At 37.6% G+C, this 72,089-nt stretch overlaps 1 long non-coding RNA gene across 1 annotated transcript; it reads left to right on the forward strand.

The window, feature by feature from the left end:
* Window positions 1-28,648: 28,648 nt before the first annotated feature.
* On the forward strand, window positions 28,649-34,958 carry LOC307003314. The gene is made up of 3 exons (XR_013798674.1): window positions 28,649-28,930; window positions 29,365-29,466; window positions 34,819-34,958. It is a non-coding gene; the product is annotated as an uncharacterized lncRNA (long non-coding RNA).
* Window positions 34,959-72,089: the final 37,131 nt, after the last annotated feature.

The following is a 72,089-nucleotide window of genomic DNA, read 5'->3' on the forward strand; positions in this document are numbered from 1 at the left end:
GTGTTCTATCTTTTTGTTTGTACTCCACCTGAATGAAGCTCATGTTAAGGTGGGTCCTAATAAAATTCAACCTTGAAGGAAGAAGAATGTTTTGTTCTTTGTAACGGTGCAATTGCAGGGCTTGTTTGGAACAATTATCTGGTACCCTAACCTATTAGAAGTTGCATTGACTGACTTTACATTTGCTTTTAAATCAATAATGTGTGTCTGTATTGCAAAGTATGCTCAGAGTTAAACCTTAAAATGTGTGGAGAAAACTTTATCTTTAATAAACTTTCTCAATTCATGACTCCTGGTGTTTCGTTTCCAATACCATCTCTCTCTTCAGACCAGCTGTTCTAAACAGTAGTTCTAAGAATATGTGTGATGGGTAGTGCAGGATTAAAAGCTTAAATGCAAAGTGAATGACTTGCAGTTTTCTCCATAAAGAGTGTAATGACCCTGCACTTAATATGAATAATGAAATATTGATGATGATTACATTCAATTGAATGTGTTTCTAATTGTGCAATTTACTAGCAATTTCTGTGTGAAAATTGTTTCTACACCCATTTTTATTAGATGTTTTTTTGTGTGTGTATGTTGGCTTGTGTTGTTTTATTTATTATTTTAAGGAAATGTAGGTCATATGAGTATTTTATTTCAGGAAACTCCATTTGCTCTACATTTAATCTCCCAAACCAATTACAGATCTGATTTTCAGTAATAGGCAGCGCCGGCGCTGCTGCCACCAAGCCAACTTGAAACACAACGGATCCAAGCCTGTGTTTGACTGATCCTGGTAAGCTCCACAACTGTGTGTCTAGCTCCGGAGAGAAGCTGTTGTCAGGTATACGCTTCTTATGCTACTTTTGGACATATTAATGTCTCTTCTTATGCTGAGCGTTCATTGCAGTAAGATGGTGGGAATGTAGCTACAGATTCCCCCAAAGCATCAGCTAAAGCTTTACGCAACATCGAGAGACCATATCGAAAGGGGACGTCTCCAGTTACTGATGTAACCTCGGTTCCCGTGTTACAGGCTCATGTCTTTGGTGAGCTTTGCTTTTTCTGTCGAAAGATTCTGAGGAATGTTGCTCAGCACCGTCCTATAGGGTGCGTTTCCACCTATATTTCCCCGCGCTTGAGCGCCATCAGCCAGTGCTTGGTAATTGCGTTAAGCGAATCAGGCTTCACTATTTCTAGGAAAAGGTGTTTCTCCAAAGCGTCAGCTAAAGCTGTAGGCATGGTCTCTTTCCCCTCTCAGGGAACCGAGGTTACACCAGTAACCAGATATGTCATTAATAATGGGCTGCATCCGAAATCACATTCTTCCCTAGCGAAAAAAAGTATGTGACAAAAGTAGAATTTCATGAATGCTGTGAAATCAGACAGAGTAGGCAAAAAGTACCTGGATATTCTTAAGTGTGCATTCGATGGACACTGTATACTATCCCATGAGGCCACAGGAGAGAATATGTGAATGGCAGTGAAGCGACACAACTGACACTGGTAGGTCACGTGATAATGGCAAATAAAATACGTCCGGATTACATTCATACTACACACATTCATACTCAATAGAACATACTTTTTTAGCGGCCATGAAGTAATCACTTATTCAGAATAAGTACCTACTCTAGAGAGTATGCGATTACAGACATAGCTAGCGAAAAAAGGTTGTCAAAGAACATTTGTCGTCATAGATTTCTTTAACCCTCTGGGGACCAAAAACGCACCGGCGCGTTTTCCTCGTTTTTTTTTTACATAGCAGCAAAATAGACTTAAAATACTCCCGTCAATTTTTGTCATACAGGCTTAAGAAATATGAAAAAATAAACTGTTAAATGTCTTCTTATGTCTTCTCACACACACACACACACATATAAACATACATATATATATATATATATATATATATATATATATATATATGTGTGTGTGTATGTATATATATGTATGTTTATATGTGTGTGTGTGTGTGTGTGTGTTGTCTTTGCATTCTTTCTTGTGGCTCAGTGACACCTATGAAAGGCTCATTAGTATGCAGCATTAGCAGGTCTTTGTCTTCTCTCAGGTGTGAATTAGGACATTATTCATGACCTTGTTGGATCATTCACGCCCACCTGCATATTGCCTTTCAAAACAAAAAGTGTCTTACAAAATTTAAATCAATCTATTGTTTAAAGTGAACGACTAGCCCGGATGATTTTCAGATAATTTTGAAGTAAAAAATCTAGCCGACAACATCCATTAGTCAAAAGTATTGTGGGAATATGTGAAGTTGGTCGTTTGTGGTCTTATATCAGAAAATTTTAGCTTGAGTTTTTTGAATAACCACGCATAAATAATATTCTCTCAAAAATGCAAACATGTTGCTCACATATTATGATAGCCATGTTCGTGCTAAATAGTGTAATTACACCTTTGCCATTAATATGTTTATAAGCAACTGAAAAAAATACAAATATCAGGTCATGTCAAAACATCTCAAGGACCCCAAAAACACCTTGGACACAAGGAACAAAACCACGAGGATCACAGAAATAAAAGCAACAAATACATGTACAATAACTGACAAAATAACAAATGAAACACAAGGGCTATAAATACACAGGAGCAAACAAGCTTATCTAGGAAATAAGGAAACAAGGTACACCTGGGGAGACGAATCAACATTAAAAACTACAAAACTTGGCACAAGACAGGAAATTATAAAAGTACGCTCAAGACAAGGGGAACACAAGACAGGAATCATGAAAGATCCCCCCCTTTGAGGAGTGGATTACAGACACTCCACACACACAAAAAAAAAAATTAATGAGGTTGGTGGAGCAGAGGTGGAACGGGGGTGGGATGGAGGGCCATGTCCGTGGAATGGAAGAGGGCCTGAGGCTGAGGCAGAGCAGGCATCCAGGGCGGAGCAGACAGTGCAGGCGGCCAGGGCGGCACGACGTGAAGACGCCCAGGCTCGGCAGGCACGACGTGAAGACGCCCAGGCTCGGCAGGCACGACGTGAAGAAGGTCAGGCTCGGCAGGCATGACGTGAAGACGCCCAGGCTCGGCAGGCACGACGTGAAGACGCCCAGGCTCGGCAGGCACGACGTGAAGACGCCCAGGCTCGGCAGGCACGACGTGAAGACGACCAGGCTCGGCAGGCATGACGTGAAGACGCCCAGGCTCGGCAGGCACGACGTGAAGACGCCCAGGCTCGGCAGGCACGACGTGAAGACGACCAGGCTCGGCAGGCACGACGTGAAGACGACCAGGCTCGGCAGGCACGACGTGAAGACGCCCAGGCTCGGCAGGCACGACGTGAAGACGCCACGGCTCGGCAGGCACGACGTGAAGACGCCCAGGCTCGGCAGGCATGACGTGAAGACGCCCAGGCTCGGCAGGCATGACGTGAAGACGCCCAGGCTCGGCAGGCACGATGTGAAGACGCCCAGGCTCGGCTCAGGCTTGACAGACACGATGTGGAGAGCCTCTGGTGTGGCAACCATGACGGGGCGAGACTCTGGAAGGGTGGCCATGACGGGACAAGATGGCCATGATGACTGGGGTCCACAATGGTCCAAGCTCCGCTTCACCCACAGTGAAGGATGATCCACACAGCAGCAGGGCAAAGTCCAAATACTGTGCCAGGGTCCAGCTGGGACCTCCCCCTGGCATCAGTTGGCTAATGTCATCATCCAGCCCACTCCAAAAATATTCTATCAGCATTACCTCATCCAAGGGAGCCAGGTGGCAGCAAGCTAAAAACTCCCTCACATAGTCGTCAATGGTCATCCTGGATAATGGAGCAGAGAATGCTCACCAGGTCCGGATCACCTCCTGCCAGATCCATTAAATGGGTCAGGAAAGCAGGTAAAGGCGAGTATTTAAGTGCAGTATTTTGTGTAAAGTAACACATAAACAGATAAAACAGAACTCAAGGAACAAAACCACAAGGATCACAGAAACAAAAGTAACCAATACATGTACAACAACTGACAAAGTAACACCAGGGCTATAAATACACAGGGGCAAACAAGCTTAACTAGGAAATGAGGAAACAAGATACACCTGGGGAGACGAATCACCATGAAAAACTACATAGGACTACAAAACTTGACACAAGACAGGAAATTACAAAAGTACACACAAGACAAGGTAAACACAAGACATGTATCATGACAATAATGGTATATGAAGAGGACATAATCTGCAAATATAGTTCATGTAGTCATGTATACTGTAAACTTTTTTTTCGAAGTTGTAAATAAAAAAAAGAATATTGGGGTATGTTTTACAAGAAAATAGTCTCTCAACATAAAAATTTAACATTTAATAGAAATGTTTTCTAATTGTGAAATTTACTAGCAATGTCTGGATGTTTTTTTACTTTTATTTTATGTTTATTTCTCAGTGTATGTTGGCTTGTGTTGTTCTATTTATTATTTTAAAGGAAACTATAGGTTTGTATGAACATTTTATTTCAGGAAACTCCATTAGCTCTACGTTTCATCTCCCAAACCAATTATCTGATTTGTGACGGGGTGTCATGATACTTAATTCTTAACATAGCAAATGGAATAGGAAAATAGAGTCCAAATAAAATAAATGTTCTAGGATAACTACAAGTTCTGTTCTTTATTCTCTTACTTTTTGTCTGTAAACCTCTGGAATCTTGACCTGTTATGACAGGCGTGGGGTGACACTAGTCACGATCCCTCTGGAAACAAAAAGAATATGAAATGATCTGCCATATGAACACCAGAGATGGGAAAGGAGTGACGTGGAACTTATTTTATATTCTTCTAGTGTTTCTCTGAACCCTTTGCACATGTAGGACTATTACCTAATGTTCTGTTCTTGTTCTGTTCTCCTGTTCTAGAGATCTTTTCCAAATGATGCAATATAAAACGTACTGTATAGTGTGTAATGTGTATGATTAATGTACAGTACCTGTCAAAAGTTCAGAAACATAACAATTTGTAATGTGTTTGAAAGAAATGTATTATGCTCACCAAGCCAGGCCCAGTACTTATTCATTTATTTAATCAACAATACAGTAAAACATCTGTAATATTGTGAAATCTATGGGATGAAAATAGTATCAAAATAATAAATAGGCTACATGAAGGGAGGTGTTGGCACAATTTCACCTGTAGTAAGCAGTCTAGTCACTAGGAACATACTACAACCATTTTGAACATGAAAAAACCCTTTTGGTGAATTACAGTATTTTTCTGCAGAATACAGGCTACATGCATGAATGGAAGTTACTTACTTGTAAGTCAGTCTTAAAGGAACCTTCTACGAGCTTTGGAATTTGAAAATGTCTGTTTTTAAATATTAAAAGTAATTTGAATTAAAACAAATTATACGTTTTAACGCAGTTAGTGGAATTGGCAGACATTCCCTTATGCATCATGAGCTGTGGTAGCGTGTCAATACATTCTCATTTCAGGTCTACACACGTAGGGCCTAGGTGATTTTCAATGAATATTTCATGTCGATATACAATGGTTGCATATTGTTAAAACTCATTGTGCTACAGTAAGACTATATAACAGTGGCAAGGGTCAAGGGAAAACAAATATTTAAAAAAACAGACATTTTCAAATTACAAAGATTGTATACTATGTATACAATGTGTAGTCAGATAAAAAATAATATGATATAATATGAACGCAGCTACGAAATTTCAAGGTTTTTTTTAACAGGAAGGAAAGTGCCATTAACGTGAAATGTTGCGCGTCGCGTTCATATAGGCTCTTGTCTGTAGGCTATATTTTCCTCCCATAGAGCCTATTATTACGAAAAAGCTTAACGTCAATCTCAATCTAAAAAAAATCAGTAGCCAATACACCTTATTGAACATCCAACGCGCTATTGCACATTAATTGTATTATAATGGTTTTCTATGGGTGTTGTTCATAATCTGATTTAATCTGTTTGCCTCTATACAGTATGCTTTATTAATAAGGTAGGCCTATATTGTGTACTAAATTTGGTGCTTTAATATCACTCACATTAAGCGTCTTAAATGGGAAATAACACTTTATTACGCTGCTGTTGTCTGTTTTAGCAGAATACTGCCATCTAGTGGTAGCAGGTTTTCTCAGACAGCTGTGTGTGGATCGTGCAAGATGAAACCGGCGAAATAACAGTCTCAAGATCCAAATGAATCAAATAGGATCGACTCAGAAACGAGTCAATGAATGCACACGTCACCTGATCCACAACTTACTTGTTGCATGCACAAATTCTGGCCTACATTAATACAACATTGAGGTTTTGTATTAACAACTATAACTCTATTTGTACAAAATGCTGCACATTCATGTGATTCTGGATTTTGCACACACAAGTTGTATTGTATCAGTTTAAATGTAGCGACGCACATTTGTGAGTTTGTCATTTGTGAATTTGTAGTTGTGCACACATTAATAATCAGCACCAGCCCTATTCATTTGTAGTTGTTTGTGTGTGGGTTGTGAAATGCTTAAAAACAGAGAAAAGAAAGTCTCAAAATCCAAATGAATCAAGTGAGATCGACTCAGAAAAGACGTCAATGAATGCACCCGTGTTACCTGATCCAAACATGCGCATCTTCTTTGTTGCATGTGCAAATTATGATACACTAATACAAAAGACAACATTTGTATTCACAAAAATGTCTCTGTGAAGACATTTCATTTTCAAAAATGAAAAATGTGAATTTTCCTTCAGCACCCTGCAGCAGTTGAACTCGGCAGAGAAATCTGATGCCAGGCCCAGTACTTGAGATGCAGCCTGTATACTTGGGCTAGATGGTCCATATAATGATTCCCTGATGATCCGATATGATGTATTGTCCAACGATACGGTTGCCTTAACGGTAAACCTGTGTCTTCCCCTAGGCAGAGCTTCCTCTCTGCCACCAGTTGCGGTGTTTGTAGTAGTTCCTCCCTCTTCAGGAGGGCCTGCAGCAGGGACCTTTTTTCTACATGTGGTACTTTCCAATGGTAAGTCCATGTGATGTATTCTCCACATATTAACCTCCCTTTAGCCAGGATGTAGTCTCCGTAGTGTTCTTTCTCCTATCCAGGAGAAAGAGTGATCCCCAGTGTTAATTCTGGTCTGCACAACTGTGAGTCTTATTTCAAAAGACCTTGCTGAAGCATCATATTCCCATGGTAAGCACTGTCCTACGCGGTTTACATAGGGAGTTGGGTGGGTCACGATGTTGTGAGTGTGCTTGTTACCCGCCTTGCGGGGGCATGCTGATATCTGCACTGCCAAAACCATGTAACATGGTTCAGGTATTGTGGTGTTTTCCCCGGGGGGCCCTAGTGTAAGTCAATCGATACCATGTTGAAGTGAATGATATGGAACGTCTTGGTTACTGTTGTAACCAAGACCTGATGGTTACTGTTGTAACCATTACCTGAAGGAACGAGATGTGGTGACCTCCGGCCACAGCATTGAACTGCCCGCGGAAATGGCCGGGATACTGTCTCAGCTCCTTAGCACAAACATGAATGAGTGATGCACGCTGGCTCCCTTTTATAAAGTATGTCTGGGGGAGTGGCATGCACATTCCACTTGCCAATTCTTATTGGCCTTTTCTCAAAGTTTTAGAGGTGTTCGGGGCTTCCAAGTGTGACCCCTTGTCACGGTGTCTGGTTCATGTTCCCTGGTGTCCACTAGAGGTCCTCGTCCCCCACGGTGTCTGTCACATTATGAACTGCATTCCCCACAATCCTTGTCTGCACTTATCACTGTTCATTGCACTCAGCTGTTCCCCATCATTGTTCCCAGCTGTTCCCTGTTAATCACTGTTAGTTCTGTGTGTATATATACCCTGGTTGTTTCTATGTTTGTCACAAAGTCCTTGTTTATCATCATGCCACTTCCGAGTCCTGTTTTCTTGTCTGTTCTTGTTTAGTTTCTTGTTTGGATTGCTATTTGGATTTTGACCCTTGCCTGGACTGGATTATGATTATGGATTTCCCCAATAAATAACTTACTGCATTATGGGATCTTCCATTGTCTCCTTGAGTGTGGATCGTGACAGAAGGACTCCGTCAAACACTGAAACTGACAGGGTATATATATAAAAGTGCTAAACGAGTTGACGAGAAACAGCTGAACACAATGAACACTCAGTGACAGACAGGATCATGGGAAATGTAGTAACAGAGTGTAGGACACCGTGCAGGAAGAGGACCTCTAGTGGTTACCCAGGAAGCACAAACCAGACACTGTGACACCCCTAGTCAGTCAATCGATACCTCGTCTCGATTACAACAGTAACCGAGACATTCACCCATTTCTTTCCAAAAAAAAATTTTTTTAATTACATTCATTGATACTATAAATTATGTATAACAGTTTTATAATGGCTTAAAGACACCACGTTATGTAGCCTCAGTTTAGTCCGAGGTTGCGGCATATTTAAAATATTTTTTTTTATCAAGTTCAGTTCTAACAGGAGGTACATAAAGATTATAATAAGTTTGAGAATGTAATAAACAGTTGCCAGCCGATTTCTGTTGAGAAAAAAACAACAGAGATATGAAGGTAAATGACCCAATATAGCTTTGTATAACATTAATGCATAATCAGTTATTAATGCCATGGTATTTGTTCTCCGACACTGGCTATGTTTCCATCCACCTGTTTTTATGTGCATTTTGAGATATTGCATAACAAATGCTGCATGAAAACGCCAAGATGTGCATAAATTCTAAAAATAGCCATAAAAAAATAATAATAATTAAGCTCAAATAATTCGGATACATTGTGTATACGATAAGAAAACATGCGCATAACTATGATGGAAACACATTCCCTGAATAAATAGCGTCTCATTGATGCATATCAAAAAATCCATGGGACTTTTTGATGGGACGGCAAAACTGGACCAACCAGCGTCACACAACATCTGAAATGCTGTTTTGGTCATTCTGAAATGCCTTAGGAAAGTCTGTCATCAGTTTAATTACCTCCCAGAATTTTCTTACACGACTGCATTCCCAAACAGCAGGCATCCGCCTCCGAAAGCAAGATAACATGACCGCGTTTATTGCGTTCCGTCTGTGCGCTCTCAGGCGCAAGTAATATATTATATACGAAGATTATGATATACAGTGGCTTCTCCTACAGCAGCAACTTCCATTTTTCTTATATCTTTTTGATATTTAGCACCAGTCTATCAGGAAGTGGCAATTTAGTTTTTTTTCCAGTTCACTGGATGGAAATGCTGCTTTATTCTTAAAAGTTTTATTCGATATTCCAATTTTGAGCATTAGTTAAATTCACAACTTTTTATGGAAACATCAAATACCCTTGAGAAGTCTGAAGAGCAAAGGAGCTATCTACGGAAGTTTTAGAAAAATGTATTTTATTTTATTTTAAAACTTCATTAGATAGCTCCTCTGCTCTTCAGACTTCTCAAGGGTCTTTGATGTTTCCATTATTTTTTTATTTCTTTTCAACATTTAAAACCAGTTTAAAAACACAACTCCTTGCTTGAATAATGTCAAAGGCAGATTGTAAATAGCCCAAAGATTTCTGCATGGAAGGGGCCATACAATAAATAACAGTGTCATTTGCGTAAAAATAAAACCTTGCATTACCAATATTAAAATCAAGACAATTTATATATAATGTAAATAATAACGGCCCCAGCATAGATCCTTGGGGGACTCCCTTAAAAACCTCCCACATATACATTTTCTCTGGCCCCACTCTGGTCCAGATAACCAGCTTTCGCTCGGGTAGAACATTGATTACAGACAAGGGCCACACAGGCCATAACTTGCCCAAGTCTCCATTAAATCTGATTGAATACCCTCCACAAGTACACATTGAATTATTTCCTTTAAATAAGTAGTTAACTACAGATCTACATCATCTGATAATCCAACACTTCTAAATCTAACTAACAATTTATCATGGTCCACTGAGTCAAAAGCCTTTGTTAAATCTATAAAAAGACGTGTAAATGATGTTTTTCATCTAGGACTCCACAATATTGTTTAAAACGTTTAAGATAGCCTGTTACCTGAATTCTGATTGATTGATGGACACAATTTTATGAGTATTTAAATACCATATAAATTTTTCACTGAGCAATTTCTCCAAGAGTTTTTAGAGAATATAAAGCTTAGAAATGGGTCTATAATTATCCAATAAAGTAAAGTCGCCCTCTTTTAACAAAGGATCTACAAATGCTGACTTCCAGATCCTTAGGATTTTGGTCAGCGGAGGTAAAAATATAAAGCGCTGCTAATTTATTATCATTGATAATAAAATGTATAATTTAATATTGTTTTAATTATATTATATACAATTACTTAAATTATTTTAGCAATTCAAAATGCTCCACCTTTAGTTCAAAGCATTAGCAAAAACATTGAAAAGAAGAGCTAGTTAATCTTTTATTCACCCTTTATTTTTCTTTGAGCACCAGGATGTTTTTTTGTTTGTTTGTTTGTTTGTTTTTGCTGCAGGTGGTGGTCATTCTACCACATTAGTAAATAAAAAGGTACATTCTAAGAATATAATGATAAATTGGAAGGAGAAAATAATTCTGCTCAATACTCGCTGAGTTGTTTGTTGTGTGATTCCTTCACCTTGACATTCCCATGGTGAATAGCATAGACTCTTGCCACAGCATGCTAGGAGCCATAATTATAATGTCTAAATTCAATGATCCCGCTTGCCAGAATTCCATTTCCTGTATAATTTCAAGTGTGCTTTGTCTGTTTGCCAACAAGTGACTTGTTGGGGCTGTTACACCAAGAGCTCTTTTGAAAACCTGTCATCTGTGTTTTTCTTTGCTAGTTGTGTTCATTTCATTTACACTTCTGAAGCTGTCAGCCTTGGCGCATGGTTGGGATGGCAGTATCGGGTAGCTATTGTTTCTGGTGTTGTAAGTGTGAATTTATTCACTTTGGTGTGTCCCCTCACCGAGATGTGACATTTCACCGCTGTGTTTTTAGACAGTTCATCCCTCATCGGAAAGTCTGGAAGCTAGAGAGGCAAAAATGTGTTGTGATCAGAATTTGGGCTTTCAGCTTAATTTAGATGCATTTCCTGTAGGAAAGGACAGACAAAGAATGGTGTTAGAGGTTTAGTTGAGGGTTGTTTTTGTGTAAATGCATCTCCAGGGCCACCTTTATCTCTGGCGTTGCTGTGAATTACACAGGGACATTTTATATTTTGTATGTTAAACTAGCTCTTTTTTTTCCCTGATTTTCTGAAGGATCATGTGACACTAAAGACTGAAATAATGATGATGAAAATCCATACAAAAAAAAATAAAAAAATGGAAAAGAGAATTCTGCAAAATATCCAGAATTCTCTTTTCCATTTTGAGCACATGTGTTGAGCTTCTGCAATGACACAAAAAAGCACCATAAAAGTAATCCATTCAAGTCATTTGATATATTCAGTCTTCTAAATTCAAATTATACCTTTATGTAAGTAATACCGATCAAAGGTTATTTGCTGAAAATCTTTCCGTCAGCTGTTAATCTCTTTTCTATTTAAATTTAAACTGATTGTGATTTGAGAGCTGTGGTGGAAGGGGTATATTTTTGGCAAATAATAACTTAAATATCAGCCTTTTCTTACACAAAAGGTTTAGTAGACTTGGAATAAAATAAGAAAAATAAGAAGAGGAAATAAAAAAGTCAAATGACCTGCTGGCATGGTGCTTTTTTGTCATTTTTGGAGCCTAACAGCCCCAGGGCCCATTATGTTGACATTCTGCAGTATTTTTCTTTTATGTTTGACCGATAAAGGAGCTCTCTGGATTGTGTTCCAGTCTGTTGTGCTCCATCCAGCTATTTCTGAACACTGGTACATTTGCTCCCTAACGGCACACACACACACTGCAAGATAATCGGGCCAATTTTGGGCCCAATTCTCTTCTTCAGACAATCCTTGGTAAAAGTCCCGTTTATCTTGGTGGTTCTACAGATTATTTTATCAGATTATCCTGAGGAGTGTTAAGAGTAATTAAATATGTACAGAAGAACGTCGGGGCCACACTGATCTCAATTCATAACATGTTGAATATGTACAATCAGAAATCCTGGGTGGTAGTTCAGAAATCTTTTACTCGAAGTAAATTGATAACCTCAACTTTCAGTTAAAACAACAGAGGTAATGTTCCAGGGAAAGTTTACTTCAGGGGTATTCAGCACATGATTAGGCTCCAGTGAGCATATTAGATTTCACACAATAATTTTTTATATGTTATACTCTCAAAAACGTGAAACTAATATATTGTTTAGACTCATTACATGCAAAGTAAGATATTGCACGCAAGATATTGCATTTTTTATAATTTTGATCATTATGGCTTACAGCTTATGAAAACCCCAAATTCAAATTTAGAATATTGTGAAAAGGTTTTCATAGCTGTAAGCCATAATCATCAAAATTATAACAAATAAAGGCTTGAAATATATCATTTTGCATGTAATGAGTCTATATAATATATTGGTTCCACCTTTTAAATTGAATTACTAAAATAAAGGAACTTTTGCACGATATTCAGATTTTTCGAGTTTCACCTGTATATTATATATTTATATTTATAAATTTATATATGTATTGTATTATCTTACACATCACAGGTGTGCCTTCAAACCTTTTTGGGATGAAAGTGAGACATTTTCTATATAATATATTTCTATAATAAAATGCATATGTGATACATTTCAGAACAAATGTGGAAGTAAAATGGCTAAACATAAAAAAAAAACATATACAGCCATATTATCTTTGAAAGCACAAGGTCAATTCATCTCTTTTTTAATTTTATAAATTTAGCATCAAACTGACAATACAATGCTTGTTCACAGTATTACACAAATTATTAATGAAAGATTTAAAAATTAAATAAAAAAAGATAGCAAAACTGGCCAGTAGGTGGCCATATGTACTAAAAATATATATATCGTCGTTAAACAAAAGACGAAGAAAATCGTAGTATGACGAGCTTCTTCTTAGCGTTCGTTTCCATGGTTGTTGAGAATGTCAGCGGTAACTTTCAAACTCCGGGTTGACTGAACTTACTCATGACCGGGGTTTTGGAAATAATAGCTTTTAGTGTAAGTTCTACCAGGAAGACACCAATGCCACCTCATTCATTCATACTAATTGGTCTGGCCAATCACTGCTTGACACCTGGAGTATATAAGCACTGAACTCTCTGTTTAACTTTTGCAGTTGATGACGGACGCTGATATTTCCCTCTATCCTCCCCTCCACCACCAGGTTGGTCCCTATCCATCCATCGGGAGTATGCTCCGCCCCTGCCTTCTTTATCAGGCAGGATCAGTCGAATCTGCAACCCCCAGGATTTGGACTAGGGACGGAGCCTACACCAAATAACTTTGTTATATAATTAGACATGAATCATTGTAGCTCACTACCATCTGTTAATACTTTATTAAATATATAGCCCTCAGAGTCTTTCTAGTAGAACCTGCATAGCTCAAGTATGCAAGGTTTAGGTTAATCAACCAAGAGTTCTGGGTATATGTGACAGTAAGTTAACCTTGCTTTCTGGAATACCCCCCTGTTGTGTGGGGGAACCCCCAGGACAAACGTGCACACAGTCTGTAGATTGTTACGTGGAATGAAATGATACAGTAGTCAATCAGAAAGTGAGCTGACAGAAGCACAACTTCTTCCAAACCTTTTTTGTTTTTGTTTTCTCCACACACTATTACCGCCATTTCTGCTTGTCTGTATCCCACCATGTTTGTTTACATTAAAGTCATGTTTTACCCCAAGAGATTTTGCAACATTTCCCATGTTCACAGTCGGGACTCTGGTTGTTTGTGAATGGAATCTGTTAGTGAGTGGTGTGATGTCTTGGTCACATCTAGGCACTCCACACACTAAATGAACAAAACTGTTAAATCTATTAGTTTTTTTAATGGTCATGTTTGTGGTCTCGCACATTTTGAAAATCAGATCAAATTTTAAAAATCCTTTGTGGACTAGCCTACAAATTAGCCTATTTACTTAATTTCAGACATCCCACCAATTAGTCAAAATGAAAACAGTAGCAAATCAACCAGCGTTTATGGGCTTTACATTTAGATTAATTGGTTGCGGAAAGATTAAGAAATGAAAGATTCATTGTCAATTCACTGTAAGGATTCTCTCTCTCTCTCTCTCTCTCTCTCTCTCTCTCTCTCTCTCTCTCTCTCTCTCTCTCTCTCTCAAAAAACAACTAAAAAACAGTACTGAATAATGACTGCTGCAGTCAAGCATTGGTCATATCTGCATTCTGATATGCTCATGTGACCCAAGTTGTACACACACAATTATATCAGACTGTAGTCGGTCACTGAATGTGGGAATAACTGGATTCCTAGCAAGTTCTGGATCAAGATATGACAAGTGTTCAGCAGTTAATTAGACTGGAGAGCAGAGCTGGAGCTCGCTGCTCATTTTTTGACCTCCTCCTTGACCCGTGTAATGTAATATCAACACTGTTCTTCAGGGCTTTCTCTCCCTGACCTTAAGCTCTCCTGACAGTTTGACTGACTTGTGATTCATCAGCTCTGTTCCAACACCTAGTGAGCTCCTTGCCGAGGCATCATAGGTGTGCTCCCAATGTGAAGGCCGTTGGGAACAGCAGCTAAATGAAGCTATTTTTTTATTAGATGTCTCATTTCGGCTTAAATCTAAGGCAGCACCGCAACTGTCCTTTGCGAATAAGACAATCCCAGAAATGCTTTGCAAAAAGGTCAGTATAATTTCTTAAGAGTAGTTTGCTAGAATGCCAATTCAAATACAGCCTGCAAGGACAACATGGATTATATATGTATTTAATTCAGTCATGAAGATTATAAATAGGAAATAATTATATTTAACTGTATGGAATATGTGTGTGTTCAAATATGTGTTGTGCTTCTTAACCCAGAGGAAGTGATAGTCAGAAAAAACATACAAACTGTGCTATATACAGGTGAAACTCGAAAAATCAGAATAGCGTGCAAAAGTTCATTTCAGTAATTCAACTGAAAAGGTGAAACTAATATTGACTCATTACATGCAAAGTGAGATATTTCAAGCCTTTATTTGTTATAATGCTGATGGTTATGGCTTACAGCTATGAAAACCTTTTAACAATATTCTAATTTTGAATCTGGGGTTTTCATAAGCTGTAAGCCATAATCATCAACATTATAACAAATAAAGACTTGAAATATCTCACTTTGCATGTAATGAGTCTATATAATATATTAGTTTCACCTTTTAAGTTGAATTACTGAAATAAATGAACTTTTGCACGATATTCAAATTTTTTCGAGTTTCACCTGTAAACTTGCCGGCCAAAAAAAAAAAAAAGTAGGGAAATACTGAAGAGTCTAAGGTTTGGCAACAGTTCTTCCAACCCTAATTGGTGGAATGTGTAGCTTTTCATTTCTTGAACAACCATATCGGAAGACACATCATGGCCATTTTCCAGGATGACAATGTCTAGATTCACCAGGCTCAAATTGTGAAAGAATGATTATGAGGGAGCATGAAGAATTATTTTCACACATGAAATGGCAACTCTGAGTCCAGACATTAAATTCATGGTGTGTGCTGAAGTAGACTTTACAGAATGCTTGACTCTTGCATTGTCAATACAAGATCTTGACCAAAAATCGATGCACCTCCCAACCAGCCTGATGAATCTTGACATTGTCAAAGATTGTCCAGCAAAAAGACATGTGCATTGTAATTTATATGGAATTTTGGAAATTATAGCAAAATTCCTTTTATTTCCTGCATGGATAATCCACCTGGAGGTGGTTATTATGACATTTTTGAACGGCCATACTTTTTAAGTTGTCAGATTTTCAAAAGCAAGCTGTCAATAGCTAGTTTTGTACCAGGTTAGCAACATGCTTCTGAAGAGCATTTGAATTCAGTAACTTATAATGCTACATTCCATCTTTACCTTAAGCTTCCTATGCAGTAGACAGCAAGGCAGCTCACTGTGTTTTGGAACAGAGCTGCACACTTCATGTGCTTTACACTGATGCAGTTTTTTCTTACTTTTGTAATCTCCTTTATCTATCCAGTTGGCAGTGCTTCAGCTGTAACTTTCTTCATTAACCTCATTACCAGCAGCGTCCATCAATCATTTGTTTTGTTTGGTTAAAAGCTTGTGAGCTGTTGCTGCTAAGATTTATCCCATGTGAAGCAGTCGATACTTTTGCTCTCTGTCAAGTGTATACTGGATGAAAGTGCATCGAAAGGAACTGTGTTCTCGCATCGCCTCACGCAGACTGATGAATGCTCTTATCGATTGGGATGTTGCAAAGATATCCAGGTTTTGCTTGTGTTTTCCAGAAGCTTCTTGAAGGATTATTTCTACTTTTATTTTTAAGTTATTTTTTGCCGAAATTTAAATTTTGTATATTGGTTTAAGCACTTTGTCAGTAAAAAAAATTGTCAGTAAATTGTTGTCAGTAAAAAAAAAGTACAGGTCCAGCAAAAATAAAACTTCTGACAGACCTCAACCTCATGTTTTTCCATAATTTATAATCTTGAATATTCCTATTTTCAAATGGTCTGCACCGTTCTCAGCATTTAAAATATGTCTTTCTCATTTCACTTTCAAGTAGACCTTTCCTTGAACTACCATCTCTTCATTTTTATCCGTCTATGAATAGACATTGTTTTTGTCCATTTTTTTTCTATTAATAAACTGGCTACCAGATAATTTTCTGCAGCGATTAACAGGTTTGGGTCAAACGTCGTTTGAAGGGGAGCACAGTTTATGTAGGGTTCAAGAGTTGTGTGTGTGTGAGTCACGATGAAAGCTTCTAAATGGTATTGTCACGGTGCATGTCTCTTATTTGGAACTGTGAAAGTAAGACAATAGAGTCACCAGACTCTCAGGGATCCTTCACAAACACGAGCACTGTATTAAACAATAACAAGTCCTGAGTCCTGAAATGGCTGCTAGGGCAAGTCAATCTGCACGTGTGTCCTTGATCTGGTTTAGAGATGGATCTTGTATTTCTATAAGCACCCTACAGTAGAAGACATAATAAAGTATATGCAAAATAATCTTTCCATTTTAAATTATAGAGAGTCAATGATGTTAAATCTTTATAATTTAGTCTGTATTTTTCATCCAGAGATTTTATTAGTGGTGCTTGCCAAGGTATCATTAAATCAGCAAGATCTCATTAGTATTTGTAGGTATTCGTAACATAATATTTACTTGCTTATATGTGCTAAAATGTACAATGACATCTAAACTGTAAAGGTATTTACTGTATGTATGTCCATTACTTTGCAAAAGTTTAAAGTTAGGAATATTTTTTTTTTTCTTGAAAGTCTCTTTTGCTCACCACAGCTGAATTTATTTGATTAGAAATATAGTAAAAAACGGAATTTGAATTTAAGATTGACCTGAATAATATCAGCTAGATGCAGGTAATGCACTCACTTAGCCGATTTATCTCTCATAATACTCTACATGATACAATAAGCTGATTTGAAAATTAAGCTTTTCCCCGAAATGGTTGAATCACGGAAGCTACACCATGCAGTTACTTTGCCAAGAGATATCTTGTTTATAATTTTTACATGTGTCAGACATACGAGAGAAACCGGCATAAAGGAAGGAAGGTGACATGAGAGGTGGTCCCCATTTCTCTGTCCCCTCACAAGGAAGTTGTTCCACACAAAAGAGGGATTTTAAAGTTGTTGTTTCTTATGTAAATACCTGTGCCGTCGAACTGTTGTATAATATCACATGAATAGCCATGCGATATGGCTCTGTATCAGCAATATTGCACGGCTAAGAGTGTGATATTGCTCACATATAGTGCTGTCAAATTGATTAATCACGATTAATCGCATCTAAGTTTGTGTTTATATAATATATGTGTGAAATTATGTTTGAGTTATAAGGCTATAATGTTTGAGCTATGAGGCCCGGTTCTACGAGGGTGCTTGAGGGTGCTAAGCACCCTCAAACAAAAGTGAAAGCACCCTCAGATTACATTTTTAATAGCACACATGTAAACGAGATTTTGCCGACAATAGAACAGTGTCCCAAAATCATTGGTCCTGACTCCTATTGACAACCATGCGTTCTTCCACATAACTCATTCTTCTCGACTTTCCGATGAACTCTACACATTTTATGTCTCCTCGGTTTAAGTTTCCTTTCTTGACTTTCGTTAAAATTTTGTTCATTTAGGAACATAGCATTTGTCTTAATGAGGGAGTCATTGCATTTTTAAATCAGCTGTTTCATTCAAAAGGACTGATTAATTGTCATTAGAAACTAAATGTCTAAAATGTAAGTTACGTTTCTGAACTTCTTTATTCAACTGCAGAATAAAATCAGTTTCAATACTTCACACATTTGCAATACTGCTGATAAAAAGCACTCTGTGTGTAACATTTCTTAAAGGGGTCATGACATGAGAAACCAAATTTGCCTTGATCTTTTAGTATATAAGAGGTCTTTGTACCATTAAAACGTCCTGCAAGTTTCATAGCTTAAGACGTCCTCCCCATTATAAACTAATCATTTATTTAATCAAGCTCTAAATACAGCTCGTTCTGGATTCATGGTAAGAAGTGACGTCACGGTACAAAGTGACGTACCAGCGTTTGCATATGACCGCCTCCAGGCACAAGACAGTTACGCTTTAAGCGCAAGGCAACTACGCTCATTTCGTATCGTTGTCGCGCCCGCGCGCCGCGCGCCTCACAAGTGTTCAGTCGACGGACAGCGCGAGTGGGTCTGTGTACAGGGAAATGGATGCCACAGATGTGCTGTTCCTGGCTGTGGACAAACAACATCTTTGAATACGCTGCGAAAGATCCAGTCGTCAGGGAAAAATGGATGCACTTTATTTTTTGCGGACGTCTCAGTCACGGCAGTGTTAGTTTAAGCGTTTGTAGATACATTTGAAGGATGACCGTTTTGAGAACAAATCCCAAAATGATGCTGGCTTTGCCAGAAAACTCTTGCTCAAAGATAAGTCCTTGCCGACTATTCTGGGCTCAACAACGACGACGCAAACTGTAAGTAATGTGTTTAAAACTTTAAACTACTTTTTAAATACGCTGAATACGCAAATGTTCTGGCTGGGGGCGTTAATAATTGATGCATAGGCACTGACGTTAGCCAATCATAACAGTGGGCATTAACACTGAACTCTTAAAGGGGAAACCCCCCCAAAACAGACTGTTTGAATCAGAGGATGAGAAACAGGGTGGGAAAAGGTCATAAATCACTACATTTTAAAAGTTTTTTGTAAAAAAAACAATAGTAATACTATATTTGCACCTAAGGGAACATAATAATAAAATAAAAAAACCCATGTCATGACCCCTTTAATATATCATATGATATAAATGTAAAGGACAAAAACTCGTACAGGGCATTCCCCCCTGTGCCATGTGCCATGGTCTGAACTATGGGGTAACATCACAGTGTAACTTAGGATATGCGTGGCATATTTTTGTTTGTTTTCTGCAAAATGAGGGACATAGGCTACTCGATCATTTCAGATGGTCGTTAGGTATCGCTCAGCCCTATTTTGAGGTAGCCTACTATTTTCAGACTGGGAGCCATTTCCTATGTTTATGGAAGCACCCTCACTATTTTCAGAAGCACCCTCAGTGATTTGGTTCTAGAACTGGGCCTGGCTATAACTGACTGTTTGTAACTTATGCATGAAAAAAAAAAACCATCAACATTGACCATGTTAACTTTTACATTTAACTTTTACTCTATGCGCAAATTTTTTTGTGCCATTGGGCCTCGGTTCTGCATCCAGGTTGTTTTGAGCCTATAATTTGAGCTGAAAATGTCAAGTGATTCATCTGTTTAGAGCCGCAGGAAATGACATCATGACAACTCTGATTGGCTGAGGACATCACAGGAGCATGCACAGTCATTCACGAGTGACTATCTTGAGCTGTCTCATTAAAGTGCAAGTCCATTTCATGCCTCCAAAAACTGGCAAAATCTATTCTATCTTTTGAATGGCCATCAATGGAGAAAGATGATTTTTGGGTCCAGATGATGTGGGATAAAGGGCTAAATGGGCCATGCTAACTAGCTGAACCTAGTTTAGAGCACTGTGTTTTCCCATTTTTAAGCACCACTCGCATTTCCAGAAAATTTTAAAATCACAATCATTTCGGAGGAGAAATAATAACAGGCTTGGTCGATATAATGCAGTAATCATAGCTCGGAGGATTCAGAAATCTCAAGGAGAAAAGAGGTCGAGAGGAACTCAACGAAAATTGTGCTTTCAAATAATGGAACTTTAACAGCTTTAAAATCTGGTTACAACAGAAGAAAATAAAAACTTGAGAATGGGTTTGAAGTTGCCCAATGAAGTCTGACGAGGGCAAAATCTTCTTAAAATAAGTCGGCACCTAAACATGAAAGAAAAAGTGCGCTCAGGACCGCCTTAATAAACGGCACTTTCAAATCAGCCGTGTCAAAGAGCAGAGTGATAGCGTCAGAGAACACACCGGAAAAGATCCCGGTGCTCTGGCTTCTCCTTCATTTCCTTTTTAGTGTGGCGGCTCGGCCCTGGAGGAGTAATTACTTTAAGGAAGCTAATAAAGAATAGATTAGGCTGCAACTTTGAAGAACTCATTTCAAATGGTGCATAAGAGAGAATAGGCAGTCTAAAGGCAATATGCGTATGCATTGGAGCCCGGGGAAAGAGACAAAAAGGGACATGGAAGGAGGATGAGAGAAAGAGAGGGAGAAAATAAAGCAGAAAATGGTGAATGGGTTCTGATTTGGAAACACTGTAAAAGGTTAATTAGATTTGTTTTCTTTAAACATTTTTTTTTAATCCAGCAAAGCCGTCTTTGAGTAGTGTAAACAATGGATTCATCATCCAAATGGATTAGCTAGCTTTCATGTGAGAGGCGAAGGAAGCCACTTGCCACTTTTTGCTAATTGATTTGACTGTTGTTGGTTTTCTCAGCATTCCACTATACGTTGCAATCAATTAGTAAACAGCGATGGCGGCCTCTAATAGTTCTCATCTCAAGAGGAAAAACATGGTTGTTTTTAACGGTTGTAAAGTAAATATATTTTTTTAATTATATTTTTTGAATAGCGTTTTTTATTTGATTCTGGGTTGTTAATTATCATATAGTAAGCATATAATTATCATATAGCAATATCATTTAGTTTAGTTTTTTTTTTAAGAATGATCTTGAATGATTTCATTTGTAATATAATATTTATTGTGGTTTCTGTATAATGTGACATTAAGAGCAAACATTTGTAATTTAAACAATATTTTATTTAAGGCGAGACACTACAGGTGAATAGGGTAAAAATTGTAACTTGCAGATATCACCATGAAACTTTACCAGTTGATTAGTCACATGAATAGGAGAAAAAAATGTAATGCAAGTTTTCTGTAATTTTATGTTTAAATATGCTAATCAGGCTATATCTTATTAAATATGCGCTAATTTGCATATATTTTGAAGTGACAAATCTGACCATTGAAAAAAAACAAGGTTAACATTTATTTTGGAATTTTGTTTATATATTCAATGAAAATACATTACAAGAGGGGATTATGAATATCTCCTTTTGTTACCCTGTAAATCAGAAAATACTGCCAATACTGCCTGAAAAAATGTATTGCCGCCCTATTTTTAGCCATTAAATGATATATGAAAGAATGATATATCAAAAAATCCCTCTGGACAAACCTTCACAATATAGTTAGGAATAGGACTGTGATATTTGAAGATTTTATTTTTATTTTTTACTTCTATTGAAACCCATGAATTACAGACAAAATATGCTTTAGGTCCAGGTAAAATCCATGCTATCACACTGTTTAACATCCAAAACTCATTATTGCTTCATCCATCACTGATCATAACATCCAAAACAACACATCAACAGTCCTTCACACAAGTGGAATGACAAAAACTAAATATATCACACCCATAGTAGACATCACAGCAACATGACGTGATGCTTCTGAAGATGACTACAGAGTCAGCAGTCGAAACTGTCAAGGTATAAGAAAGAATCACTTATAAATACAAATAGTATGAAATGTCAGAGTGCGTCACGTGACGATTCTGAACGAATCACGTTGTCAGAAATTGGCATCAGCCAATGAGATTGCGCATTTCGAGTTAAATCGCCCATTTTACTTTCATGATTGGTTTCTTATAAACAGGAAATGACCATATTTGGATCCGACAGCATTGCAAAGGAGAGAGAGAGCTTTCTAACCGTACATGTGATGACAGGGTGGAGACAGCGATCACGGATCAGCGTGATGATTTAGATCGAACTCCAACTTTTGATGAATTTAGGCGAAATCTACACGCGCAAACAGACAAAGTGTAGTAAAATAAAACCCTAAATGTGTATTTTGGACTTTTTTTTCAGCACAAGTCTAAAGGAAGACATGTTATTGAAGACAAATAGCCCAAAATCTCCAAATTGACCAGTAAAAAAAAAATTGTTTGCATGCCATGTCTCGCCTTAAACAAGATTTAAGTCCTTTTTCAACTGTTTTATTTGTAGTGAAATTTGCAAGTAAAAAAAAAAAAAATCTAAATAATGCAGAGGACACACATGTAACTGGATTGAAACATTTTACACCATAATTGAAAATTGTTGACAAGCATAATTCACATAGGTTTCACATTCACTGCCTTAGAACTTGTATTTTCGGAAATATATATGAGAAATATGTTGGATTTTATTATCGTAATTATATTAATTATCATTATTGAATGCATTTCATTTTTATTGTCAGATTGGTGCACGTTTAGTGTTATTCTCTGTTGGAAGGGTGTGATTGGGGGTCAGCAATTTAACAATTTTCAGTTGTGCACGAGAGAGAACACATGTCAAACAAACATATATAATGCTCAAAAAGAAGATTTTGCAGAGACATAATGCAGGTTTGTATATATTTGGGTTTGCTAGCTAGTGGTTGGATCAAACAATTGGACTCTCATGCTGTTTTCCCAAGGGTCTTTGTTCATTTTGGGGTGTTAAATGAAGTTCAGAATGAAGATGGAGTTCATAGGTTGTTCAAACTATATATTTGAAGGAAATCCTAGTCTATACTTTGAGGGGTTAAATGTAACTCCTGTGACTAGAGATGCACGTTCTTCGTGAAATCACGTTAAAACATCAAACAAAAAAAATAAAATTCATTTAACAATTGACTCTTTCTATGCGATGAAGCTGGTATCTGTCTTAAAATGTAGGATTTGTGGATTAATCTTTGAGCATTCTGCCTCACCCTCTGGCAAGAAGTAAATAAATCATGCGAAATTACAGAAGCAGTGCGCATTCGGAAGGAATTGAGTGGAATTGAGAGTGACGCTCTGGATTTTTAAAGCCCCTCACCATTTCCTCCGGGTGCAGCCGAGTCCCTAAAAGTCATATGAGCAGAATTCTCATTTTCCAAATGTTTCTCTCTGGATCTGTCTCGCTTTGTTTCATGTAGCTCACTCAAATTGCTGCACTGCTTCTTTGTTCATCGCATTCAAAGCTGCCAAAACTCTGTCAACAGAGCGCCAAATAAAACTATGAAACAATCCACAATAGCTGAAACAGATCAGCAGGCCACCCACATAGTCTTTGTGTTCATATTGCTTGAAGCTCTTTTACAAATGTACTAAGTTTCTGATTTAGAGAGACAGACATTGACCAATGCTGACATGCACATCATTTTTCGATTAATGTCCATATTCTGAGCATCATGAATGTGGTCACTACACATTTTTGTTGTATGGGAATGAGCTGCTTTGAACTTTTCTTTTTGTGTTAAGTAACACAAATAATACAAATTTAGAGCATAGAGATTTGGAACGACGTGAAGATGACATTTTTTTTAGATTAACTATTTCTTTAAGCCTTTATTTTGAGGTTTACTGAAGGAAAATGTCTGAATAGTACATGGCAATAAGTATGGATTGATTGATTGATTGATTGATTTGATTTGATTGATTGATTGATTGATTGATTGATTGATTGATTGATTGATTGACTGACTGACTGACTGACTGACTGACTGATTGATTACTGACTGACTGACTGACTGACTGACTGACTGAGTGACTGGTTGGTTTGTTGATTGATTGATGGTTGGTTGGTTGGTTGGTTGGTTGGTTGGTTATTTGATTTGGTTGGTTGATTGAGTTGCATTCAAATTAACATCAGAATTTGTTGTGCATGATGTCAACACAGTCATTGATTATATACAGCTTCCAGTTGTCCAACTCTCTATTCACTGCAGTTCTCTTTAGTTAGTTCACTTTGACATTGATTTTGTACTTCTCTGTTGACAACTATGTATGGATGAATGCCAGCGTCTTGGCCTTTACCTCCTTGGCAAGGCAGTCAGGTTTTGGGCTGAAATATTCAAGTACCTGGCACCTGGCGGAATTTATTATGCCATAGATCTTAACAACAGCCTCTGGACTGCAAACAAGAAAACAGGCCAACGGCATCAACAATCCAACCCCATAATTTAAAAGCCCAATATTAAATAAGACTTGTAGAGTTTTTGCTGAAAACGTGAGGGGTGTTTGCCCACGTTAAACTCACCCCAGTTGAAATTGGAGAAACCACTTGAAGCATTTGTTGTGTTGAGCTATTTCAATTACCTTTGTTTGATTTCTTTCATTTCAAACAGCTGAAAGTCTGTAAATTGTACAATGGGGGTTGAATATACAACTGTATTTAAATATATATATATATAGGTTCAGGTAGTACATGTAAATATAAATACAAATGTATTAAAATAGAAAACAGTTCTATTAAATTGATAATATTTCACAATATTACTGTCATATCTATTTTAATCAAATAAATGTAATATCAATATAAATAGATATTTAGATATAAATATGTTAAATTAGATTCATGCATACATGTTTTACAGTTTTTCTCGATTGCTTAAACACTATAACCAGGCTTTTGAACTAAATTTTCAAAACCATAATGCCATTTATCAAAAAGCACACCCACTAAACTATAAACACTATTCCCTGGTTTTGACGTATGAGTCAGATTTGTTGAACTGTCACTGCAAATCTCAACACACAAATTCCTTCATTTATCATTGCCTACACCATGTGGTCATTTAGAAAGCACTCGCATTCAATATTGAGGAGGAGGAGGAGGAAGGGCAAGGGGACAAGCAGGTTTGGATGAATTTCAAGCCACTTTAGTTGACCATGTCCTTGTCCATGGTATGACTATGAGGGAGGTTGGGCAATGAGAATACAGCCAAATTTGAGTCGCTTCACCGTCGCCTCCACCATCAGAAGCTTCAGGGAGGTGTGCTGGCAAACACATTTCTATCACTGAATAAGAGACAAACGTTTCCAATTGTCTTTGATGAGGTTTATTTTCTTGCAAGAAAAGGCCAGCAGTCGTACAGTCACACATAGTGGCTGCAGAGTGTGACAGTGAAGGGAGAGCATCCTTCCTCCTTTATAGACTTGACTCCCCCAATATGTTATTTTTTTAGGCCAATGCTGGTATTTCAACCATACGTGGAACATTCTTAGACTTCTTCATCATATTGTACCCTTGAATGGAGGCACTGTCACACACCAACACTCTAAACCATTCCAATGCTTTACAGTTTTTACCAACTGTTTATGTGGCAGGATGGACTGTGATTGAATCCAGTCCCTCCTCCCCATTTGATTACATTGGCCGCGATTGGCTCGTGGTGTTTTTGGTGGCCAATCATGTCAGGAGGAGGATGTTATAACTTGAACGTAGCCCCTGGCAGTGTGTGACGCTGGAGGCTTGTGTTGTTTGGGTTCACCCAGTTTTTGGTGGTGTCGCAGGTATGTAGAGGTCAATTGCAAATGTTGTACTGTTGCTAGTTTGCTTGTGGTTTATGTGGGATTCCGTTTGTTCATAGAGTTCCTTGCTGTGTTGCGGCTACCCCATTTCCCATCGGATTGATTTGTTTTCATCATTGCGTTTGTTGTCTCGCGCACTGCACATTGCCTGTGAGGTTTGTGTGTCAGCGCGCTGTTGCTCAGGTAAGTTTTCTCCATTTTTGGCTAGGTGGTTGGCTTATTTGGGTGGTAGTTTAATATAACTATTATTGTGTGTTTTAGGGATAGCTGCCATAGCAGGGAAGCGTTTGTGGCCTGCTTTGGGTCAACTGCTGCTTTGCTTTGCGCTGTGAATGCACGTCTCCCCTATGTGCTGAACCTTTTCCAAGCTAGTGGACTGAGCTCATTTTGTTCAAGACTGCATCATAGGCCACTTGTGTGGCCGACCGAGTATCTGCCCTCAGATTTGTGCTATTCACGGATGAATGTGTTTGTTACGTGATTCATTGTTATCGTTCAAGTGTGCGTCTTTGCTTTCTAACTGTTATTTCATTTGCCTTTTTGTTTATTTGATTTACTAGTATTATTGTCCTTTGTGCAACGTTTCATCTATATTTTTGTTTATTTCATTTATTAGCATTATTGTCCTTTTTGCAACGTTTCATCTATCTTTTTGTTTATTTCATTTATTAGCATTATTGTCCTTTTTGCAACGATAGTTCATGTGCCTTTTTGTTTATTTCATTTATTAGCATTATTGTCCTTTTTGCAACGTTTTCCCTTACCTTTTTGTTTATTTGTTTTACTAGCATTATTGCCCCTTTTGCAACGTTATTTCCTTTATCCTTTTGTTTGTTTATTTCATTTACCAGCATGATTGTTGTTTGGTAACATGTTATTTTCGTTGTTGTTTATTTAATTTATCAGTACTGCTGTTGTGGGGAAAGTTATTTTATTTTTGTCATTGTGTGTTAGTCTGATTTATGGTGTGAAATCATGACCTGTAGTTAATTTTGTTTATTCTGTCCTTGTTATGTGTTGAGGAGCTGAGTGGTGGTGTGGACGGCGTGCTCGAGGTGGTGGGCCCTCTTTGGTGTGTAGTGTGGGTACCTTCACAGTGTGACCGTTGCCGTGCTGGTTGTGTGGCTGTGCACGTGCGTTGGGGTGATTATTTTGGGGTGAGTCGCTGGACGCCCACCAGTAAGCATCAAGCCTGGTCTTGTGAGTGTGTGAACTAGACTCCATGTCAGTATACTGATGCACACATCTTTGTGTGTTATTTATGATTGTGTTTTATTGACGACGATGCATTTCATCTCCATTGGATTGATGTGAATTTGATTAATAAAATGTGTATTTTTGTATGGAACCATTTCTCTGTTTGTTCAGTGCCCGAACCTGATTGCCTAATTTTATAGAAGCCTTGTTACTTATAGTTCCCCGGGTTAGATCTCGGGGTGGCGTAGTCAAATTCTAATACTAATACTGCCACTGCTACATTTACAAACAGAATCTTTTCATGTCACACGATTTTTGAAACCTCTCACTCAAAATGCGAAACTACACACCAAATCTCCAAAACCATAAGCTATTTCTCAGCCTTTGACTGAGTTTTCAATTGCATAAAACACTTTTTTCAAAACACTACACACAAGTCTCTACCTAAAACACAAAAAATCTAACGGGACGTGACTTGCTTTCCTTTTCCAAACACAACCAATCAAAATGCTACACTTATTCACCAGGCCACACACACACACACACACACACACACTCCTCACATGTGCAAACACTACAGTAATTGCTGATCACACAATCACTGCTTTACTGTAGTATAGGCCTATGAATACAGTAGCTCACAGGTCAGATCACCTGTTTTGAACAATGTATTCTTGGGACCCCCCAGGACCCCACACACACAACAATTTAGTTCTTTACTGTATTCTAAAGAATATTTTTTTGGTTTACATATGTTTATGTTTTTTTTGTATGCTACTGTAAACAACAGTAATGTTAAATATTTTCTCTTTCTACATTGCATTGGTGTTTCCAGTGTAGATAATTCATAAGGTTTAACTTTACAGTGTACTTGTGACCCCTCTCAGCAGATTACTGTCACTGTAGAACATTACATTGAAATGTAGATATAAGTCTATGAAAGACCAAAGAGCTTTAGATTTAGAACAACAGTGTTTGCATTATATATCCAAAAATGTACTATTATGAAAGAAGTGTTTGCCATTTGATGCAAATGCTTCATTCTGACGTGTGTTTATGGCATTTTGAATGCAGTGTTACATTTTGAAGGAGATGTGAGGCAATTTGCATTTTGTGTGTGCAGTTTTGGGAATTGTGTGTAGAGTTTTGAAAAAAGGAGACATAGTTTTGAAAACGTGTGTAAGCAGTTGGGAAAAACTGTAAATCCATATTTGAATAAGGTTTGTGTGTGCTCTATAACTGTCATATGATGGTCACACACATCTTACGTAAGTAAATATAGAGAAAAAATTTAGAGGAGAGAGTAAAAAAAAAAAGACTTTTTTTTTGCCATAGATCTTAACAACAGCCTCTGGAGAGCATGAACCACAAGCAACATAACTTACCAGTTTTGGAAATGTTGTTTTGAATTTATTACACCAGTGTATAAGACTCTCTGTTACCTTAAATTACACGTTTATCTCTGTAAAGCTGCTTTGAAACAATCTACATTGTTAAAAGCGCTATATAAATGAAGATGACTTGACTTGACCATGTTGTAGTGTGAGGGCTTGTGCACTGTAAAAAATTATTCCCATGATTTGTTAACACAACAAATTTTCTTTTGTCAAATCAACTTAGATTCACTAAGGTTGTTCAGATAACAAAACATTTTTAGTTTAGGTTGATTAAACTAATGGCTTGACGGCAATGCACTGATATAAAATAAAAACATTAGTTGATTCTACTAATAGAGATAGTTCACAAGACCTCTGAGTCTTAATTTTCCCTGCGCATGCGCCGAACGACCGGGAGTAAACAACACAGAGACGACACTTGAATGCGAAGGCGCGATTTTCTTCTCAGCCTCTTCAGAAGCAAGGAAAGACGGTTTATGGTAAGTAATTTTTAAATTCAATGTCTTATAGGCTGTTTTTGTCTAAGGGTAATTAAATTTATTTCCTAGAAAATCAGAAGATGGTTTAAATTAATCTATAAGTAATAAATTCCCCTCAGAAATTCCAGAAGTTTCCATTGAGGTAAAATAGTGTTTCTTATGTCATCTTTAACGTTACAGTTTAGTAAGGCTGTTAGTGAAGCGTTTCAACCTTCAAATAATCCCGATAAATAATAATATTTTAGTCATTTTTCATTTTCCCCGTGATTAAACACGAATGCGTAACGTTATTGCCCGTTTTAAAGTAATAGCAGCTAACGTTACGTTAATAATGCATTCAGGTTGAACGGCAATAAGTCGCCTTATAGAGATTGTAACGTTACTGTTATACTTATGCTTCTGAAGCAATTAATCTTTTTTTTGTGATATTTCAGACTTGTTAAGCTTATGGACATGTTTGCCACACGACGTAACAGTTAACTTGGATCACACCAGAACGGGAAGACGCCATTTTCTTCACAGCTGGGCTGTTTATGGTAAGTAACGTTCATTTTAAAATTCAATATGTCTCTGTCTCAACTGGTTTAGTCTAAGATTAAATAAGTTATTACCCTTCTAGGCTGTCGAGGTCTGGTGTTGTTAAAAAAAAAAAAATCGCTTCATCTAAATGGCATGAGACTTTGCTAACGTTATACTTGCTATACTTCAGTACAGTAAAAGTGCTACAGTTTGTTATCATAGTAATTTTGTAGTAAATCCAAAAGCAATGAATGGTAAATGAGCCAAGAGCAGAAATTTCATATAATTGTAAGTGTTTGTTTTCCACCAGGTGGCAGAAATAGTCCATGTTATTTGCATGAATGAAAATGAGTAATGGGGATCTTATTTAAAGTGAATTGAACGAAGCAGAAGCGAGTCGTATGGAAGTAAAATAATGGCAAATGTTTTTGAAATAAAAAAGCCTGTTGAATTGCACTACTTGAAAAAAAAAATGCATTGCATTAACTAGGGCTGCACGATATTGGAAAAAAATTACATTGCGATAATTTTTTCCCCAACGATATATATTGCGATATTGAGAGCCATAACTCCAGGCTAAAGACAATAATTACCATTCCATGATATTAATCATTTCACTAATAAGCAAGCTTCATTACAAGTGACAAAAAGGTCACTTAATATTTTATTCCAAAATTAGAACATTTCTGTAAACACAAAAGCAGAACACATTTTTAAATAAAACTGCAGCTTTACACCAACCCCCTGATTGGTTTACAACAATATAACTTAAAATAAATATATTTTTTATAAAACAACTTAAGCATTTTGGTTCACAATCTTTTAAGTCAACTTTTCTTAGCCAAAGTGCCAAAGTAAAACAGTGTTGGTGTTGGTCATCATAATCATATGAAATAAACAAAATGATATAAAACTTTAATATATTTTGTATTAAATCTTCTAAACAGATTAGAGAACATGTTTCTGTAAACAGAAAAGCCGAACACATTTAAACAGCAGCTTTACCGCCTGTCAGCGTCGCCGCTCCCACCACGCGCATCAAGAGCTGAGGGGGCACCAAAAAAATAGCCTAATGAAAAATCAATAATTCTAATGCCGATATTATTATAGATACAGACATCCCAAGTCTCCCGGAAGTTCCGGGAGTCTCCCGCATATTGATAGCGGCTCACTGATGCCCGCAAATTAGTTAAAATCTCCGGAATCTAGAGCGAGCGCGCCCGCGAGACAGAGACTGTGCTCCACACCGCGCAGCGCGTGCACGGCAGAGCGGGAGAGAGAGCAAGAGACCGCGCGCGTGCCTCATGAAGCGCGTAATATCTCCCGCTGGTGCTACTGTGCTACTACCCTTCACATCGCATGTCCCGGCGATGTGACTATCGCTCACTCGCACATCGCGATGTCGATGTTAAAATCGAATATCGTTCAGCCCTAGCATTAACCATGCTTGCATTTTAATGCATTGCATTTTTATGGGATGAAATTCAACATGGTTGTATATTTAAGCTGTGAATATTTCATTTCAAACACATTTTCATTAATACAAATTAAATAATAATAATCCATATTCACCTTTTATATTTCACTTCCAAAATATTCAAGCTGTTTAAAAATACAACCTATAATATTCAACAGGCAATTTTTTGTCCACTTTATTTTCAAATTCGCTTCCACAAATTCAGTGGTTCAAATTCGACAGTAAATTCAACATTGACATCCAGGAACTGCAGGAAAAGCAGTAGATTACCGAGCATAATCTCCATCTGCTGTTAATCAACCTCACCAGCAGGGGGCGCAAGCGTGTGTTGTTGACGAAGACCAGAGCAACAGTTAGAGCAAGCCATTCATTCATAAAAACTGATTTATAGAAATGTAAGTGTATTTGTGATTATTATGAGGACTGTTTTTATGTTTAATTCAGTGTCTTCACGGTCCCTGTGTAGCCTACATGCATCTTTCTCTACCGTGAACGAGATTATAATGTTATTCCCCGATGCTGATGTACAGAACGAATGTTACATTTGAGGTAGACATTATTTCTCTTGGTTGTTTAGTTGCCTTAACTTTATATCGTGGCGATGTGTTGCAGGCTACTGGGTTACCCTCAATAATTCAGGATTGCTGGACATATAAAACGCTTAGCTTAATGGACTAATACAGTGATATAAAAGACCAAACTCGCACTTTATTGAGAAGGCTGTAATATATGGCTACAGGCAAACAGACTCAGAATATGAACTTAACACGCAAAGTTTCACGCTAAGCGTTTCCCAGTGATATACTGGTTATAAGTTGGCTTGATGTTGGACATTCGCGCATTTAGGGACCGTCTCTAAAGTTACGTACGACATTGGTATACACGTTTCTAACTTCAATAGCAAACTTCTATTTATTTGAATAAAGTGTTCATGTAGGTGTCAAGCATGATGTACACCTTTTTCATTTATTTATATTTAGAGTTGGTTTATGACTGTAAGTCATTCTCTTCCAATGCTATTGAAGTTAGAAACGTGTATACCGATGTCGTGTAACTTTAGAGACGGTCCCTAAATGCGCGAATGTCCAACGTCAAGCCAACTTTATAACCAGTATATCACTGGGAAACGCTTGGTGTAAAATTTTGTGCATATTCTGACTCTGCTTGCCTGTAGCCAAATAATACAGCCTTCTCAATAAGGTGCGAGTTTGGACTTTTATATCACTGTATTCGTCTATTAAAGGACAATTCCGGCGAAAAAATGAACCTAGGGGTAATTAACACATGGTTACCGAGTCGATCGTTCTCTGGGATGTGTTTTCATGATAATCGAATGTAAAGAGTTTTATCTCTAAAAACAGATTAGCTTATAACGCTAGTATATGGGGCATCGAATATAAGTAAAAAGAAGTCGCTAGTTAATACCACTAACACGGCTCAAAATAGCCTCACACTAACACGGTAGCATAATGAGGGTCCCTACATGCAAACCGAAGCATTGAGAACTTTGTAAGCGTACAGACAGTTTAATAAGAAGATACTTTATAAAGACAGTATATTACGTGTATACAGGCAGGAGCCATCTTTGGAAAACAGTCTCGACCAGTCAAGCCACGAACGTCGTGCTAGTCGATAGGTTTAAGTCACAGTTCAGCTCACGTAGCACGCCGTTCGTGGCTCAACTGGTCGAGACTGTTTTCCAAAGATGGCTCCTGCCTGTATACGCGACGTGTACTGTCTTTATAAAGTATCTTCTTATTAAACTGTCTGTACACTTACAAAGTTCTCAATGCTTCGGTTTGCATGTAGGGACCCTCATTATGCTACCGTGTTAGTGTGAGGCTATTTTGAGCCGTGTTAGTGGTATTAACTAGCGACTTCTTTTTACTTATATTCGATGCCCCATATACTAGCGTTATAAGCTAATCTGTTTTTAGAGATAAAACTCTTTACATTCGATTATCATGAAAACGCATCCCAGAGAACCATCGACTCGGTAACCATGTGTTAATTACCACTAGGTTCATTTAGCACCGGAATTGTCCATTAAGCTAAGCGTTTTATATGTCCAGCAATCCTGAATTATTGAGGGTAACCCAGTAGCCTGCAACACATCGCCACGATATAAAGTTAAGGCAACTAAACAACCAAGAGAAATAATGTCTACCTCAAATGTAACATTCGTTCTGTACATCAGCATCGGGGAATAACATTATAATCTCGTTCACGGTAGAGAAAGATGCATGTAGGCTACACAGGGACCGTGAAGACACTGAATTAAACATAAAAACAGTCCTCATAATAATCACAAATACACTTACATTTCTATAAATCAGTTTCTATGAATGAATGGCTTGCTCTAACTGTTGCTCTGGTCTTCGTCAACACACGCTTGCACCCCCTGCTGGTGAGGTTGATTAACAGCAGATGGAGATTATGCTCGGTAATCTACTGCTTTTTCCTGCAGTTCCTGGATGTCAATGTTGAATTTACTGTCGAATTTGTGGAAGTGAATTTGTAAAACGAAATAAAATGGACTGAAAATTGCCTGTTGAATATTATAGGTTGTATTTTTAAACAGTTTGAATATTTTGGAAGTGAACTATGAAAGGTGAATATAGATTATTGAATTTTTATTAATGAAAATGTGTTCATTTTCCGATGGAAAATGAAAAGTTGCGATTTTCTAGGCCGTTATGGCTAGGAACTATACTCTTCATTTGCAACTTTTCATTTTCCGTCGGTCTTAGTACACGATATAACTACAGAAGAGTCAAGGTTTAAAGGGATAGTTCACTTTGAAATAAATTTTTGATATGTTTTAGCTTACCTCAAGGGCATTTTTATATGTCTTTAAAAAATGTCTTTGTTTCCACAGTATTTTCAATTTTGATATTTTTAGGTCAAACCGTTGTTGTCTGACAGTCATATCATGCAGGTCTATGGGGTCCACCTCAAAGAGCATGTGCAGAGAAGTCCAAATTAAACATGATTTAATGACTCGTAAATGTAAGTACACACTGATGGCCTAAGACACGAAACGAGCCGTTTGTGTGAGAAAACTAACAGTATTTATATCGTTTTTACCTCTTGTAACACAGCCACGTCCAAAGTGATCTGAGGGCGCGAGTGCATCCTGGTGTGTGACGTGTGCGCAGACTGGTGCATAGATGTTTACACTAGATGCCGCCTTGGCTACGGCAGTTCATTTGAACGAATGTCTTTAATGCGGCATCTAGTGTATATATATCTATGCATCAGTTTGCGTACACGTCACACAGAAGGACGTGACTGTGATTACAAGAGGTAAAAACGATATAAATACTGTTAGTTTTCTCACACAAACGGCTCGTTTCGTGTCTTAGGCCATCAATGTGTACTTACATTTACGAGTCATTAAGTCATGTTTAATTTGGACTTCTCTGTGCATGCTCTTTGAGGTGGACCCCATAGACCTGCATTATATGACTGACAGACAAGAACGGTTTGACCTAAAAATATCAAAATTGAAAATACTGTGGAAACAAAGACACCTACATCTTGGATGCCCTTGAGGTAAGCTAAAACATATCAAAAATTAATTTCAAAGTGAACTGTCCCTTTAAATAAGAAAAATATCAAAACTCTTTGGTAATTTTTTTGAGAGAGATGCTAACGGTCTAATCAGAATCAATGATCTATGCTAAGCTATGCTAAAAGTGATAATGCCAGACCTGGAGATCGTCTGAATGGATTCGAAAACGGTAAAACTGTTTAACTCTAGGGGAGTTGGAAAATGACCCTATTTCAAAAAAAGTGGAGTGTTCCTTTAACACTCATTCATTGTTACCTACAAATGCTTTGTAAATTTGTAATTTTGTGATTCATAATAATTTCCTTTTTCTCTTATTAGCCAACTGATGAGGAAGAGGTGGTGAAGGGGATGAATGTTGGACTCTTGGTGGTCACAGAGGAGAACACTGCAAACCTCCTCCCAAAGGAAATAATTGATGTGGCTGTGGTGTTAGAGGAGGGCATTGTGCTTGATGGCTTAAAATAATATTAAAAAGGATATTAAAGGAGAATATTTCTCAAACAGCAGTAAAAGGGTTAGTTTACCCAAAAATTAAAATTGTCATTACTCACCCTCATGTCGTTCCAAACCTGAAAGACATTCATTTGTCTTTGGAACACAAATTAAGATATTTTTAATGAAATCTGTCAACTACCACTGTCAAGCCCCAGAAAGGTAATAAAGACATAATTGAAGTAATCCATGTGACTCCAGTGGATTAACCTCAAGTTTATGAAGTGACGCGAGTGCTTTGTTTGCTCAAAAAAATATATATATTTACAAAATATTAATCTATCAATCTCCAACGCACGTTCAAGTTTTTTTTGTGCAAACAAAGCACTCGCGTCACTTCATAAACTTGAGGTTAATTCACTGGAGTCACATGGATTACTTCAATGATGTCTTTATTACCTTTCTGGGGCTTGAAAGTGGTAGTTGCATAAACTGTCAATGGATTGACAAAAAGCTCTCAGATTTCATTAAAAATATCTTAATTTGTGTTCCAAAGACAAATGAATGTCTTTCAGGTTTGGAACGACATGAGGGTGAGTAATGACAATTTTAATTTTTGGGTGAAATAACCCTTTAAAACTAACCCTGCGAAGCAGGTTTCTTCATCTATTCCAGATTTTTAAAGGCTTATACCAATTTATAACATTTTATAATGAAAGGGTTAGTTCACCCAAAAATGAAAATTCTGTCAGTAATTACTCACCATCATGTTGTTCCAACCCCGTAAGACTTTCGTTCATCTTCGGAACACAAATTAAGATATGTTTGATTAAATCTGAGAGCTGTCTCACTCCTCCATAGGCTTCTTAAGGGATTGAAACTTGCCAGCCCAGAAAGTTATTAAAAACATAATTAAAATAGTCCAAGTGGCTCAACCATATGTTTATCAAGCGACGAGAATACCTTTTTGTGCGCAAAAATAGGGATGGGCATTTTTGTCATTTTCTCATTTCGATCATCAACAGGTCTCAAAAACGAGTAATTAGGGGGGCGGGGCTTGTGCGGGGGGCATGGTGTGTCCGTCATGAAAATGTTAGGAAATGTTACATGTAAGACTGTTACGATAATTAATGTTGACAAATAAAAATATGACATTAAACATGAAAACATGAACGTATGACTAGAAAAAATAACACTATGATGCATCAATGTTTTCGAAAAAGAAACATCTAAAAGGAATAGCTGCTTGAGGTAAAGCTAAAGAGTAAATGATAGTAAACTGAAGCACGTTCTACGACAACCTATGAGATTAATAATCAGATATCCTAGATACAGAACATAAACGTAACATTACAACTTGCATGAACAAAAGGACGCGAATGCGCATGTGAACTAGTTTTTTACAGTCAGTGGTTTGATAGGGAAATTTTGGATGCGCTATTCCCTTAACAGCGCGCTGATACACGAGCAACTAAAGCAGAGAATTTACAACATTCTATCACAATCCTGTTCTCATTATAATGCTGAATATCTTGTGTGTTTATCAAGCGACGAGAATACTTTTTGTGCGCAAAAAAACAAACAGAACTAATGACTTTATTCCACTATTCATTATATTTTCCGTTGGCCTGAGTGTATTTGCGTAGTATATCTGCGCAGCGCGTCTGTGTTGCACGTCACACGCGTCACACACATGACCAGCGTCGGCCAATAGTAAGCCTACGTGGTGACGTGCAACACAGACGCGCTGCGCAGATATACTACGCAAATAGTATATCAAATAGTATATTTGTTAATGCAAGTTGTAATGTTACGTTTATGTTCTGTATCTAGGATATCTGATTATTAATCTCATAGGTTGTCGTAGAACGTGCTTCAGTTTACTATCATTTACTCTTTAGCTTTACCTCAAGCAGCTATTCCTTTTAGATGTTTCTTTTTCGAAAACATTGATGCATCATAGTGTTATTTTTTCTAGTCATACGTTCATGTTTTCATGTTTAATGTCATATTTTTATTTGTCAACATTAATTATCGTAACAGTCTTACATGTAACATTTCCTAACATTTTCATGACGGACACACCATGCCCCCCGCACAAGCCCCGCCCCCCTAATTACTCGTTTTTGAGACCTGTTGATGATCGAAATGAGAAAATGACAAAAATGCCCATCCCTATTTTTGCGCACAAAAAGGTATTCTCGTCGCTTGATAAACATATGGTTGAGCCACTTGGACTATTTTAATTATGTTTTTAATAACTTTCTGGGCTGGCAAGTTTCAATCCCTTAAGAAGCCTATGGAGGAGTGAGACAGCTCTCAGATTTAATCAAACATATCTTAATTTGTGTTCCGAAGATGAACGAAAGTCTTACGGGGTTGGAACAACATGATGGTGAGTAATTACTGACAGAATTTTCATTTTTGGGTGAACTAACCCTTTCATTATAAAATGTTATAAATTGGTATAAGCCTTTAAAAATCTGGAATAGATGAAGAAACCTGCTTCGCAGGGTTAGTTTTAAAGGGTTATTTCACCCAAAAATTAAAATTGTCATTACTCACCCTCATGTCGTTCCAAACCTGAAAGACATTCATTTGTCTTTGGAACACAAATTAAGATATTTTTAATGAAATCTGAGAGCTTTTTGTCAATCCATTGACAGTTTATGCAACTACCACTTTCAAGCCCCAGAAAGGTAATAAAGACATCATTGAAGTAATCCATGTGACTCCAGTGAATTAACCTCAAGTTTATGAAGTGACGCGAGTGCTTTGTTTGCACAAAAAAAACTTGAACGTGCGTTGGAGATTGATAGATTAATATTTTGTAAATATATATATTTTTTTGAGCAAACAAAGCACTCGCGTCACTTCATAAACTTGAGGTTAATCCACTGGAGTCACATGGATTACTTCAATGATGTCTTTATTACCTTTCTGGGGCTTGACAGTGTTAGTTGCATAGACTGTCAATGGATTGACAAAAAGCTCTCAGATTTCATTAAAAATATCTTAATTTGTGTTCCAAAGACGAATAAATGTCTTACAGGTTTGGAACAACATGAGGGTGAGTAATGACAATTTTTATTTTTGGGTGAACTAACCCTTTTACTGCTGTTTGAGAAATGCTTTTTAATATTTGTTGAGATTTGTTATGAAATGTGGCCTCACTGGCCTGATATTTTGTGGTTATCTTGTCAACAGTTTTCTTATTTCATTCACTTTATGAGGTTGTACATACTCGCATACTCAATACTTGTTTTGTTTTATTGAACAGACAAAATATTGTTTTGAGCAAAGGATTTTTGAAATTTGAAAAATGAAATTTTCATGTCATGTTCATTAAATGTTTTTTTTTTTTTTTTTATTCTATTGCACTTAATTCAAGCTGATGTTAATGTCATTACACTGGCATTTGTTTATTCTCACACATGCTTGACATTTATAGCAACAGCTTGTGTCCTGCTGCTTTAATGTGTTTTAATGTTTTTATTGAAGCAGCAGTTAATTCTATCATACTCATTTATACTAAAATATACTTGTCAGACAATTCAATGAATTCATATTTGTGTGAATGTTATAATAAATGTTAAAGTTATGGTTTATTTGTGCTGTTATTCCAGAATTCGTTTTAACAAAAAAGTATTTGTCATGTTAAGTTGTGTTGAAGTTGATTTAACTCATAATTTTAAGGCAACCGTGTAAACTTTTCAGTTAATTGTTACAACAAACTATATGTAGTTGATTTAACTCATAATTTTAAGGCAACCGTGTAAACTTTTCAGTTAATTGTTACAACAAACTATATGTAGTTGATTTAACTCATAATTTTAAGGCAACCGTGTAAACTTTTCAGTTAATTGTTACAACAAACTATATGTAGTTAAGGTTAAGTTGAGTGAACTTACATTTGTAAGTTAACTTAATTCCTTTGATTGCTTGAATAAGTTGATATAATATGTAATCTTAAGTTATGACAACAAAACAACGTTAAGTTAAAAAATAATCTTTGATTGAAATAACAAAATAATAGTTGAAACAACAAAATCACTTGTTGTAAAAACTCACATTTTTAGTTTCAATGAACTCAAAATTTTAAGGCAACCAGGTAACTTACTTTTTTGAGTCAAACTAACAAATCATTTTTTACAGTGTGTGTCCTGTCTGAGGGCAAAGTTTGGTTTTTCAGCAAGAGTGAATGGTTTTGAGTGTAGAGCTTCATTTTGACCAGAAAATAGGATGTTTGGGGAATTGGGTGAGACGTTATGGATTTGTGTTTATTGTTTTGAGAATACGAGGCATAGTTTCAAGAAACGTGTTTAAGCAATCGAGAAAATCTGTAATATTTAACCAAGGATATTTTTTGAATCCTGCAACTGTCTTAATTAAAAGGGCTAAAATAACAAATTATCATTAATTTAACTCACAATTCCGGAACCTTTAAAAAGCCACAGTAGATAATTAGCTGCCTTGCGGATTATTAGTTATAGTCATAGTGTGATGTTGTATAAACTACATTGTGCAATGGAGGCATGAACACAGAGTTCAGAGCTAGACGCGAGTCGAGGTGTGTGTGACACGGACATAGATGGATGGGAGAGGGGAGGAAGAAATTATAAGGGTAAATGTCACACCTGCCTATCACGTCACCGCTGCTCCATGTGACACGCCGGGTGGGCAGTGTGGCATTTACACTCATGCACAGACTCGCACACATATATGAGCTCTTAGACATGAATCACACACTGGCTTTATTTAAGATCACCTGGGAGTTATAATGACGTGTTATTGTCACAAGTGGCTTTAATTATCCTGCTAGTAACAGAAGGACAAAATGTAGCAGTCAGGTTAAGGTGAATTATAAGTGATCATTATGTGTGATTTTTAAAAATGTATACGTGCACTTTATTATTCCTTTGCTATCTATCTATCTATCTATCTATCTATCTATCTATCTATCTATCTATCTATCTATCTCTCTATCGACAGTTTTATGTGTTTTACATTGTGAATGTGTAATCACAAGTGAATCTCTTAAGTGCATACAGAAAATGAAGCCTGTTTGTTGGAACAACAGGTTTGAATTGTGACTGTTTTCATGACAGTTATGCATATTGTTTTTGAACTTTTGTATAAAAACAATTAAAAAAATACTTTAGAACAAATACTTAAGATGTAAATAGATAATGTTTTTACTTTAGACACATATTCAAACCCATTACAATAATGAGAACGCTTTAGAAACATCTGCTCGAGTGTAATGGAAAAATATCTTTAAAAATGTATTGGTCCTTCACTTTCTGTACAATCTTTTTTCACCGTTTGAATTTGGCGTGAAATATGACCTTGACATGTTGTTGACAGGCTAAGTGATTTTCAACCATCTCTATTTGCCATGTACTTCAGAGAGAAAAGGGAATTTACAGTGTGTGTGTGTGTGTGTGTGTGTGTGTGTGTGTGTGTGTGTGTGTGTGTGTGTGTGTGTGTGTGTGTGTGTGTGTGTGTGTGTGTGTGTGTGTGTGTGCGCGTGCGCATCTTTCATTTTTTTCTGGAGATGAGTTTGATGTCGGTGTAATCTTACTTCAGAAGGCAATCTGTCCTGCTATTGTTGCTGTGAGGTGTACGTGGACTGATTTGCAGAATCAGTCTAAATGCATACTTTTCTTTGCTAACTGACATGGATTCCAGAACAGGTCCATTGTGCACAAACCCATTTCACCATGACACATGCTTCCAGTTTCATCGATGTTGCATTAGTCTTTTCATTCCTTGGACATCCATTTAAATTTTTCTGACTTCATAGATTTGTCACTTTTTTTGCTCATTCTTGTTTTTATTTCCTACAGTCATCACTAACCAAATTATTAATAGCTAGTGGTTTAGCTCTGGATGTTAGCTCACCTATAGAAACTCAACTGTTTGCATTACTTTGGATTACTGGATGTCTGATATGTGGCTGGTACAGCCTACACAATATCAATAACCCAGAATGTATGCTTTAATGATTGTTCTCCAGAGAAAAAGACCCTCACAATCTCATAACTGTGCTCTCAATATCTCAATAAATTCTCAATATCAAGACTAAATAATCCATGCTATCCATATTGTACTGTATATACAGTAGCTCTATATTCTTTGTACAATTGTATTACATTTGTGTCTCTTTTATTTCTCCTAAAGAGGTTTAGAAGAAACATCTGAGGCAAAGTATATACTTTAATGAATCTTAACAGAGAGGTTGATAAAGTCCCTTAAGATATGACAGAGCAACCTTTGAGCAATGCAACATTCCTCTCGGGTAAATGCCAGCTGCAGCTATTGTAAATTTATGAGTGTTTCCCATGTTAATACCTAAAAGTCTATTATAGCTTCTATGAATGCAAGATAAAATACTTTAATCTAATGCCCTGACAGGAATTGTTTTTACGATTATTTCTCGGAATAGCACACGTGTTACTGCTTTAACTTATTAAATTGTTTACAGTATGTGTTTGCTTCAATGTAATTGTGGAGGTTTCGGTTTAAAAATGATTCTGTGTCATCAAGGCATAAAGTCATTAATCCTCTTCATTTTTTTCTGCAAAAGGATCCGCAGTCAGTTTCTCGATTTGTCTTGCAAATAAAGTCTAGTTCAGGAGGATGTGATGAGTAACAAACACCGCTGATGCACACTATTTGTCTCCTCCTCTTCCATGAAAAGATTAGTTAATTTCACTTCATAGAAAACAAATATAGCACATTTATCATGCAAGAATGCTGATGTGCTTTCACGGGCATATTGCTTTCCTTAATGAGCTCCAGTCACTACAGTTCCTGTGCTTCCCGGGTGTGTTTCCTCCTGCGTCAGGCCTCGCACACTCCCGCACAGGCCTCCTGCAGATGAGTTTGGAGACAGCTGGAAAATGAGCAGATAATTCTGGAAATACAATCATATCGTTGCAAATGGAGACTAAGTCGATAGGCATGCCAATAAGAGTATTTTAAGAAGAAAAATGTTTTTTTTTCTTGACACTTAAGGTACACTATCTTGGATGAGACATTTAACTTCCCAAACAATTAGGATATTATTCCCTGCCTGAGTGAACAAGGAGCTGTTTTTAACTTTTATGTTCTATTTGTGTTAATAAGTTTCAAAATATATTAAGAAATAGACGAAAATGTTAATTTAGATTTCAAAATATATTTACTTGATTGTATTTTCAATAAATTTAAGTTACTTATATTGTTTCATGCATTTTTTTTTTACCTTACGTCTAAATTAGGCGAGATGTATTTAAAAAGAAAAAAAATTAGCATTTACCTATAACACTGTAAACACTGCATTGTTTACACTGCATTTACCTATAACACTATAACACAAATTATCATAATTTATCATTAATAAAGATAAATATTTACACTAAATATTCTTTCAATTTGAAAAAAAAATTCCTTCAGGCATGCTTAATTAAAAATAAAGAGCTAATGCCATTAATTTCATTTTTATTGATTCTCTGCATGTGCCGTGTCATTGTGTCAGATAGGAAATTTTCACAAGTGCATGACATTGAAAGGTCTTCTTCAAGTCAGTTTGTCAATTGCACAGCTCTTCCAAGAAGATCCGTCGGCAAACACAATTAAAACTGTTTAATTATCTGCCTCAGTGCTGCTCGATTGAATTAGCATGAGCTGAATTGAGAAAGGGGAGGATGTTTTGTTGCAGGGTCTCTTGCACAGATGACCACAGGTTAAGGAAACAAAAAAAGGAACACAAGTTGACTTGAGTTTATTCATACAAAAATTGTGGACTGAATTATGCAATACTAAAACATCTGCCAAAATACATTTTCTCAGAGAAAGGTCGTGCTTAAAACTGCCACATAAAAAAAAAAAATAAAAAAAATAAAAAAAACAGTCACTGCATGCAGGGAGACAATATATTGATGTTTTAAAAAGCAGCCTGTTGTTTATTTCTTTAAGCTTTTTCCACAGGAATGAACTGGAGATTTCAGTAAACACCATGATTTTCAGTCAAATGTGCTCATAAAGTGGTAACAATTGATCTAATATTATTATTAAGTGGGCTGGAATCAATTGTGACATTTCAGAGCATTTTTATCTGACATTGTTCTTTTAAATAAATTGTTCAATTACTTTAAATTGTTATTAATAATGTTGTGTTAAGTAATGTTCATGTTTAAAATAATAAAAAAGGGTACTTTGTGTCACTACTCACTATCAAATGATGCAGAAACAACATTTGAGCACAAATGCTCATACTTAAGTCCATGTAAAGGCAATTCTAAAAAAAAATCTAAACACATTACAGTATAAATGTTAGAAATGTATTGCTAAAACATATTACAAGGACTGTGAACTGTGAAGTACTGAATTGTGGAGTTAGACCGTTAAACAGTTTTTCACCATTGCTGTGTTCCAGATTTTTTGGGGCGGGGCTAAAGCGGTGGCTCGATGACGCATTGGAGCCCCTGAGCTTCTGGCCCCGCCCCTACTTGATGACGCACTGGAGCCACGGACGCTGGCCCCTCCCCTAACAATAGAGAACATTCACATTAGTTTGCCGCTCAATTTCGAGTTACTGTCAGTAATATTATTAGTTACTACAGCCTACAATTTGCTAGATAGCTATGACTTCGTCATGGAAATGCGTACTACCTGGAGGCGATCACGTACAAAACAGATCGGTGTCCTTATTTAAATTTCCGAAAAACGATCACATCAAGAAGAGGTTGATTCATTTTGTGAAGAGCCACCTTGATGGAGAGCTGAGGATCACCACCAAAAAAATATATATTTATATACAGCAGAAGTATGTCTTACTTGCGTAAGATAGCAGGTGGCAACAGTTGCTAAGGCAGAATTGGTCAGTGACATTTTAAGGCGGGGCTTAATAAAGGGTCAGATGACTTAATAGTTGGAGCCATGAAATTATATGGGTGATGCAAGATGGTTTGTATGTGATCATTTGTGTGTTCTCATTAGTGATGGGTCGATTATGAACGGTTCGTTCATGACGTTGAATGCCGAGTTGTCTCAGAGAGTGATTTGGTTTTTTTTTTTTACGGTTATAGTTACATTATGCCTAGTCTGGTCTTAAATTGTAGCTTTTGTATTTCTTGCCATTCATAATTTTTTTAATTTCTAAAATGATGGTTATTTTCCATAACATTGAATGTGGTAATAAAGAGTTAGTAATGCTTTAAGCTTTATCCGTATGATGGGGGAAAATTACTTTGATAAAGCAAAAATACCTACATATAATAATACAGTTACGTGACAAAAGACCGAACAACTCGAACCCGAAGACTCGAGGGATGAACTAATCTATTATGTAGCTGATACCGACTTCATAGCCTTATCGCCTTTGAGGCTGTCACATGATGAACGAACGATTTGAACCTGAAGACTCGGGAGATTAACTAATCAATTCTGTATCCCGTACTACAGACTGCATAGCTCAGCTTAAAAAGAACCATTTTATTTATGAGTGTGAAGCACTTTATGTTGATGGTCCCTTTTGAACCTTCTCTTGACTATAAGTAACTTTGCAACTGCATGTTAACTAACTCTCATTTGAGGATTAGTAGACTGGCTGCTTAATATCTGCTAACTCTTTATTGTGATGTTCATCCAATGGCCATTCTACTGACTATAAGTAACTTTGCAACTACATGTCAACTTTTTCTAACCCTAACCCTACCAGTCTACTAATACTCTACTAACACTCTACTAATGAGAGTTAGTAGACATGTAGGTGCAACTTTACTTATGGTCAATAGAATGTGTTAAAGGGACCATCAAAATAAAGTAAAACCAAACAATTTTCCAGTATAAAGAATATTTATTGGAATGGGAAGGTTCCATGGATGTGAAGTGTTCTTCATGGAACCCTCTATGCCAATAAATAACCTTTTTATTTTATTTTTTTTTCAATGTAACGAGTAGCAACATGACTAATTTGTCAGTTGTGCTCCTGGCAGCAAAAGTTGAGTCCATCCATATCTAGACCTGTGTGTGATACACAGTCATAATGTAATGTAAATATGCGGTCATTCGATCCTGTTTGTGCTCCAGGGTCAAACAGAATTATTAAGTCCATAAAATCATCCGGCTTCCATCCAGAGTAAGATTTACATGTTGATCGGCCAATCAGGCAGCTCCAGTGACTGATGCAGTGATGTTTTGGAGAGCGTCTGTAGGATGGCTCCCAGTGGAGTCCAATTACGCCAAACATCCTGTGGCGCCACCCCCAGTGAGGCCAGTTTGAGCCTGATAACACAGTTGGCCTACTTGATTGCTTTGCTTGAGCATTTGGAATCGCTGATTCTGCCCCTTCAGCAGATTACAGTGTGGAAAAGTACAAAAATCGCATTTGCTTTCTCTAGCAACTGTGCACACTGAAAGAGTCTGTTCTAAAAGTACTAGTCTGGCCCTTCTGGACAGTGAAGCTGCTTAATCTGTCGTGTTCAGGTCAGCCGTGTCCAGTTACTTGCAACGAAATCTTCTCTCCCAAAAGTATGCGTCTCAGAATTTCCCGGCAGTCCCAAATATTGCTGGTTGTTTATGTAGGCTATTGCAGATTTTCAGATTTCATACACACAACTCTGATGCACTTCTATTCTGTGTCCATGGGCAATACATAGCAAGTCTGCTGCACATCATGTATACAGTATCTTCACAAAATAGCACTTCCTCTTGTATTTTATTGATTAAATGTATCAATAACCCACTCAATGCCATGCTATACAGTGATTTTATCACAGATTTACCACACATATTTTAAGTCAGCAATGACACTTATTTTTAAGTTGTTTGCACTATAATTCAATCGCAATCATAAGTTTCCATAAATCTATTTTAAAACAGCTTTGAATGTTGGTTATCCAATCAGATTTTAAAGGGTTATAATCTGGAATTTTAAGTTTTCAGCGTAATGTTCTTTGTTGATTTATTTAGTTTTTTGTAAAACATGTTAAAAAAGGAAACCATTCTAGTCATATTTGATGTGCAAATTATTTACAACTTTTGAATTTTGCATAAAGATACCTACTGCATACCTGTGCTTGATTGTTATAAAAAAAATAACATCACAGTGCAAAGAAAAAAAACAGCTATCATTTCTTTAAGCAACATTTTTTTTTTTTTTTGGCGGGTGAAAGACCTGAGCATGTTCTTGGCTGGTTTTGTCAGATTTATCCCCTTTAGGAGATTTTGATAATAGCAAGATGACATTGCAGGTTTGTTGATAGCATGTGTCTTATCTACTATTAGCACATAACAGTTGTTTCCTGCTTCAAGGATTTGTGTTTTGCTGTGTGACATATTTCTCTCCCTCAGTCCCTTTCTTCCTCTTTATCTGAGTCAGTGGAGAGAATCTGCCATCTAGCCTGAAACACAAATCCTTCTTGTCTGTACATACATCTGAAGTGTGTGTCTGTGTGCGCACTTACATTCTCACATACCTTGTCATATAGAAAACACAGGCCTCGTTTCATGTGGAACAGTGCTTTCTTAGTTGTGACAGGATCCTTTCTCAGTTTGTGATTCTGTATTGGATCACACACTTTATACTGACCAGCCAACCAGAAAAAAGGAACATTCATACAGTGAGAATCACAGATAGCAAATGGCTGCCATGTGGCATATCATTCAGAGTAGCCTCCAGCCTTCATTTCACAGACAGACAGACAGACACACACACACACACACACACACACACACACACACACACACACACACACACACACACACACACACACACACACACACACACACACACACACACACACACACACACACACACACACACACACAAAAACACAATCAGAGACATCAGAGACTAAACATGAAATACAGTTCAAGCAATATTCCTTTTTATTAGTTTCATTTTATTTTCATTTTGTTTGTTTTTAACAAATTAGAAAAAAAATATATGTTATTTTATCATATGTTTTCATTTATTTTCATTATTTCATATTTGGGTCTTTCACATTTAAATATTATTTATAATTCTCAAAAGGTAGTTTTCATTATATTGCATTTATTGTAATACAATAATTTTTATACAAAAATGTTTTCTCCTATTTAAAATCAGTTAGTTAGTTAGTTAGTTAGTTAGTTAGTTAGTTAGTTTAAGTAGTGCATTATGACCACATATTATTGACAGGTTTTGATAGTTTAAATAGCTTGCTTGTGAAATTATACTTGCGATTACGTCAACAACTCAACAAAATACACCAGATAGTCTGAGCTTTTACTCCCTTGGCTCTCTTCAACTTCCTGAGAGTGATTTGGAGACGGAAAACTGTTGTTTAAACTTGCCTCACTTGTTTAGCTGTGTGATATTATTTCATCGCCACTCAGACTGTGAAAATGAATGTTATTCCAAGGAAAACGAGTTACACAGTTGTTATTCCACATAGCTCTGAGTAGCTGACAGTCTCTTAGTGTGGCTTGTTGCATTTTTGATTGATTTCTTTAACCTTTTCAGAGGCTCGTTACAAGCGGCATCTAATCGTATTTCACCCTCGTAGTCTTCGCTCACAATCACAGTTCAGCATTCTAATCACATCTGCAGGCCATTGTTGATGACTATTCAATCTGAGAATTACCACAAAGGATCATTCATCATTATGCTGTTCAGTAGTTATGCTGGGTTTATATCACATCAGTGCATGCTAGTTATTAGTACTTAGATTTATTTTTTATTTTTTATGATTAATTGCCAAATTGAATTGAACAATAAAAGTTTGAACAAAAAAAATGCAAAGATTTGTTGAATATGAGTTTTGCATTTTTGTTGGATGGTTTTGTTTGTTTGTTTTGTTTTTTAAAACAAAAAATATGATAATTTTCAAAATTTAGATTTTTTTTTTTTACTTTAACTTTTTAGGGAAATGTGAGTGTTGCATCTTTTTTAAGTTAGTTTAGTTTAGTTTAGTTCTACCAGAAAGACTCGGAAGGCGAGATGATATCATGATGACATTATTAACTAATAGACCAGAAAATGAAAACGGAAATATTGAATGATAAAGTTCTTTGGTGCGGGCCCCGTCCGTAGCTCGTATTCAGAGAGTAGCGGACTCTGCATTTCCTGCCCGAAGATGAAGGCAGGGGCGCAGGCGACCCCCGGGGAGGTAAATACAGGGACCCTCCTGGTGGTTTGCGTCATCATCTGTGAACTCAAACATGTGTAAGTAACGGTCTTTTATAGGTATTAGATAGTGATTGGAGACCAGAAGTAATGAGTGACGTAACATTGCGTCTTCCAGGCAGAACTGTATGCTAAAGCTTTCATTTAAGGTTTATTACTATATTAGTTTTTTATTGGTTGTTGTCCCCCCCCCCCAATTTCTGTGATCAGGAAATGTGACGTGTAAGTTCTGGTAATCAATGTTTGCAACGTTTTCTTCTAAATGGTCTCTGCTATGAATCCTCCATCTGTTCTCCTCTGTCCTCCATCTGTTCATCTTATCACAGAGCTTTCGTTTCTTTTCGTCTTATTGCTAGGTTACTGTAATTACCTTACATCTTCCCCCTGATGGGGAACTTAAAGCCTGGTGATGTTTGATGGAATAGTAATGGCAGGAAAGAGAAATGGAGGGAAGACAGATCAAAGTAGGAGAGATTTGTAATTATAAATTAGGTATAGATGAAATTAAAATCACTTAGACCAAGATAGTAATGAGCCGCTGAGGGTCGTTCCTGTTATGCAATATGTCTTGAACTCATTAACTAAGTAAGTAAAATATGCTTGGGTTGTAATTTAAGGAAGCATTTATATTAACTGTATGTAAAAACAAGAAAAGAATGGAAAGAAAGAGCTCAGCTTAGTCATTGCTCAGATAGGGACTGAGTGTTGGCTTACATGAGGATGCAAACTTGTTATTTGTATTCAATTTTAGTATGTATTTTTTAAATATTTTAACATTCTTTTCAAATATTGCTATTATCATACTGATCTCTGTCATTTGAATAAACATGATATAGCTGGACAAATCAATTAATACCACAAGAAAAATGATCATTAAATCCATTGCTAATACTTGATGTTTGTGTTTACTAATTAATATTTCCAAGAAAATACGTTTTGTTTGAACGGTTTGATTATAAAACAGGAAAGATATAATAATAATTAATAATAATAAATTGCCATTTTATTTTAGAAGTTAGTGCAGCACCCAACACATGGGAAAAAATCTGTAAAAAAAAAAATCTAATAAAAGCGGTATAATTTGTCAAAACATGTATACACGTTTACAGAAATGTGATACTAAATAATACCAAAAGGAAACTAACTAAAAATATACCAAGCAAAAAGAAGGCACACTAAGTTATGCCAGCATGACTGGGAGCATCAGACCAACTGCAACAAAGAGCAATTAAAGACATATTAAGATTAATTTAGGCAAAATGACTGAAAAATCATGAATACAATCACTAGTAATATGGTTTATCACGACAGGTGACTAAATTGATGTAGTGTGGTCAGAGTAAAATGTCAATGACACATGGAAAGTATGATGTCAATATGACAAAGAATTGCTGAGATACTGTACATCCTCAGAGTGGTTTTGCCATCAAATTGGTCCATTGACACAAAATGTATAACTTTTTGCCGGCATGGTCTGAAGATGATCTGACTCGAATTTGGTAAAAATTGGACAAAGAGGAGTTTGAAAAAGTATGTAGCCTATATAGCATTTTACAACACAATTCAAAATGGCTGATACCCAAATTGGCCAATATTGGAACATATGCAACTCTACATGCTGCACTGAATCTGAAGAGACAGGTTTTGGGATCTTTGGCAAACCCGTTCAGAACGTATTAGTAAACATATTTATTTTTTATATCTCTTGACTGCACCAAAATGTTGCAGGTACCCTCAGGTCATGGTTGCCATAACACACACCGAGTTTGGTCCAAAAACACAAAAGCTTTGCAAAGGTAAAGCTGTCACGAATTCAGCCACCCCATCAGCGCCTGACCCTGCAATTCCAATGAGTGGTTCATTCTCACCCAAATTCTAATCACCCGCACCTGGCCACACTCATTAAGAACTCTGATAAATACTCACCCGGGCCGTTCATGCATCTCACTGTCTGGTCTTGCCATGGACCTTTCCTCAATAAGCTCATCAGCCATCATCCTCTTGAAATACTCAGTATGCACTGCCATTTCTCTGCAAATACACAGACTATTACTAGTACTATTGAGCTAAGTTCTGATTTGCGTCTGCATTGGATATCACTTACCTGTGAGTTCGCTTCAACCTGTTGAATAAAGCACTGGAATCCTCTTTAATCCTGTTGTCTGTTCTCCATTTGTGTCAAGAGCCTCACATTCATTGTGAGGTGCTCATCGTCGAGTTCATTCGTGTGTTATTTGAGAATGGTTTGGCTAATCAACTATAATTCCATTACTTTTTGTCAGCATGGTTTGAAGATGATCTGGTTAAATTTTCTTTAAAAAAACGGACCAACGGTCTAGTAGGAGTTCAAAAAAGTAGGTTTTCTAATAAACTCAGAATGGCGGAAATTGTGCGGTTCAAAAGTTATTATCTTAAACGTGAGTGCAAATTTGGACAGTTGGTGGCGCTAGAGAGATTGCATTAGAGACTCCAAATTTGCTATGGTTATCTTTCAGTCTGTCTGTGGGCCAAATGTCATAACTTTCCCCCAAACGGTTCTATGGGCTGCCATAGACTCAAGAGCGGAAGCAGAAGGTGGAAGAATTTAAAAATAGAGCATTTCCAAGAGGGTCCTGGAACCATCAAGTGTTTTCCAATGTATTAAAACACAAACTTAGTAGTTGAAATGCTATATGTTTATCAGCTCTTGAAACAAATCTGTCCGTGGCTCCCAGAAATTGGAGCTTTGTTGCATGTTCATTTTTACAACAAGTGTCCAAGCAATCCTCCTGAGTATCATGCGTGCTCTGATAAAATGCTGGCCAGATACAGGGCTGATAGCGCTCTCTCACTCCGATAATTATCGCTCACGATCGTCCTCTCTACCACATTAGAGACGTGCCCCTGAGAGCAGCTAGTCCTTGTCACTCTCTCAGGGCTTAGTGATGATAATTATCACTTGTCCCAGGCAGGGCAGCTCTTGTTAATGTAGCTGTGGTCTTCACTGGTGCAGTGCTAACTAGGCCTGGTCTGTTCAGCCACCCTGCAAAATATAATTAGGCCGAATTCTCCTCCGAGTCTGAGACTTCCTGGTCTGTTGGGATGCATTTGGCTCATATTATCCCCATCTTCCCCCTTCTTTAACAGCTTGTCATTGTATCCATTGCTATATACCAAGATTTTCTAAGGTGATTAATAGTCATATGAATGATTTATTTCCCAATTTAAATAAAAATTGATCTGAGAACTTGTTTTCATTGTTTTGTCCCAGCAGATCACTTAGGGTACAAAGACTAATGAATAATGTTAACCAATAGCCAAATATTCACAGAGGCTTCATTTTAGAAAACAAAATTTAGTCTGGCTTAATTCTGGAATTTAACCTCCTCTTTTCATGAGACAATCATTTATCAATGGATGAGGCCCTGAACTACATTTTGTTTAAGTTGTAAATTCATAAATTGTAAAACAGAAAGTCAGATTGACTTTAATATATAAATAGTTTCTCCTAGACAGCAAGAGAGCGCTGCGATGATGACGTATTTATGCAGGCAAACCAAGTTAGCACCACTCTGGTTCTCTTGACAAAAACCCGAATAGGATTTTTTCCCATTGGCATTCGGATTATTGCAGAAAATCAGCTCTGTAACCAACACAATTCTTAAAACAATCATGATAATCTTTACAAATGACCACAATGTTTATGAATTTTCATTAAGCTTCCAACAACTCTTTCAGTATTGTTAACCACAGACCCTATTTTAGACATTTAACCAAAACGCCTGCAAAAACATGCCAGACTCTTATTGGTTAATGTTGTAGATTGCTGTGTGATGCAGCCAATCATTGGCTCAGGCAGTGAGGTTCTCAATTAACAACTGTTATGTCTTTGTTCCATCTCCATTTACAAGAATATCCTCATCAGTCCTGAGGCTACAGACTCAATGTGATGTTTGTCTGGTTGAGACGCTTTCTCCTCCATGTGGGGAGTGGGACCCCCATAGTAAAGTCTATCGCTGTAGGCTGTTTGCATTGCTTTATGCAAGACTGGGTTACAACATATTGTCATCAGTGTTTCCCAGCACGCACCACATGTGGGTCATCATACGTGTCCTGTTCAACAATCGTCACATCTGCAATCTTTGCTGTTTTATACAGTAACCCTCAACAGTACAGAGATGTCTCAATCGTATCTGTATGTGTCCTGATTCCTTCAGAACAGCTGGAGAGAGGTAAATTACTGCTGTGAGCCATTTGATTTGGCATTCGTGAGATTAGGCTTGGAGGACGCACTGATCCCCTACCCTGGTGTGTGATTCACCGTGGCAGGTATTTGCATGGCGATGATGCCCATTATTTATCCCTGATGGGTGATGGGTAATTCTTCTCACTGGCATCCTGTTGGCACTCTCGAGCTCCTACTGCGGTCATCTGTTTGGCCTCTACTAAAAGTGCCTATGTTTGTGTGTCGTTTCAAGATGGTCCCACCAGGCAAGTTCATCACACTGAGGAGAATATCTGCCCAGTGTTCGTGCCAGTTGTTCTCTTTTTGGCTCCAAGAGCCAAGAATCCGCAGCCAGGATAATTCTGCTTGAGTGTTTCAGCTTGACTGTCCTAGAATCACAGAGACGAACAGAGTCAGAGACACAAAAGTAATGAAACAAGAACCCCATGCATGCAACTCAAGCCTAGACGTAGTTCAGTTGAGCTCAAGAAGCTGAAGAAAGCTTTTTGCACATTTTATATCATTTGGGTTTACGATAATGGTGTGCTTGCATTGTTAACATATGTTGCTGTTCAGTACTAATGTTTATCTCTTTAGCAAGGTAATGACTCAGGAGTTTCCCTCAATGACTCTTTTTCCTCTCTTTTTTTCATACACACACTTCCGCCTCTTTGGTGGAATCATTGTAAGGGATGATGCAAGTTGCTCGTAATTTCAAGGGAGACAATCAGGAATGAGAAATGCATTGTGCTTTAACATGCATATACAGTTGTGGTCAGAAGTATTGGCACCCCTGGTAAAAATGATCAAAGATGGCTGTAAAAATAACTCTGCATTGTTTTTCCTTTTGATCTTTCATTCAAAAAATTCACAAAAATCAAACCTTTTATTGAAGTAAAATAATTGAAAGTGGGGGTAAATCACATTATGAAATTATTTTCTCCTAAACATGCTGGCCATAATTATTGGCTCCCTGTTATTAAATACTTTTTGCAACCTCCTTTTGCCAATATAACAGCTCTGAGTTTTCTCCTATAATGCCTGATGAGTTTGGATAACAACTGAGAAGAGATAATAGACCATTCCTCCATACAGAATCTTTCCAGATCCTTCTGATTCACAAGTTCATGTTGGTGGTGCTTCTCTTCAGTGATTTGATTTGGATCTTCTGATTGGTTCTGTGAACGTTTAGAGGCGTTTTCTGCCAACGAACCAGTATTTCCGAATGGGCTGAGGCAGGAATTTAGCAGGCTTGAAGTGAAACTAATTGATGGACGTATAGTATGTGCAGAGAGCATTTTCTAAATAATATTATCTAATTTTTGAAGGAGGTGGCGTTTAGCAGCTTTTGCATCTGACGTCTTCAGATCTATGATTTACTGCATACATTTTTATGTAAACCAGTTTTATAGGATTGTTTACTTTGCTGATGAAGCAATTAAACAAGAGTTTACATTAATTTTGGATTAAGATTAGTGACATAGGACTGGATTAGTATTAAAATGCCATAGTAAATAGTAAAATGTACTGTAGTGTAGCTACATCCACAGGTTAATATGGATTGCTTTCACTGACTGTGAACCACAATGAATTGTACCTTCAACATCAGGCCTAAAAAAATAAAAAAATCTGTCGCTTTTAATTTTCAAACCTCAGATTTATACGTTTTCAATTTGTGAAAGCCTTCAATAAGAACTTTAGCAGACGATCAATACCTCCATGGGAAACAAAGCAGACCTCAAAATTGAACAGGTGATTGAATTTTGCAGCAATGTACTCTCTACCCATGAATTAATGGACACAATCGACTTTTAAGCTAAGGCGTAATTTGGTTCAAATAATACCTAATGTGTTCCTGTAGCTCAACTGATGAGCAAGCCGTTAGTCACGTACCAATGCCAATGTAAATGTGCTGCCAGTAGCTTTCGATAGAGCATCTGGTCAATGCATTCATGTAAATATAATGAATATAATTTAATGCTCTAGGGCAAGAAAAATCTGAAACAAGAGATTATGAACCCATTCACCTCTGCTGAAAGAAAAACAGTGACAATATACAATGTAAAAAGTAAAGCCTTCATGTAGCCTACTCTTTGAAAAGTTCTCAGTTCTATTTCTGAATCCGGGACACCAGCCCCTTAACCGGCCTCCCCTCTGGGCTGGTGACCATCAATGTGTAATGTGCGTGAGTTAAGTTTGAAGCATGTCAATTATAGACATCAAAGTGATGAATTCTGCTTCTCATTAGCCAGTCCAAGCTAACATGGTATCAGTGTGTGTCCTAAAGTGTGTCCAGTGCTGTGAGTTGGTGGATAAAGTGGAATGGTTACCAGTAGCTTTATTTTATACATGCGAGTTGAAATTGAAAAAAGACATTTAAAAAACATTCTTACCAAAAGGGACATTTGGAATTCATAAATGCACAAAGGTGTTAATAGTGATCAAGGCCAAGATGTTTATACATTGGGGATCTTAAGTTGTAATTTGATGGTTAGTCAGTTTAAATGTTTCTGATTTGTTTTTTAGTTGTGTGATCAAAGGAAGTATAAAAGAAGACATTGCTAAACTATTGCTCGAGACTCTTCCTCTAAATATACATATACATTGAAAAAATATGAATAAATATATATGATGTCAATATTTGTTTAAATAACTTTCAGGAATATGTGATCATTGTAATGTCAGACTTAATTTGTCCTGTTTGGGGAATTTTTTATATTTTCCTCTGTGATTTTTGCATTTGACGTCTGGATATGTCTGTGCACCGTGAGCAAGCAGGCGTTGGAAACAGTGTGAAATTAGTCATGATCAAACTGGTTATTTCCCTCATTTATGTAGTACTGTATCTGCCAAAGCTTTGATGGACAGCTCACGCTCATAAACCAATAATGTGTCGTGAGATCAGCATTTGAGCCATGTGATTGAGCTCAGGTATGCAGGGGGAGCACTGCAGTTGTGTACTTTTTCATTAACTTTGATATATATCTGTCTATCACACACGCACGCACGCACGCGCACACACATACACACACACACACACACACACGCACACACACACACACACACACACACACACACACACACACACACACACACATGCACACACAAACTCACACCCTTTCTCCCTCTTCCAAGGTCTCTTGTTCGCCTTCACCAGTTGCACAAACACACTGTGTTGAGAGTTTTATTGTTTAAGTTTGTCCATGACCTTAGGGAGACTGAAAGAGAAGCTTCCTGTCACTCAAAAAATAAGCAACAAGTAATAAGCAACCAAAACAAAACAAAAAGAGTGAAAAAAGAGGATGCTTTACAGCGCTGGCGAGTCCACCCTCCATGGGATGAATGACCTTCTGTCCCTGTACATCACCTAGGTCATCACTCACAACCAAACAGCTCTCTGCCATTGGCTGAACTACAAACTCGTATAGCTGAGGAATGAAGACAAAGTGTTCTTAATGAAAGTGTGCAGGAATAGGATTTATTTATCTGTGGTGTTGTAGCCTAGCGGTTAAAGTTTGAGGCTGGTAACTATCGATATTACTGGACTGTGTGCAACATGCCACTACACAGAGACTGTCCATGTAACTAAGTAATAGCTCAGCCAAAAGTGAACTTTTTTCTTTAATGAAATATCAGCTATATATTAGTTGAAGTACTGAAACTGAAATAAAAATAAAGCTACTAATAAATAGCGAATAACAAAACTACTTTAAAAATTATATAAAATTAATAGGAAACCATGACAATTAAAGTTTAATAAAATTAGCGTCAAACCTGTTGTGACACGTCTTTTCATGTTATATTTTGATTTAATAAGATTTAAGAACTGTGGGAATTTTGTCAGTATTCTGACATTTTCATATGGCTTCAAAAGACGGGGTATAGTAACGTATGGCCATATATTCCTTTTTAAATATATGTAATGAGTATGTTATATGTTATATATAAGATGTTATTTTTGGAGCTCAACAGTCTCCTTTATTAAAATGAGCATTATTGATATTCCACAGTGTTCCACTGAAGAAAGAAAAAACATGCAGATTATGAATGACAAGTTGCCATGTACTCAATTTGTGTATCATTAAAGCTGCGTAATTAAGTTAATTAGCTGCTGTCATGTGACAAATAAATACTTTATAGAGAACAAGTTACAGTTTGTTAAAGTCCTTGATGATGTTCAGCCAATTTAGAGTCAGAGGTTGTTGTAGAGACTTTATGGAGTTTCTCACCGTGAATGTCATGTTGTGTTGTGTAGCTGTCTTGTGAAAGAGTCAGTCTTCCGTATACCTCTTTAGGGTCAAAGCCAAGTTGGAAGTCATTGAGAATACTTTAATGCTTTGTACATTGTGTTTATGTTGGTGCCGTTCATGACCCTGTAGAGTCAAACACGTGGGTGCTGAATCTATGCTAAGGGCAGACACCAAATCAAGCTAAAGTTTAGCATTGTTTTTGTGCCTTTCCTCATCTATTGTCTCTTGATTTATGTGCTCAATGTTTATTTGAGCTAGAAAACATGGCGTACATATCAATCTTTTTGAAATGGCTGTTCCTTTTATAGACACGTCATGCCCAGAATTGCATTAAAAGAACAGTCACAGTGTTGATTTATTTTGATTCTCAGCTGCATATCTAGGACATGTTCCATAAATGAGGATATGGATGCATGTTCCAGCATGTTCCCTGCTGCTCGCGACCTCATCTCATCCATATTTTGCCACACATCTGGAACTGTGAAGAAGGGTTAGGCCGGTGACACACTGGATGCGTGGCGTGAGCGTGGCGTTTCTGTTGCGTGTCAGCTGCGTGACGGCTGCGTCGCGTTTTCTCTGTCTTTACACACCAGAACCGTGCTTGGCGCGGCGCTGGCGCGCTGCTGCTGCTATACGTGACAGAGGGACAGAGTAGGTGACAGAGTTTCTTCACCTCTTCAATTAACCTGCCGTCGTCCATCATTGCAAACTCGAAGTGTAGCCTACTTGAAAGTGTCAAGTCGCGTGATTTGGATCACCCTTGTTCACATATGGGGAGAGAGTTGTGGAAGGCTATACTTTATGTTAAGCATACATACATATAAAGCCTACTGATAAAGAATACCGTCAACAGTAGCCTATTGACGGCAAAATAGCCTATGTTTGACAGGTGCATTTGAAAATCGATAATTATTAATTTTTTTGTTTTTTAAATTACATTTATATCTGAATTTATACAAAATGACATATAAACATATTTTCCTATTATATTTTGCATGGAAACGCTTCCAACACGCTTGCGTGTCGCGTGAAAAATAGGCGTCGGTTCTATTTCTAGCATGCACGCGTTTTCCGCGCGGCTCGAGCCGCGCCTGAGACGCGCGTGTCACGCAAGCAGTGTGCAAGCTCTAACCTGTTAACATGGGAGCCGAAATAAAAACGGACACGCCACGCAGCTGAGACGCTCACGGCACGCATCCAGTGTGTCACCGGCCTTAGGGGTGGAAGATATTGAAATGCCAGACACAAGTCCAAATCTTTCTGAGAGTGGATGCGATCTGAGTCAAATGAGGGCACGAGAGTGAATGAGGTATATTGATTAAGACTGACTTACTGTCATATGTCTGTTGAATCCATCATGGATGTTTTTACTGAGGCAGACATTGAGTTTACTCACCCTCAAGTTGAATCACACCTGTATGAATCTTTTTATTCTGCTGAACACAATAAAACAATATTTTGATGAATTCTGGTAACCATACAGTTGATAGACCCCATGGACTTCCAAAAAAAACCTATATATTTGAATATAAACTTAATGAAACAAAGGGAAGTTTTGTAAAAGTGTCTCTATTAGAAGAAACACACAAACACACACACATACTCTCATACACATTTTAGTTAGCCAAAGTCCGGTAACACTTTACAATAAGGTTCATTTATTAAACATTATTTAATGTATTAACTAACATGAACAATACATTTGTTACAGTATTTATGAATCTTTGTTAATGTTAGTTAATATGAATAAAGCTGTTCATTGTTTGTTCATGTTAGTTCACAGTGCATTAACTCATGTTAACAAGATTTTAATAAAGTATTAGTAAATGTCGAAATTAACATTAACAAAGATGAATAAATGCTGTATAAGTGTCACGGGGTGACAAATAATCCCCGGAACTAATCCCATCAGAGAAGTGTTCCCGCCGGGACACTTTTAGTGTAACACTGTCCCCGGGCTTGTGTGTGTGTCTGTCGTCATGACAACTAAATGGCAGATTGGCAACAGGTGCGGGGACTTCACTTTGAGTGCCTGATTGAGGTGGCGCCAGTGTTTGGAGAGGATAAAACACAAGAGGAAGAGAAGGCTGTGTGTTCTCCCTCCGCGTTGTGTGGTTGTTTCTTTGTCTTCCCCCGGCGATCTGGTGTGGTTCTCTCCCGTTGGGAAATGTTTGTGGAGTGTTGCAGCTGAAGGACCATCGTGAAAGAAGAGGAGTGTTGCTTGTGGGATCCGAGGGCAGTTTTGAAGAGTGGAATTCGTCGTCTGGACTGGGAAAGAGTGAGATGAGCGATTGACAAATTGAATCTCATAACCGCATGTTTTCTACACTAAATTGGATACTGGTTTGAAGTGCTTGGATCACGTTGTATACATCGCACTGAGTGAAATATACTGATTCCTTGTCGATCTCTAGCCTCCCCCTCGGCCATTGAAACCAGCGAAGTGAAGCCGCTTGTAGTGGTGAGGAAATTATTCACCGCATCTGTCCCAACTTTGACTATCATCGGCTCTTCAGATCGAGACCTCTGGGTGAGTGTTGGCCTTACTTTGCACTTGAAGAGTGGATTTGTAGTGCTGAAATTGACGTTTCCCATCACGTTGCATGTTTGGAATTGGACTGTCGTGTGTGTGTGGAAGATTTACCTTTTATCGCCGTGCACTCCCCATGTGTTATGCTGGTCTACCGTCCATCATAAGAGTCTAGCAAGATCGATTGCAGTCACCTGTTGGATGTCAGAAGGAAAAGCCCCCGTGTGCACACTACACGTGAGAACTGGTTACCTCTGCTTGAAGTTTGTATGCTGTCTGTCCCAGTGAAAGCCCGGCTCAGCTTGTGACTCTGTCCCCTGCAACACACGTGAGAACTGTTTACCTCTGCTTGAAGTTTATGCTGTCTGTCCCAGTGAGAGCCCTGCTCAGCTTATGACTTTGTCTCCTGCCACCCCTGTGAGAGCTGTTCACCTCTATTCGAAGTGTTGATTCCGTCTGTTCCAGTGAACGTCGCTCAGCTTGTGACTCTGTCCCCTGCAACACACGTGAGAACTGTTTACCTCTGCTTGAAGTTTATGCTGTCTGTCCCAGTGAGAGCCCTGCTCAGCTTATGACTTTGTCTCCTGCCACCCCTGTGAGAGCTGTTCACCTCTATTCGAAGTGTTGATTCCGTCTGTTCCAGTGAACGTCGCTCAGCTTGTGACTTTGTCCCCTGCAACACACGTGAGAACTGTTTACCTCTGCTTGAAGTTTATGTGCTGTCTGCTCCAGTGAAAGCCCTGCTCAGCTTATGTCTCTGTCTCCTACCACCAATGTGAGAGCTGTTCACCTCTATTTGAAGCGTTGACTCCGTCTGTTCCAGTGAACGCCCGCTCAGCTTGTGACTTTGTCCCCTGCAACACACGTGAGAACTGTTTACCTCTGCTTGAAGTTTGAATGCTGTCTGTCCCGGTGAAAGCCCTGTTCAGCTATTGACTCTGTCTCCTGCCACCCATGTGAGAGCTATTCACCTCTATTTGAAGTGTTGATTCTGTCTGTGCCAGCCAAAGCCCCGCTCCGCTTGCGACTTGAGTCTGCTGTAGCCCTGAAACCCACCTGTATGGTGCGAAGTGCCCCCCCTTTACAACTCCTGTGGGCCCTGATCCACCTACTCCCCTGCGATACTCACCTGTGATACTCACCTGTTCAGTGAGTTGGCACCAGAGCCAGAATGAAGTAAGCCTGACTCATTTACTTACCTGCGATACCCACCTGTTTAGTACCTACCACTGGGAGTTGGCACCAGTGCCAGAAGGAAGTAAGCCTGACCCCCCACTCACCTGTGATACCCACCTGTTCAGTATCTACCACTGTGAGTTGGCACCAGCGCCAGAAGGAAGTAAGCTTGACTCAATTACTCACCTGCGATACCCACCTGTTCAGTACCTACCACTGCGAGTTGGCACCAGCGCCAGAAGGAAGTGAGCCTGACCCCCCACTTGCCTTGGATTCCTGGGAAGAGGAAGGAAGAGGAATTTTAGATTAGGATTTTCAAATTGTTTTTATATTTAATAAAGCCTGTCATTCTTTTTATTCCTGTCTCCTGCCTCCTCCTTTGACACGCTCCTCAGGGTGATCCTGGTCTAGGGGTGGGTGCAGTCTGGCTTGGCCCACCTCGACCTGTGACATAAGTGCAGTTCATTATTAGTTAACGTTAACTAATGTAGTTAACTAATGTTAACTAATGAACCTTATTGTAAAGTGTTACCCATAGTCCTTAATTAACAGGGCAAGCAGTGTCTGTACACGTCTTTCTGTTTTCCTTTTTTTATTTTTTTTATAAACTCATCTTGTCCCTCCCTCGCTATTATTGTGTTCATTATATGTATCTGGTAAAACAGAGCTGTAATTTCACAGCTGAGAGAACTAGGTTACAGAAGCTCCTGTTATTAGTTTAACACAATAAGTGAAGCATGTCTCTTTTCACTGTGTGTTTTGGGCTGGACATTTAACAACAAGATTCAGGTGTCTCACCATGTATCATTCCAGGTTGTGTCCTGTATTGGCCTGTTTCTTCTGAACTCCATGGCCCATCATCATGAAACTGCATTAGCAAAAAGACATTTAAAGGAGATGCACCAAATGTAGCTAAATTCCACCAAAAGGGGGTGCTATAACTAAAATGTCTGCCATTTGACCAAGGAAGTTAAAATTATAGCATATTCAGGAAACCACTGTAGTTTTCTCCCCTTGATTTTTGTTTTTTGACAACTTTTGGTAATATTTTTTGTTGTTTTTGTCTCGTTATAGCAGTCTGGTGAATTATTGATGCGGTGCACGTGCCTTTCTCGCTTTGATCTGAGGGACAATTTACAGCTGTCTGATTGGATGTTGGTTCCGTGCCTCTCAATGTATATATTTTTATTTCACACCGACAGGCAATCAAATCACTCTCCCTGCTGTGTTGTCCTTCCTTTACAAGCCTGAACAGAGACCAGCAGAAGGACGGACGGATGGTCGGGCGCATAAACGCTCTGATTTTTGCAAGACAAGGTAAGCAGGTTCATTTTTAAAAAAAGAGCCAACACAAAACAAACCGCAAAGCACTCAATGGTTCCTGAAAGCAAAGGCCAGGCATGTCAATCAGGTATTTCTTACCCAACTCATGCAACATTTATCAGAAAGTATAAGATTTAACCCAGTGAAGTGTGGACTCATATCTTCGATTTTGTTGTGGTGTTGTTGATGTTGTTTTTCAATCTAGTTTACATAATGGTCTTGCTAGAGGAGAGGAAAGACATGAATGACAAAAACACTTTAGGGGCAGAAATTGAGAATTTTCAGCTGATTTGCACACTCAGAAAAGCATTTGTATTCAGCTGGAAAAGACATCTTGACTCGTCATAAATATTAAACACACTCAATTGGCGAATGCTGATAGATTCTCCCGCTCATCATTACCTGTATTGCATAAACCTCACTCAGCCAAAACAATTTGAATTATAAGTATGATGAGGCCGAATAGACCATCTAATTGGACTACTTTGGAGCCAAATCCAGCTCTTAACGTTGGATTCCGAGAGTATCTGCATAAATTAAGGATAAGCTCTGGACACAGACCCTTATCTACTTCATTCTGAGGGATAACCTGAATTTATAATTCTTCAGACTCAGGGGCTAATAAGTTGAGCGAGCGAGACTGTCCGTGATGTTGAGAGAGGGAGGACCGCTGTGCAAGAACTGTTTTAATCTCACGGCTCCTTGGCCAAAGGTAGAGAGGTCAGCACAATGAGTGTTTTCCTTACAGGCGTACTCTGTGCACACTACAATGTAAGACAGGGAAATATATCGTGAAAGGGCAAAGAGATGCAAACAGTGAGCATGGGTTGGAGATGACGTCAGGTTTTGCTTGAATAAATACAGTTTGTTGTTTTAAATGTAATTTTATCCATCAGCATTTAATCGGATGGTGTAAAGTACATTTAGCTAATACACTATGAAGGCTGTATGGTTTTCAAAGTGCTGGCAAAATATCACATCCAAAGCTTTGAGCTTACAAATTATGGATTTCACCAAAAGCTATTTAACACTCATTGTGAAGCAGCAACCCAGTAAGAAAAATATACTGCTAGAGGAGGAAAAAACAGGAAGTATTGAAAGTAAAATGTCCTTTTTACCCCGACCTCCTAAAAGACCTAGAGCTCTGCTTTTGAATGATATCTTTGTACATTTAATTTCTTTAGTTTAAGTGATTTGACCTTATTTATGAGGGGGGGAAAAAACTTATAAAGATTTTGGGGCTTTTTCCAGGCTATAGTCATCATTGATATTGCAAGCAATTCAAATAATGCTGAAACATATCACAAGTTTGTCGGCATTGTGGAAACAAAGCCATTGCATGGCTTCTCCATGATGCTCACCGGCATCCATCATTACCTTTCACCTTTCCAACCACTTATATTCGTGAAACGACGTTGTGGAAAAACAAAAGTCACATATATTTGCCACTTTTTTCCCCCACAAATTGTCAATGCAGGGTGCAAATGCAAACAGCTTGGTGTTTATTTGAGCATTAAATTACAGAAATAAAATGGGCTGTGTGTATTTGTGTTTTGTGAGCGTACAAAATGAGGGATAATATATTTGTTGCATGCATTTGTGAATTGCAGTGCGAAATACTGTTAAACCCATTAAAGCAAAATAAAACTGACTGGAAAGCAGACAGTCATTTTATTCTCTCCCCTTTGCCACGGTGTTCTATTTTTATTTATTTTTTGCATTTTCCAAAACAGCAGTAAGAACTGACCTATGTTGAAATGAGGGGTTTCATACTTTAAGGGAAAGAATTAACCATTGGCCATAAAAATGGTACAGTGACCCGGGCAGCATATCTCGTCTGCATTGAGTGAAAACAGACGCACAGAAAAAGCACTGACAAAACAGCCTGTAATAGGAAAAGAAAGAGAGTAGAGCCACATAAGACTGTTAAAACATTAACAACCCCCTGGAATCAAAGTCACCTTAGTAAAAGTGTTCTAGTCTGGCTCGGCTACATCAGGGGAATGCATAAACACGCAGGAGGACAGAGAGAGAGAGACTGAGTATTTATTACAAAAATAAATCATTTTAACACTTAAGCCACCCACTGCCTGAGACTGTGGGTAATGAGTCCTGAGCCATGAGTGAGAAAGAGAGAGTGATCCAGCGGCTAATTCTCTATTTAAAGCCGAGGCATGGAGCCGTGTAAAGTGGTGCTCTAATAAAGGTGGATTGTAAAGGTTTTCTCAGTCCAGACCAAAGGAAAAAAAATGCTGCTTCTGAGGGATAACCTGAATGACCATCAAGAGCACCGGACCTATTAGCAAAACAACTGTTATTAGGTGAATGCATGTGTATGGGTGAATCTCACAAAACCGGTTCTGTGGATCCATCCATATCCCCCATTGGATAATTCCAAGTAGAATATGACTTTCAAACATGACAACTCTCTGAATAGTGTTTGTTACTGAATATGCAAGTAAATGAAAGCTTCAGCGTAAGTTCTGCCAGGAAGACTCAATCAGCGCGCCACGTAATACTTCACTTCTAACCAATCACGTGCTAACACTCACAGTATAAAAGATTGGTACTTACATTCGTCTGAGTGCGCAGATGCTGACGCTGCCAATTACCTCCACCCTCCCCAACCACCACCAAGATGGTACCTTCCGCTTCATCCTACCCACCACCACCAGGATGGTCCCTTCCTTACCTCCAGGGGGTTCGGCTGCGCCCCTTGCCTTCGTCTTCAGGCAGGATATGCAGATTCCGCTGCCCTCGCATTGCTCTCTAAGGACGGGGCCTACGCCAAAGAACTTAATAAATTCATGCTTGTTGGGCTGTTAATAAATATGCGCTGTTATATCAATTTATCTCCCGAGTCTTTCTGGTAGAAATGTATTTGGTCTTGGTATAAAAAGTATATGCTACGTTGCTGCTGTTTAATATTGCTGCTGCTGCTGTAGAGTGAGAATGGATACACAGAATGTGAGCATGTAAGATATGCTGATGCTATAAATAGACATGCACTAATCACGTAGCAGATCTAGGCAGGTGGAGCTGGGGGAGGTGGAGGAAGATTGTGTGTGTGTGTGTGTGTGTGTGTTATAACTTCTGCCTACAGATGAATTTCTTTATTAAAGTTCAAATTAAAGTTCTTTTTTTCTCTCTCATATTTAGCTCTGCCTTATATTCCAATATGAAATGTTCATAATAGTATTGCCCTTATTTTTGGCCAATATTTCTGACCTTTAGACTTTTGTCACATTGTCCAATGCTATTCTACTAATGTGCATGTTACATAATATAAATGGCATTTAAAATATAATAAAGTTCTGTTGTGAAAATGATCGGACTGCATTGCTGTTCTAGATACTGCAATTGTCTGCCCTTCAGACACATGATAACATCTTAGGATAACTAAGGCCTAGTAGTCCAGGCGTTTTAAGCCAAAATGGGGGTCAATGTTTAGATCTGTTGTGATATTTATGCAAATTAGCACATCTGTAATTAGATTATACACCGTTTGTCCATGTTAACAAAAAAAAAAAAAAACGTGTAATACTGTTTGTTTGTCTTGATATAAGTAATCAACTCACAATTGTCATGGTGATACCTAAAGGTTACATTTTTTACCCTATTCATGTGAGAAAAATAATGAATAGGCGTATGAATAGGATATATTTGGGTCTTTTTCGGAACTTCCCCTAATGGGATTCTTCTGGGCTTTTTTTTTCCTTACTCAGGACATATGGAGGATACAAAATCAGTTGAGTTTGATTCTGTTGCAATTTGTTCACCCTTTTTTTCTAAAACGCCTGGACTAGTGTGTAACGGTACCCACATGTCATAATTGTATACATATCAGTATACTGAACGCACAATATGATATTATTGCGATACTCCAATACATACAGTAAGGTAAAAAAGGTTAGCAAAAATATGTACTGTTGATTAAAATGGTAAATTTGGCATTACATTGTGGGTGTAAATGAATAGGCTTGGATTTAGTGCTGGTAACCCAATGCACAGGATAATGGTGACACCAAAATACAAATATTCATGATTCCGAAGCTGAAAATACAGAATTATTTTAAACAAATATGCTTGTACTCTGTCACTGACTAGATATATTTAAAATAATGTAGGCCACTTTTTACTGGTAACATAAGACATTTGGCATTATCGGGACCCACAAATATTCCCAGATTGCATTATTATACATTATATTCAACAATATATATAGCAGTTTAATGTAGTACTGACACTATAACCTGAAAACTTGATTTTTAAATTTTTTTTATAATTTTTTCATGTCATTTTTATTTGGGTGAACTATACACAATACATATTGTCACTATCCACGATACTTATTGGTGCATTTTTGTATTGTGATATATTGTGACACGAAATATTGTTACACCCCTACAAAAGCCTTTACTGAATACTCAGAAATTAGGTTAAAAGCCTCAGAGAGACCCGACCCTGTTTCTCTGTGCATCCAGAACCAAGCGAATGTTTCTGCTGAGCTCAGACTCACAAGTTCTCCGTGAGAGTGGCGTACACATGAGGGAATAGTAGATGGCTTGTGTAGCTGACAGTTTCTCGAAGGAAGCCTTTGAAGCTTCTCATTTGTATGTCAAAGATACAGCACTCGATTGTTTCTAGTTTTGGCAATGCCTTCTCCTCCTCCATGACTTTAGAAATCGTTTCTGATTTCCAACATAAATTATTTAAAGGGTCGACAAGATTTACTTTTTTGTTCTCGTACATTACCAGGCCCGTTGAACATTTTCATCTTCACTGTCTTGTTAACATCAACTTCTTATAATTTCTGTAAAGTTGCTTGTGCTTTGTTTCTGAAATACATAGACTGTACTTTGTGATACTTCTGTGATTTGGTGTTTTAAAAAGAAAAGAAAATCCTACAATTAGTGATTAACTAATACATTGTATGTTTATTTTTATTGTATAACTATTGAACATTTGTGATCAATTATGGTATTTATCAAATTAGTAATTTTTAAGGTATAAATGTAACAGGGTACTTGTGTTACAGTGATTTTAATATACTGTATTTACAGGGGATTTAGTTTTTTTTTATTTTAGATGTTCTGCTTTATTAAACCTACAGAACAACATTTAAAACATGTTGTGAACCATTTCTAGATATTTGAAAAGCTTTTGATGAATTAAACAAACCAAAAATGGAAGTCATGATCTGTTTCCTTGTCTCTAATGGTAACCACATTTGAAGATATCGACATTTGCATAATGGAAATTTTTTATTGCTGTTTGTTTATTTATTTATTTATTTATTTCAAATTTGCAAATATAAACTAATATTAATGCATGCCCATCACTTATGTCTTAATTTGATTACAGTTTGACTTTTCATGGTTCTCATCCCTGTCATATCCTTTCCCCCCTTATTGTGCTCCAGAGATTCATTTTTATCACTGGATAAATAAGTCACCACTGTCACCTAGCAACCGAAAACATTATGTTCCAGAACATAGATAGATGCTTATTGAAAAGAGTTACAGGGCTTATTCTGAATTTACTAATCGACTCCCTTTTAGGGTCCGTTTACTCGACACCATTTTCAACTAAAAACAAAAAACTGTTGCATTTTGGTCGTTCATTTACATTAAAACGGCATTTTGGGGGCCTGAAAAAGCTAGCTTTTGAAAACGTGTATCGTTATTTGTTATATGTGACCCTGGACCACAAAACCCAAAAAGTCACAAGGGTATTTTTAAAAAAAAAATGAGATTTATATATCACATGAAAGCTGAACAAATAAGCTTTCGATTTATGTATGGTTTGTTAGGATAGGACTATATTTGGCTGAGCAACTATTACATTTTTCGTTATTGTCTCAATTTAAAGTACAAAAATGCTAATTTGTGATTACGGTGACGTCATCTTTATTAATGGTGTTATTATTAATGGTGTTTCCTATATTTTGTATGTTGATTGTTGAACATGTTAACGTGTTTAGGGGCCATTCATAATGACATATATTTTTAATAATAATATATTTTTTAATATATATAGCCTATATATATATATATATATATATACATACAATTCTGAATCCTGCATGTTTGCGTCTTCATGTAAAATTCAGCAACTGATTTGGAATTTAAAATCACCCTACCTATTTGAATTAGTTATTTGCTTATATATTTTACACTTTAATTTTAGTTAATTTTGTAATTATTTTTGTCATTATTTTTGTTTTATTTTTTAATATGTCTATTTGAGTATATTTAATAAAATTTTGTACATCAAGTTAAACTTGATGAAAATGAGAAATGTTGCTTAGTCAACTCTAGTGTTGCAGTGCAGCGAAGATTGAGGGCTCTATTTTAACAATCTAAGCGTGTGATGCACGGCGCAAGTGCACTTAGGGCGCGTCCAAATCCACTTTTGTAATTTAACAACGGTAAAAATGGTCAGCGCACGCGGCACATGGTCTAAAAGGGTTGTCCATATTCTTTTAATGAGTATTGGGTGTGTTTTGGGCATAACGTGAAGTAAAGAGTCTCATCCCCCATTCTCTTTTAAAAGCAAGTTGCGCTCGTGCCATGGTGGATTCATTTGCAAGGAATTTGCCACCATATCTTATGTCCACAAAATTAATATTTTACATTGTAATCCTTTTATATTTAATATTTGGCTAGTTTGAGTGCTACTGCGTGTCTCTGTGTGTGTGTAATAAGCAGAGTGTACGTGCATTGTGGACCCGCCTATAGGCTACTAACAAGCTATTTAAATAAATAAATAAATATTGCGCCATTGACTTTACACCAGGTTTCAGTTGATCAATGGCGTAGTGTACTGTATTTCAGTTGCCTCAAAATAGCACCGCACCAACAAATGCGCCTGAACATTCTCACAAATAGGAGCAAAGGTTAGGCAATGTGGCGCAGGATGTAAAAATGATAACTGCGTCAGGCTGAAACTAGCAAAACACACTTTACAGTGTATGATAGGGCCCTTAGGAAGATTATATAAGTTATGTGGGTGAAAATGCCTTGTTGATGCCAGAGGTCAGAGGAGAATGGCCAGAGTGGTTCGAGCTGATAGAAAGGCAACAGTATCTCAAATAATCACTTGTTACAACCGATGTCTGCAGAATAGCATCTCAGAACACACAACACTTCGAACTTTGAAGCAGATGGACTACAGAAGCAGAAGACTTTACCGGGTGTCATTCCTGTCAGCTAAGAACAGGAAACAGGCTATACAATTGGAAATTGGAAAAACAATTTGATTGGAAAAATGTTACCTGGTCTGATGAGTCTCTATTTCTGCTGTAGCATTCAGATGGTAGGTTCAGAATTTGGCGTAAACAACATGAACGCATAAATCCATCCTTCGAGTCAACGGTTCAGGCTGCTGCGGGTGGTGTAATGGTGTGTAGGATTCTTTCTTGGCACACTTACTACCACTTGAGCCACAGCCTACCTGAGTATTGTTGCTGACCATGTCCATCTCTTTATGACCACAGTGTACCCATCTTCTGATGACTACTTCCAGCAGGATAACGCGCCATGTCACAAAGCTCAAATCATCTCAAACTGGTTTCTCGAACATGACAACTCAAATGGCCTCCACAGTCACCAGATCTCAATCCAATAGAGCACCTTTATGGTGGACTGGGAGATTCACATCATAGATGTACAGGTGACAAATCTGCAGCAACTGTGTGATGCTGTCATGTCAATATAGACCAAAATCTCAGAGGAATGTTTCCAGCATTTTGTGGAATCTGCCATGAAGAATTAATTCAGTTCTAAAGACAAAAGGGGGCCCAACCCGGTACTAGCAAGGTGTCCCTAAAAAGTGGCCAGTGAGTTTGTATAATTATTATTTATTTCAGATAACTTTTTCCCCCCCAAGTAACGGAAATGTTTTTTTTTTTTTTTTTTTTTTAGTTAACTAAAATATGGTGCCACCCCATTGAATGAGCTTCATTTGTGTTTCAAGCAACACAAGTGTGAACATTTTCCTTTTACATGAGCTGTTCCTTTTTGTCTTCCCATTTTTCTCATTTGGTAGCATGCGTCCGGGATCGTCTTCTCATTCGCTGCTATCCTCTATCCCTGCGAGTACAGGAAGAGATTTCATTGCAGGCTAACCACACTTTCATCCAGAGCAAATGGGCTTGTTTAGACTCACAGGTCAGGTTTCCTCACTCCAGGGCCAGAAACATAAAGGAAGCCCTGCGGTAGTAATCCTTTGCAGCTCCATATCCAATTTCCTCCATAGAAGAGAGTTTGGGCGGAGGAGGTTAAAGAAAGGAGGAGGAGAGAGAAGGAGTCAGGGGATATGTCCCATCCTATTAGATGTTTCACACCAGAGAAGGGGATAAGATCCCAGAGTTTAATAATTGATCTGTAGCGATTAAATATGAATGCCGTCGGCCGCTCTTCACCACACAAGGGAATTGCTAATAGGGGATCTGAAGAGGCTCGGGAAGGCTAGTCCAGGACCTTTGTCTGTGCGGAGATAAAAGTTGAGGTCAAACTCCGTAGAGACGGATCCATGTATGACATTAACCACAAAACAACACAAATAAATGGTGTTACATACCGATTCCCATAGAGCACATGTTTGCTGTGTTCTCGCAGAAGTGCTCTGAAAAACTGTGTGAAATCGTTGCTCGTCTTGCAAGGCAAGGTGTATACATACATATATACATACAATACCATTAAAAAAATATATTATTTTTATGTTTTTGAAAGAACTGTCATACATAAGCTGCATGTGTCTGATCAAAATACAGTTAAAACATTAAAATAGTGAAATATTATTCCAATTTTAAATAAATATGTTATATTTTAAAATGTAATTTCTTCCTTAATGGAATTTTTAGCATTAATTACTCCAGTCTTCAGTTCACACGGTCCTTCAGAAATGTTTCTAATATGCTATGAATCTTTAACCTTTTCTGCCACAATTTGCATTGCTATTTAACTTTTTTAATAGTTGAGAGTGGTAAAAGGGCAACTGCAGGTTTGTTTGTGTATCTTTTACCTATAAGTTAGATTAGTGTTTCTCAACTGGTGGGTCGCAAGACAGTTCTGAGTGGGTTGCGGAGTGTGCAGTCAAAGAAACAACATAATAAAAAAGACGTGCGTGTGTGTTGACACTTCTGTCAGAGTGCCTGAGATAAACGTGCTGTCCCGATTCAGTATCAGCGGTCAGATGTTGTCAAGCTATTTGTCAGTGTTATTAATATATCACTTCACTAAAGCGCAACCGTTGTAGTAAATTATAAGTCATGAAATACAAGTAAAGTACAAATAAATAACATAACTGGTACGTCCTGTGTTTGCTGGGAAGGATTTGCATGCAGGTATTATGTTCGGGAGCAGTTTCCATGTTTCATTACCAGTTCAGTTTTGTGTATTCACCTTGGTAACTGTTGTTTCCATAACCCCAAAATGTAATGTTATTTTACTTTTGCGTTTTTTTGTATATGTTGAAAGGACTGTGGTGGCTCATACCAACCTAATTTTATTAACAAAAACTAGATTGGGACTGCTATTTAAAGCCTTACCTTAAATGCCAACTGATTATTCATTAGTATTAGTCATATTCTTACAATGTATGTGTATGCTAAGTAAGGGATGATACTTGTGTGTGTCAACATTTTTTTGTGAAATAATTTTGCTTTGTTTTTTTTAAATACGATATACACATATATAGCCTATATATATATCAAGTATATACTTTCTTAATATAAATATGTCTCCCACATTATGGGGTCCATGGTTTAAAAAAAAAAGTCAATTAAGCCACGATTTGCAGAATTCTGATTAAATGTTAATTATATTATTATTTAGCTGAAGAAATAATACAGAGTAATATTTGTAGGGGCCTCACAAGCTATTTACCGTTTCTTTATTTCTCACTATTTCTCTCACTTTTGAACATTTTTAAACCCACAACAGCTTTAATCTTTAATAGAGCAGCATTATCAGTGTTTACTTTCATAGGGTGTATGCACTTACATTGCATGGTAATTTCAGCACAAGCACATTTTTCTGGGAGTAAATTACAGTGTTTTTCTGAGAACTGCTGGTTGATTTAAAGCATTGATTGTTTATAATACCTTCACCTCCATCACATACCAATATCTCCGCTGCTGTGTTCCATGTTAGAGTGATATAATGGACCTTTTATAGGTAATTTGATGTATATGATGTGCGTTATGCGCCGCTGGTATACTAATCTCATTTGGCATATGAATATGTGTTTCTGCGTGACAGAGAGAGTTATGTGTAATTACATATGTTCCCCATGGCAAGAATCTTCACGCACCACAGTGTCCTCTGCAAATGTGATTGGAATTTGGCTTCAGGCGCTTATTATTATAAGTCAGACTCACAATGTTTACCGTCCCTTTCCACACTGGTTATTTAAAAATAATAATTAGCTACTGACACTACAGTCTGTGTCCAGGTAACTATTTGAATTCCAGCGTGGAGAATGCCGACGGTTTGTGCCGGGAATACAGATGCA

The sequence above is a fragment of the Phoxinus phoxinus genome (assembly GCF_949152265.1).
Source record: "Phoxinus phoxinus genome assembly, chromosome: 8".
Classification (NCBI taxonomy): domain Eukaryota; kingdom Metazoa; phylum Chordata; class Actinopteri; order Cypriniformes; family Leuciscidae; genus Phoxinus; species Phoxinus phoxinus.